Genomic DNA, 63,534 nt, shown 5'->3' with positions numbered 1-63,534 from the left:
CGGCTGCTGAGAAGCATCTCCACAGCACTGTGCGTCACAATTTGTCTGTAGTGATGTGCAGAGGTTGGCGTCCACCAAACATAGTATCTTGTCTGATGGCCGAAAAGGCCCCATTTTGGTCTCACTGGACCAAAGAACTTTCTTCCATTTGATCAGAGTTTCACAAATGCCTTTTGGTGAATGCTTATCCAGATATGAGTTTTCTTCAACCGTGGCTTTCTCTTTGCATGCTCCCATAAAGATTCAGCCGGTGAAGAACCCAGGCAACGGCTAACAAATTCAGAGTCTCTCCCATCTCAGCTGCTGAAGCTTGTCACTCCTTCAGAGTAGTCTTGGGGGTCTTGGTTGCCTCTCTCACTAGTCTCTTTCTTGCACAGCCACTCAGTTTGTGAGGACAATCTGATCGAGGAAGATTTATGTGCCATTTTCCTTCCATTTCTTGATGATGGATTGAACTAAACTCCGGGTATGTTCAGTGCCTTAGATTTTTTTCGTATCCATCTCCTGACTTATAGTTTTTAATAACCCTTTTTCTGAGTTTCTTAAAGTGTTCCTTTGATTTTGTGGTTTGATTTTGTGGTGTAATGGTAGCCAGGACTACTGATTAACCAGTGACTGGACCTTCAGCTCGACTCAGCGAGGAAGTGCCAATAGCGGCACATTTCTGCAAAAAAAAAGGTCTTCAATTCAAAACAAGAAGCGTACAGTAGTACTGAGTAGTGCAGATTTGACTCTTATCCTCTGATATTGTTTTAATTGAGAGCCCCCTGTGGTGGAATTTTACATACTTTACTTTTAAATTTTCATAAGATGCAGAGTGAACAAAGAGCGTGGGATGCTTTGCAATATGACACAATGCCTGGCGCTTGCATGCTGGACAGGAACAGGATGACAATCAAAAATGTGCTGCTTTGCCCAGCATCGTTTAAATGCTGTCAGGGAAGAATTCAGTGTAATCAAGCTGATTATGTAGTTGACACTTGTGTGTAGTTAGGACTTTTTGTGGGGCATTTGAATTTATTTCCTCTTTTGAGTGCAATATGTCTCATGAATGCCCCACTGAACATGTAGCTGCTCCATCCTACCAAAGGAAGAGTTTACTTCATGTCAGAGTTATCTTAACTCGAAGTTAAACAAAGTAGAGTGACAACATGTGTGACAGAGCGACACATAAACTTTGGCCCTGGTTGGACTTCAAACAAATCACTCACATGAGAGATTAGATGTTTTAGAGTTAGTCTGTGAACTAATCTGAACCAGAAAACACAATTTAAGAAGAAAGATTAAGATGACAAGTCATAAATGTGGCACACTGGGCTGACTGGTCAATCAGTACATGTAAACAACAGTTTATTTTTCTAGAGATACCGTACAACATTCTTTTAGATCTGACCTTCTTGTGCTGACTGACATTGATTTTGGCCAAACCACGAGTTTGTTTGTCACATGGTGGCCTTTACCTCTGTACTCCAAAGCCTGACTCACACTGCAAAGTCAATATTACTCAAACATTAGGTGAAAATCGGAAAGAAAACTCAGCCTTGATCCTGCTCACATGAACAGTTAATGACGAGTTAACAGCTAATGTTAGCATGCTAACTATGGCAGTGCTGATAAGCTAAACTTCACTACAATGTTTACTGCCTTTTTTATCCAGGTTTGGTTTGTAAGCTTGATTAGATTTCCCAGTGTTGCTGTTTGGCTGTAATTTGATTAGAAAGCCAAAGATGTTTTCATTTGTTAGGCCGGGACAAAGTGGTGAACCAGTGATTGGGTACTAAAATGGACATCACATCTTTGTTGTACTCAGCTGAAACCAGAACACACCTGCAATGGGAGCTGACATATTGTGCTGGTGATGTTATATGAAGCCAGTCAAACAGATGAATTGATTCCATATCCCTCTTGCTAACTACTGCACACATTAAACTTCCAGACTAAACATCAGAGATTCAGCAGGGGGGCATTGAAGCTGGAATTTTAAAAAATACCTGAAAACCATCATGGAAAGAGCAAAGAGCGATGGAAGATTAGACACTCCCGCCCTCTCCTTCCTGCTGTCCCTTATCAGTCACAACATAGCCCAGTCCATGCTACTCTTTAGATCTGATTATAAGCCATAATGCCATAACCATTCAATGTAGACTTAGCATGAGCTACCAGAGTCTGAAACAATGGTATATGGACACTTAGAAGACACAGTCGCCTCATGCTGATGCTGGTAGGGAGATGTGCAAAAACATCTTCTCTGTTAAAAGATTTTTATTTTTTTTTGCTCCTCTTTCAGATATGATAAAACAGTCACTATAGTTGCGTATGAGCCAACCACTTATTCCCATAACCGACTCGCAGCACAACCAAACCTGCCTGCCGCTACCACCCTCTTCTGCCTGGTTGGTCAGTCCTCAAACCAGGCACAAGTTTTCCAGATTGGAGCTTTTCAAGATGGATCTGTTGACATGGAGTCAGTCCATCTGCGCCGCAAGGTTATTGTTTTATAGCTGTAGTAATGACATCTGCTCAAGCCATACCTTGACTTGCCTCAAGGCACACCAGTGTGCCTTGCCCCACCATTTGAGAACCACTGGTGTATATTATCATGTAAAAGACACAAGGAAGTATATTATTGACCTTCTCTTTAGTAAGACATTGGTTTATGATCTCAGGCTCAACATACCAACAATCCTTGAGTGTCACAGCAATGCTTCTGATTGGTGGAGAGCAGATTTCCACTGTGGGCTGCTGAGAGTGAAGTTAAAGGTCACATATTTTACCCTTTTAAGACAAGTTTGTATTAGTCTCAAAGGGGCCCCAAAACATGCCTACGTAGTCTGTTGATGAAAAAACACTCCAGTATTAGATTTTGCATGTCTAAAAACCCCCCCTTTGTTTCAGCCTTGTAGTGCCACATTATGTAATAATGCTGTATTTTGTAAGCCACTAAGTGATTAGGGTCAGGGCAGGGTAGTAGGGTATACCCTGGAGCCCACCTTAAGTCCTAGGGTTAAGGTTAGCTGTTTAGTCTAGAGCCCTGAAGGGGGGTTAGGTTTAGGCTTAAGTCACTAAGCAGTTAGAGTTAGGGCAAGGTAGTTGGGTAGGGCATACCTTGGAGCCCACACTAAGTCCTATGGTTAGGGTTATTACATAATGTGGCATTATTACATAATGTGGTGCTACAAGCCTTGCTCAGAATGAGCTGTTTGATGTGTTTGTGGCTTTAAATGTTACTGAGCTGTCTGACTCCACCCCTAACAGGAAATAGATGTGGCTTAATGGATGTGGCGCAGCTGGAGGATCAGGAGAGGAGGGCAGAATTTTTTTCCTGGTGGGGAGGGCCAACTGAACCTGGGGGCGGGGCTAACTCCCCACATGACATCATGAGGGGAGAATCTGAGAATGGCTTGTTTCAGCACACATTTTCTGAAAGGTGGAGAAAGAGAGGGGGGAAGGAATGGATTTTTCTGGTACTTAAGGAGATTTTTGGGCAGGCCAAGGTCACGTATTTTTGTTAGAAAAACCTGAAAAAGGGATTTTAGTTATTCTTGTCAAGTGGTTCTCAGCTGGTGGTTCAGGACCCAAAAGTGGGTCGCAAAGCAGTTTTTTGTGGGTCGCAAAAAAATGGTGGTTAAGAACATGCATTCATACCTTTTATTTTACTCAGTTTTATTGTGATTAAGGGTTACATTTTTTATTAACCCCTTAAAGCCTGTTGTATCATATTTGATACATACTTTTATGATATCTCTATCTAATCAATATGATCAATAAATTAATGAAAACTTCTGAATACAATCTGAAGAATGATAAAAATGCCCTGAGGTGTATTACCAGTTACCAAAAACTCCTAATGTATCAAATGAGATACAAAAAATCTACACGTTAAATTTTATTGAAATTTTGAATTTTTGGATCTCAGTGGAAAGTTAAATAATCATTTCAGTCTCAAAAAATTAGACATTTCTGGCTATAATTTGTGTTTTCAGGCTTTAATGGGTTAATATTTAGACTTATTTATCTCCTTTTCTTGCAAGAATAAAGCTGCTTTTACCAAAGATAATGAAGTAATTTCACAAGATCTCTGGAAAATAGTTATCACGGGGAAAGGAGGTGTAAAACATGTCTTTTTCCTATCATAAATTCTGTTTCTCTTCAGTGCAACATTTTTATTTACTAAATGTGCATTGTTGATATTTTTTGGGTCACAATTTGTCATCAAAGATATTGGTGAGGCTGGACCAGTTGAGAACCACCGTTCTAGTCCAGTCTGGCTGAATTTTGGAGGATTATCAGGTAAAAGACTGTTTGAAAATGTCCTCATGTCTGTGGTTGCCCAATCATTTTAATTTGAAAATAGAGTGTAGCCAGCCCTATTGTACACATACAGTCTCTCACTCTGTTTCACCCCCTTTCTCTCTCTCTCTGTTTGTTTTGGGGGAAGAGCTTCATCAACCCCACAGGCTTTAAAAACAACAGCAGTTTACTGTCTGTTTATGTGGGTCACGGGACAGAGAGAGGACAGAGGTAAGAGCTGCTTTTACGCTCATGTTTGTTTTATTTTTATCTACATGTTTTCATGTGAAAAATACTCTGTGTTAACAAGTATAGTCTTACCCTGCTGTTACTTGAGTTTCTCAGAATGATCGTTTACTAAAACTATTATAAATCTGGAGGATAAATCATTTTAAGGTCTGTTTATATGTCTGATAGCCATTCAAGGGGTCTGAATTTATTAGGTTTACAATTATCTATTGAATTTAGTCCTTTTTATTCAAGGATATAGACAAGTGCATGACCCTTTTTAAAATACTCTAACAAACCAATTGATAAAAATATGTACAGCTTTAATGACTTGTATTAAAATTAGTTGAAATTTGCCTCAAATGTCCCATTTCTTCATTGTTTGTGCAGACAGTAGCCTTCACGTAGCTGTAAATATTTGTCCCAGCTTCTCTTTGTCTACCAGCCTGTCTGTCCCTTTGACCCCGACATTCTTCCCTCTGTTTTCTGCATAACAAACTCTTTTACAGATTATCTCCACATGTGATAACAAAGACAATGAGGGTTTACTCTTTTAATTATTAGGGGATCAGACTGACAGGAGATTTGTTATTGTGTGGGGAAATCTGCCAAAGACTGAATCTGCTTTGATGCCCTGCTCTGTTGTTTACCGTAATAATAATGAGGATAACTGGAATTTTGACCAGTGTAGACATTTAGTTAAAATATAAAGAGTTAGGCCTAAAAAAGGTTAAAATTCACTTTCTTTACTTGATCTTTTAGAGAGAGCATTTGTCTCTATTATCATCTATCATGATATGACATTTATTTTCTGTTTTCTCTTCCATCAGGTATTTTCTAGTCCAGCAAGGGAGGCACGATGCGCTCCCTCTTGTTGCTGTGGCTGTGTGCGGCCCTGCCAGCTCTGCTGTGGGCCTCTCATGTCACTCTGGAGGTGGAGGGGGACAACAATGCCTCCATGATTTGCAGACCTGCCCCTCACTGGGATATTAAGGGAAAGGCACCCATGAAAGCGCTGCTGGGAAATGTGGTCGTGGTGGCACTGCTGAAGGCCAGCTGACATTTCTGTCTCACTCAGGCCTCCAAGTAAGAAAGGAATTTGGTGAATGGGCTTGTATGGTTAGTTAAACTGTTTTAAAGAATGTATATATTTAAGAAGGGCCTGGCTGCAGACCACCAATCTCAGACGTTCCTACTTGCAGTCCACTGCTGTGAGACGTAACCTCTGTCAGAATGTAAGAGACATCATTTTCTGGTACAGCGTTGTAGAAGGGCCATTTTTTTTTTAAATTCACCTTTATTCATAAACAAAATCTGGAAATTACATTCCTAAAACTAGAAAATCACTCGGAGAGCGCAGACCTCCGCCATTAGCCCTATCTCCCAATAATACAGAATCCTTTAAAAAAATTCCTGGATCCAGACGGTGATCCGGATCACTCCCAAAATCTAATCAGTTCTTCCTTATGCCATTTCTGAATCATTTCCTGAAAATTTCATCAAAATCCATCGATAACTTTTAGAGTTAAATTGCTAACAAACTAACAAAAAACTAACAAACAAATTAACTAACTAACAAACCGTGCCAATCACATAACCTCCTTGGCGGAGGTAACTAAAATCTTACCCCTACTAGGTGTAAAGTCCTCCACAGAATATGCCCATCATAGTGATAGCTCTAAAAGACGTGATAACCCTGAAGGTGACGAAAAGTTGAGGACTTTACCGGAAATTTGGAGGTAGCACTGCGTTCTCCATGATCAGTAACACTGTTGTTTTCTGTGAGCGGAGATCATTTCCGCCGTCCACTGTTACATTATCTTGTGATTTTAGCGATTTCACCACTCGATGTCAGTGTTGTTATTTATACTGGCTCTAGGTTTAGGCTGTAGGCTTCACAATACTCACAAAATGCCTGGTCATATTTTTTGTCCACGCTGGATGCTGTTTGATGATTAACAGCACTTAGCAAATGTTATTTTTAGCCGTTATAATCTGTAGCAAACACAGGGTTAAAAAAATGCTTCCAATAGCTGGGTTTCCATTACAGTTTTTCGCAAAATAAAAGCTATATCTCTTAAATTTCAATCAGGTACAATTGCGCTTTGAATGCGTTTCCATTGAAGGGAGTTTTGGGCATAGGCCTTGCAATTCTCGTACAATCTCATCTCGCGTGAATCCTCTGCAGGGAAGCTTAACGCTCAAAACCTGTTGCATATTGGTACTGTTTTGGTTACATCTACGGCGGTTGCCTTGATAATTTTGAACAAAAGACGAAGGCAACAGATGATAGTTCAGAGGTCAAGTCCGTATGTATGGCAAAAGCCACGTATAAGAGTAGAAGTATCATGTTAAGAAAAGTCTTGTTTCTTCTTCTGTCCACACGTACCGCGCCATGTTGTCTCGGAGTGACTGGTCATGTGACACTGTACGTCACGTCCCGTGACTTGTAAATGCGGAAAAAGTGTTTCCATTACACTTTTGTGATATATTTCTATATCAAAACGCCTGAAAAACCGCCTCCTGAGAGCGTAAACACTTTTTAGCGATTTTTTTAGGGTTTTTTCAAAATTCAGGTGTTTCCATTACCAGTTTTTCATCATGCTTTTTATCGATTTTGCGAATTTCCAAGTGTAATGGAAACCCAGCTACTTATTGGTTAAAGTAAGAGGATACCTGAACATATCTGCGACAATATATTGGTTAGTTTGGACGTGAATCTCTTCTAGTTCTGATCAACCTTATGTTTCTGTGGTGCAACCAAACAATGACACAACTTAAGTTAGGACTTAACTAGTTTGAAGGTAAGGTTTAGTGTGGACTTTACACCATAACTTAAGGCAGAACTTACGCATAGCAGGTGCAACAGGCAGCAGATATGTGGTTTGTATTCTGTTGTGAATAAAATATGGGTTCATGAGATTAGAAAGTCATTGCACTTTGTTTTTATTTACGATTTCAAGGGGGAAAATCCTTTCCCCCTCATCTGCAGCACTGTCAGCCCGCTGATTTTAAATTGTGATATTTATATGCTAACTGCTAAAATGTCATACATTGATTCCTTACAGCCAATTGACAGAGATAGATACATTAAAAAACTAGAAAAGCACTCAGAGAGCACAGACCTCCGCCGTTAGCCCTATCTCCCAATAGTGAAGAATCCTTTCGTGGATCCAGACGGTGATCGGTATCACTCCCAAAATGTAATTTGCCAATTACTCCCTCCCCAGTGGGGTGGAGACACAGTGAGACAAAGCATTGGCTTCGCTACGTGTGAAAGTCATGGCAGAGGGTGAATATTCCTCTATTCCTCCCAGCATTTTGAGTTTTCTCGCTACAATTCGCTGTCTTTCTCTCTGTTACACTCCCACTCATCTCCTTGACCGGGCGTACATCTTTCGAACTCTATTAACTCCAAAATTTTGGATAAGTTACTCATGTCCGCCATCTCCTGGTGTAAAGTGGTAACAGCACAGACCTATCTCCCAATAGTACAGAATCCTTTAAAAAAAATTCCTTGATCCTTATGCCATTTCTGCCATTTCCTGAAAATTTCATCAAAATCCATCCATGGCTTTTTGAGTTATGTTGCTAACAACCTAACAAACCAACAAACGAACGAACGAACAAACAAACAAACAAACCCACCTGATCACATTACCTCCTTGGCAATGGTAATAATTGCAAATGTTACAAACATTTATTAAATAAAACAAAAATACATTAGATGTCTAATCTAAGATTAAATTATGTATAGAGCTGTTTTAGAAGTAGTTATGTGAATGGAGGCTCACTTTAGCTTTGCTAGCTTTATCTAAAGTTAACATAGCTTTGCTAGCTCCATAGTTTAAGCTACTATGTAAACAAATGCAGCTACGTTTGCTTGAGCTAAAGCTAATGAAGGTAAAGTGAACCAGCATTTGCATAACTCCTTAAACAGCTAGAGCTTTAGCAAACATAGCATAGTGCAGCTAACATAGTTCCATTTGCTTTTGCTTTGGCTGTGAAAGTTATATAGCTATGTTAGCTATGTAGTTCATGTAACGCTGTTAACATTATGTTCATAGCTTACATAGCTTCATTTGCTCTTGCTGTGTAACTTATGTAGTTATGTTAATGTTAAGATTCTTAGCTTTAGATTTAGCCACATAAGCTACATTGTGTACAAAGCTTAGTTTCATTTGCTTTTGCTTTAGCTTTGTAAGTCTTGTAGCTACGTTAGCTTTGTTAGCTTTACATTTCACCACTTAAGCTACATTGTGTACATAGCTTGCTTAGTTTCATTTGCTTTTGCTTTAACTGTGTAAGTCATGTAGCTATATTAGCTTTGTTAGTTTTAGATTTAGCCACATAAGCTACACAATGTACATAGCTTGCTTAGTTTCATTTGTTTTCACTTTAGCTGTGTAAGTCGTGTAGCTACATTAGCTTTGTTAGCTTCAGATTTAGCCGTATAAGCTACATTGTGTACATAGCTTACTTAGTTTCATTTGTTTTTGCTTTGCTGTGTAAGTTATGTAGCTATGCTAGCTTCAGTAGCTTTAGCCTTAGGTACATCAATATTTATAAGAGTGTTGGCAAACCTTTTCCTTCAAGCAGACTGGTTATTATTTTATTAAATGTTTTCTCATAACGTTTTTCATATCAGGTTTTGAGAAAGAAGGGCTAAGCAGTCAAAAAGTTATTTTTTAGAAGAGGTTTTTGTTTGAAAAAGTGGGATTTTGCTATCAAGATCCAATTTGCATGCTTTAATTGTCTTTAAAAGAATGAGTCTGACTAGCTAAAGCTTTGCTATTTGCTTACAAAACAAACTACCTTAAAATAAAATTAGAGACAAACTCTTCTGTCTTTAACACAATCAAACTGACTTGGCTTTTATGAGTTATCTCTGGCAGTTTGAATGAGCTTGTACGTTGCAGAAGTTTAACAACAAAATACATTTCAGATGTTGAAACTGAGACTTTTTACTATTTCATACAAATATAAGCTAATTTTAAATTTGATGCCAGCAACAAATTTTAAAAAAGTAGGGACAAGTCAACAACAAGCTGGAAAAGTAAATGGTACTAATGACAAACAGCTGGAGCTCATAAAAATTGCAAAGACTTTAAATACCCCACCATGTACAGTACATTATAACAGTTAAAGTTTCAGAGATTCTGGAGTACTTTGTGCACAAGGGACAAGGCTGATGGTCAATATGGGATGCTCTTGATCTCTGGATAAAACATTCATGATTTTGAACTGGAAATCACTGCACAGGCTCAGGAATACTTCCAGAAATCATTGTCTGTCAAGTCGCCTGTGCCATCCACAAATGTAAGTTAAATCTGTATAAGAGGAAGCCATATGTGAACATGATCCAGAAATATCACTGTCTTCTCTTGGCCAAAGCTCATTTAAAGTGGACAGAGGCAAAATGGAAAACTGTTCTGTGGTCAGATGTGTAAAAATGTGAAATTCTGTTTGGAAACCATGGACACTAAGTCCTGCAAACTAAAGGGAAGAGGAACCATCCAGCAACATCTGGAGGACCGAAAAGAATCCCGAAAGACTGATTCTTAAGTTTCTCATTTTATTTCCCAAAATGTCATCTGGTGTTAACGAGACTGTAGGTGGTGTACCTCTAAGAATTTAGGTATCAGATTCAAATAATCTCTGGATCAGCAACAAGATGTTATCAACTCATTTCTTAATCTGTCTGTTTGTAGGATCGGAGGCCTGCGTGAGAAGCTGAAGCGCAGCAACATCACTGAAGTTTCTTTTATGATAGTAAATGAGAGGGAGGCTCAGTCCAGAGCAATGTACTGGGAGCTGAAGAGAAGAGCGCCCACCGATGTTCCTGTGTACCAGCAGGCTCCACTTCAGAATGATGTGTGGGAGGCTCTGGACGGAGACAAAGATGACTTCTTGGTCTATGATCGGTGAGGCAAACATCATCTCAGAATAAGCAGGATTCATATTTTGCAACATCAAATCGGTCAGCTGTAAGGTTTTAGTCTTGTATTGATTAAGAGTGCAAAACTTCACCAGGCATGTGTTAATCATATGAAAAGAAATCCTGCAGGTTAAGATCACCTAACTGCATGTCTACCTCTAAATCTCAGTTCAGAATATTATTCTGTTGTTTTGTCCCTTCTGTGGTACCGTACAAACATGCAAGATGAACACATCCAAGATGGCATCCATGTAAGGGGTCCTTCTTATGTTTAAATAAAGGCTTATTCAAAGTTAATTAAAATAAAACTACATTCAGGTGATTAAATACTCATGTTAACATAGGCCTGCTTAAGAAAAAAAAATGTCACATTTGAATCAAGTTCATTCTGCTGAATGCTACTAGGTGAAATAGTACACTCTGCACTTTAACAAACCAGTAAAGATTCAATAAAGTGCTTTTTTGTCTCTCCCTGTCATTTTGTTTTCTTCAGCTGTGGACTGCTCACCTTCCATATCGTGCTGCCTTACAGTTTCCTTCACTACCCCTACGTCGAGGCTGCAATCAGAGCAACTTACTTTAAAGACATCTGCAACTGCACTGTGAGTAATCACAAAACACAGAAGCTGTTTCAAATCAGACGCATCTGCACTAAATACTTAACTGGGACACTACACTGGGAATAATGTCACAGTGCAATGTACTGCTGAACGTCTAAGACAGTGTTTCCCAACCATTTTTCCTTGAAATATAATGACTATAATGATTTCTGTTGGGTCTAACTGACCAATGACTGGTTTCTAAACATATAAGTTAGTGTGATAATAATGTCTTTCAGATTGTTATAACAGCAGCAGCACCAGTGTATGGTCTAAGGGTGGGAATCACAGGGTAACTTGCGATACTATACGCTACATGGTCCACAATACCGGTATTATAACGATACAGCGATTTTTTTTTTAGAATTGTGTTATGAAAGCCTTCATTCTTAATGACACTACACGGTGTAGGTCCTTACAAGTAAAACAAGGTATTGACTGTGATTATGGCTGCATGAGCAGAGACCAGCAGTAGCTTCAGCAGGCTTGTTTGTTAACGTTAGCCATTAGCTGAAATGGCTAGTTCTCAGATTTGTCACATTGTCTGAGTATTTCACTATGGTGTGGCATATCTTGCAATAGACTTGACTCCTGTCTAAGTTTGAACCGTCATTTTGGAAGCCAATATAAGTCCACATATCCGCTATGAATGCAGCAGAAGTCGCTCAGCTGGGTAAGTATGAGTGACTGGCTCGCTCAGACCGTAAGGCTTCCATGATCTCATTGTGTAGAGGGGAGAAGAGGGACGAGTCAACTGCCTGCTAGCAGCTAGCGGTGCCTGCCGCCAACTCTGTTGGGGAGTGAAATTGCACTACAAACTCCCTCACCAACAAAGTAAATTATTAATGAATAAAATATTGATACTGCAGTTTAAAACATTGATACAGTATCACACCAGGAAATATCCCAATATTTTGATTTTTGGTCCCACCCCTAGTATGATCAGTGTGTTTTCTCTTTATTTCTAGTTTTTCAGTCACACTTAATCCTCTCATGAGCCCACATGCCTGTGTTTTACTGCATTTCCCTGCATGTCCACCACCAATCAAGGCCAGAATTATTAGAAATCCAGGTCAAAAACATTTTTAAAGCAGACTGTAACACTTTAATTTCTGCTGGGACTTAGACTTTTGGATCCAGCTTCTTCTGGACACTAGAGGAAACAGGTTTTTAATATTCACTTGTAAATTGGCCTGTTTTTTCAACACTTTGCAGTTTTCTATTCAGTGTCTTAGAATCTGTGTTGTGTTTTTAGGTTTTTCTGCTGCCCCAGTGGCCAAACTAGTAGAGTAAAACGTTACTCTCCCATGTCTTTTTCTGTTTTTCAGGCCCTTGATACTTTGTCAAACATCGACCCTTCATCCATAACACCCGTGGATGATGAAGAAGAGGATCCACCTCCTCCAGATCGTAAACTTCAGCATGAACATCAGCATCAACACCACCATCCTTTTGACCACAACCCTCATCCCCATCACCCTCAATACGACCGGAATCAATCCCAGCCTGTGCGCCATACACGTCATAACAACACTCAACCCCATCAGCATCGCCATCCACATATCCACCAACATCATAATCATAATCATCACCAAGATTAGCCACAGTCATCATGGTGGTACAGACGTGGATAAATCAGACATCAGTCTGATTCCCTATTTCACATGGCAGCCATTTCCCTCAAATATGAAGCTCATGATAGGAGGCTGAAACACTCGTATCTTCTAATACTGCTTTTTTTAGTTTTTAAATTGTGTGAATGAAGAAAAATTGACCAGTTAAAATTGTTGTAACGCTTTGTGACTGATCAGCAACTAAAAAAGTCAATGAGTGGTGAAAAACCTGGGTGAATAGAACTGCATTTGTAGGTCAAAACAACATGTTTGATTATTCTGCTCATAGAAGCAGTCATTAACTCCATATCTTCTATTAGTATAAACTAGGAGGTAGATAAATATTAACATTAGTTTGATACAATATGAGAGGAAATGATTTAATTCCTAGTTACTATCAAAGATACAATATGTAATTTCTGCACTGAAATAACTTACAGCATGTCTGTCTGTCTTGATTTACAAACCACTCCTGCTCCAATAGCCCTTGATTCCTCTCAGAGGACTTCTTAGGTGTGCTGGTTCGAAACAGGTTCCAAAAAACCCCCCCACAAATATGTAGATTTTCAATACAATCAAAAATTTTTTGCCCTCCCCATCTCTGTCCACCACTGCGTCACTTCCCCCTGTATAACAAATACGCTCATGCTAAGGTCTATAATTTTTTTATTGAGGTTATCTCATTGTGACAATATGGCATAATTGATATGTCTGTTAATTGCATTACTTCCTAAAAGGTAAAGATACAAGTGCATTTAGAACTCAAACTTCCATTTATTACAATATCTGATGCTATTTTATGAAGGTAAACTTCCATTGCCAGCGTTTCAGTGGACTAGTCTTTCAGTTTAAAAGGTGAATTCTGAATTTTCAGTATTTTAACAGGACATGTCGTTTTATGGAGGGCGCCAAAGGTTGCGAGTTCAATCGCCCAAACATCCCTCTGTAACATGGAAAGCCCTCACACTAGGCATTTCCAGCCAGCTTAGACCAGCACTGCTCAGCGGCCTCCTTCCCAGTACTACTCCTTGTTTTGAATTGAGGACTCTGTTCAATAAAGACATCACCTCACAAGGCTTATTTACTAACCAGAAAACAGATGTTTTGTTTTCATTCAGAAGTTTCTCATAATCAGGAAGAAATGCACTGAAAAAGGCACTTCCGGTTAGCGCTGGAGGCGGTCCCAGAAGGCCTGCTGGAGTGCATGACTGTTTCTGACTCAGTCTCCTCCTTTTAACATTTTATTTTGATTTTTTTATGTAGTAAGTGACAACATTAAAATTGTAATGGATTACAGTACCCCCCCCCCCCAGAATATACACAAATAAAGCTAAAATGACAGATTTTTAAAAAATATATGTATATTAAAAAAACCTACTAATACACTGAAAGCTACTTAATAACAGTTAGTTACTTTCCACTCTGATGATAAGTGATAGAGTTTTTATATTTTCAGTTCTGGTCTTTTTCGAGGCAGTGATTTCAAAAATTAGTGAGATTTCCTACTTTTACACAACTTTGGATGTAGTTTTATGACATTACAGTAAGCTTTGCAGCAATGTGAATACAGTAGAATTCTTTAGTTGAACTTGCTTTTTAGTGTTTTGCTAGAATGTTTTTACTTGTGTATTTTACCATTGGTGTTTTATTTTGACTTTGTTAGCAGTTCACTGAGTAGTTGGGAATCTGTTCCAGCAGTGCTCAGACTGGTTTTCTGTTAGCTTGCTCACACCTTACTCCTCTGTGTTCATAATGCCACCTGTCCCAGCCCGTCCTCTCCCATTAATGAAGTCTACAGTGTCAAACCTGCTGCAGGAGGCTGTAGGTGGATGTGTGAGGAGAGAGCGGACGGATCGATGGTCATTCTGACACAGACGGAGTTTAAGGATGTTGAGCATGCTGATGAGTAAACCTCTGTGAGATTTCTGTCTGGATATTTTCCTTCCTGTTCAGTTTCTGCTTCTGTCAGTTCTTTCTGTTAGGATTTGGACTTTGCTGCTAAATGACTGTGTACATAAAAGCGCTTCCAGAACTTAACATGCCCTCTTTTATCCAAAACTTGTGCATGTATTTGGAAGTGATTCAATAAAGATATTACGACTAAATTACTTTGGCTCTGTTGAATTACATCAGAAAAATCAGACTTTGGCACTGTCATGTTAATATAAAGCTTAACTGGACTATTATTAGTGTTTTACTCTATTTAAAATATTTAAAACAACACTTTTTGCTGTTCAAGAGCACTAACTTTGTTCTCTTGGCTCACAGGTGTCAAACTCAAGACCTGGGGTCCAAATCCAGCTTGTGGTACAGTTGTATCCAGCGAGCTCAAACAATCTTTCCATTAAAACTGGCCCACTAGTATGAGGTCTGCAGATTTCCTCCAGTAAACGTGTAAACTTAACCATGACAATTTAAAATATCCTTGTTAAATTATAAAAATCTGAAAAAGGAAAGAGTAAATAAGTCAGGAAGGGGAGAAAAGAAATTAATGTTGTCATTTCATATTTTCAATTTTGCACCTTAAAATTCTGACTAAAACTTGTAGTTTTTACTTTTTTCATGTTTTGACCTTCAAGATTCACAATTCAAAATTCTGAGATATAATTTTACCTTTTAAACTTGTGATTTTGACTTTCTATCTCATATATTTGCCTTTAAAAAACATTATTTTGCCTTTGAATTTCATGTTTTGACTTTTTGAACTAATAATTTTGACTTTAAACTTATCATTTTTACTTTTTTCATCTCAGAAAGGTTTATTATCAGTGTTATTTTTTTCATATTTTACTATTGATGAGAATGAGGTTGACAGTTTATGTTTAAATGTTGACTTTTTAAGGCTCTTAGGTAAGGCCTAAATTCAGAATCTGCGATTGACTTTCACAAACGGCCTAAATAGTCCGGCCCTTAGGACTTCTCATTGGTGCTCGATTTTATCAAAGTAGAAGAAATTTAAAACAGAAGGGAAATCATGTGCACTGGAATAGAGAAACTATGCACTCTGAGCATGTTTAGTGTAACAAAACATGGAGGAAATCTTAAAAACAAACCAAATCAGTTTTTAAAAAAGCTCTTTTGACCCCCAACAAAGGTTACAAAAATAATAATCTACACTCAGCTCCCCATCATGACAAAGTGAAACAGAATTTCAGTTTTTGTTTTTTTTTTTCAAATTTATAAAAAGAAGAAAAAAAAAAAGCCTGAAAAACCCCATTGACATAAGTATTCAGACCATATGCAACAACCCTTGAAATTTATTTGGGGTTCCTTCTTTTTTCTCTGGATCTTTGCTGAGACGCTTCTACACCTTGATTAAAAGTCCACCTGTGGTAAATTAAATTGAATTGTGAGGTCACTGTGCTCTTGGGACTTTTTGTAGCCCTCTCAAAATCCTTGCCTCTCAACAATCCTATCTCTGCAGGCAGTGACCTTTGACCTCAATGCTTGGTTTTTGCTCTGATATGCATTGTCAGCTGTGAGGCCTTCTATAGAGAGGTGTGTTTCTTTCCAAATCATAACCAATCAGTTTAATTCATCACAGGTGGACTCCACTCAAGATGTGGAAACATCTCAGCAAAGATCCAGAAATGGGAGGAACCTGAGCTAAAGTTCAAGCAGATAATCTGAATACTTGTCAATGTGATATTTCAGTTTTCTATTTTCATAAATTTGTAGCGTCAGGCTACAACAAAAAACAAACCGAAAAAAGGTCAGAGGGTCTGAATACTTCCTGAATGCACTGTAGCTACTGATGCATGATGTTTTTAGTGGACAGTTGAATTGTGGGAATTTTGTCCCGATGTAAAAATCAATGTTTGGAAAGTTTAACAATGACATGACTCATTAGAAGTTACTTGATGTCACAATTTATTTTTTACCTGCAAGAATGCAAGGCTTCTGTGGATATTCTAGAGCAAGGGTGTCAAACTCAAGGCTCAGGGGCCAAATCTGGCCTGTGGTACAATTATACCCGGCCACAAGATCATATAACATTTGAACTATTACTGGCCCAACGGTACTCCTGTATAAACATGTAAACTAAACCTTGATGGTTAAAAATATCCTTAAGTCATCAAATTTAGACTCAAGAGTAAAAACAAAAAGATTAAATGAATGTGTTTTCATAGCCATTTTTCAATTTTGCATCTTTCAATTACAACTTAAACTTAGGATTTAGAATTTTTATTTTTCATATTTTGGCCTTTTCAATTGATAACTTTGGCTTTTTATCTCATACTGTGAACTTTAAAGACATGATGTTGATTTCTTTCCCTTATATTTTGGCCTTTTAAACTCACAATATTTTATTTCATCTCATATTTTACATTTTGGATTTACAATTATTAGTTTTACCTCATATTTTGACCTTTTAAACTCATGATTCTCAATTTTAACACATATTTAGCCTTTAAAGTCATCATTTTAAATTTTACCTCACATTTTGCCCTTAAAAAACTCATGACCTTGTATTTCATCTCATATTTGACCTTAAAAACTCAAAACTTTTTGTTTCTTATTCTCATATTTCACCTTTTAAATTCACAGTTGTGAATTTTGTCTCATATTTTGTTCTTTTAGATGAATGATTTTAACTTTTAGTCTCATATTTCTGCCTGATATATTATTTTTTTCTATTCTATTTTTCTTATAACGTTGTGTTTTGACCTTTTGAACTAATAAGTTTGCCTTTTATCTTCAGATTTTGAGCCTTTAAACTTATCATTTTGACTTTTTTAAATCCAAAAATCCTTCATCGTCAGAGCTAAGTTGTTTTTCACTTCCCATTATTCATCACTGGTAAGAATGAGGTTGACAGTTTTTGGTTAAATGTTGACTCTGGTCAGCCCTCAGGTTAGATCTCTATCCAGATTCTGGCCCCCACTGGGACTGAGTTTGACACCTGTGTTATAGAAGAACCTGGCATACCTGACTGGTCATTAGCCATCTTGATTTAAAGATGAAATAAATGCATAGCGGCTGCCACTAGGAGTCAGTGTATAGAGTTATGCACTTGTTTCTGCTGTAGTGGCTGATGTGCAACTATGTCATCAAAGCCATACTGTGCTGTATATGCAAGGAAATGGCTTCTGAATAGCTGCCCACTGCAGTGACCCTCACCAAAAATTCCTGAAAGTTTTCCTTTGGTTTACCAAGCTGATTAGGAAAACGGTGTGAGCAGTAATGTGGTTGACTCGTTTTTGTTGTGTGTGTTTTTAAATGTTTAGTCCTTTGTCTTTATTTCAAGAGGACAGCAAAGGTGATAGCGTAGGAAATCAGAGACAGAAGTAGAAGGGGGATGACAGGTGAGAAAGGAGCCAAAGGTCAGATTTGAATCTGCGCTGACACTTGGACAACTGGCAACACAGGATCCACCTAACCACAAGGCAATAAGCACCCATGTTTATGTGAAAGTTGAAGTTGTAAGATTGGGATAGAAATCACAACATTATTTTAACAGCTTAGATTATGAAAAACAGGCAGTTTATCCAGAGAGGGTAGAACAGTACATGTCCAAGCCTTTGTTATCTAATACTGCAAAAGCGGTAAGGTTAAGGGGGATTTTATCACCAGTCAGTGAACCCTCTTTTGCAGTCTTTATGCTGCTAAATGCTAGCAGATGACTGGTAGTATTACAAAAAAGTCAAAAAGATATCTTTTTAAAACATCAGACTTATTAGGAATGGCAAATTGTGTAAATTCAATTCTTAAAAACAAATAAAACATGGATTAGAACAAAGATAAGACCTTTTATTGTAGGGTATTCAGAAAACAAGAACAGCAAGATGAAAATAAAATTGCCAGATGATCAATCACATGTATCCTGAGTAACAGTGTTACTCTGAGAGCAGGGATTTAGCTGGCCGGTACTTGACCTGCACACCAGAATAAAGGAACATGTCGCCATATGTCATCCCTGAGTCACTCACACACATCCAGTACACACAGGTGGATTACCTCAGTGCTGCTTAACACATGGCTGAGATGCAGCACGCTTCAACCCGAGACAGCTGAGTAGAAGAAATATAAACACCAGAATGAAGGTAAGGTCACGATTATCCCTCACTTAGTGACATTTTTGAGTTTACATACATTTCATGATGCTGTAATAGTTTCCCATGATTCCCTGATCTCTCCGTGAAGAAACCAGATTGAAGGAACGCTGCTGTCATCCTTGTTTATTTTGTGCAGATTGCAGAAGTGGTCATAATTTCCATAGGTGGTATTTTTATGTCCTGCAAATATTCTTGATAATCTAATTTGATTGTTGCTTTGAAAAATCTTTCTTAGACTTGTAGTTACGATGCAGTGCTTCTTAAACCTTGTAGATAAACCTCAGCAGGTTGTAGTAGTCTTACGCTCAGGGATTGTCCTGTAAATCCCAGTGAAGACGCTGCTACAGAAGCTAAAGTGCTTAAGCCTGCTTCTCCCGCTGATACAGTAAATAAACCATGCTTTCACTCACATTAACACAAGAAAGACTATTATAGTCATTTTGATTGATTTCATGATCATATTACAAATCAAAGTCACAAAGCTGGTAGTCCCTGACTTTAATAGAGTGTCTATACTTTCACTTGAATTGAATTGAATTTATTTTACATAGCAAAGACAGTGTGATCCCCTTTACTTTGAAAGACAGCATTCATTGTCTCTCACAACAAATTCAGATGTTTGTTTTAGAATTTAACCAGGCTGTCTGACAAAGTGAAGTCAGCTTAAAGATCTCAGAAAGCAACAAATCACAAGAATAGATGAGAAACAAAGTCATTGACATCTTCTTGGAAATGGTTATCAAGCCATTTCTAAGGCTTTGGGACTCAGCAATCCTCATTGAGAGCCATTATCCACAAATGGAGAAAACTTGGGACAGTGTCAAACCCTCCCAGGAGTGGCTGGCCTACCAAAATGACTCCAAGAGAGCATTGATGGCTCATCCGGGAGGTCATAAAAGAACCCAGAACAACATCTAAAGACCTGCAGGCCTCATTGACTCAATGAAGGTCAGAGTTCATGATTCAACAGTAAGAAAGAGACCAGGCATAAATGCCATCCATGGGAAAGTTCCAAGACCAAAACCACTGCTGACCAAGAAGAAGACAAAGTCTTGTCTCACATCTGACAAAAACATCTTGTTGATCCCCGTTACATCTGGAGTAAAACTGACAGCATTTCATCAAAAGTGTGATGCTGCTTTGCTGCTTCAGGACCTGGACGACTTGCTGTGATTGACGGAGCCATTAATTCTGCTCTCTACCAGAAAATCCTGAATTGGAATGTTTGTCCATCAGTTCATGACCTCGAGCTCACTTCATTTTGAGTCATCTCTAAGTTACGTTTAAGTAAATTCTTTTTAGGACCGTTCTATCACGGGAACAAATCCCTGCAAAGACATAACAAAGCATATCTTTCCTACATCTAATGTAAAATTTAAAAAAAGACTGATTTCAAAGATATTTTGACATTTATCAAAAATAACTTCAAAACTAATCAAGGTCAAATTTAAGCTCAGATCTGTTTAAAACACGCTGTAAATGATGGTTAAGTATGTGACCCATTAAACACTAGAGGGCAGCACTGTCCCAGGTTATATGAAACCCTCCCTGATTAAAATAGGCTGACAGTCATCAGGAAGGTGATTAGTTATTATCCATTATCAAGAGATACATTTGGATTAGTGAACATAATCCTTGAATTCTAATCCAGATTATCTCTGGATGGCTTAATCAAATTTTCAGTGTTTTTCTTTGTGTGAGAGCTTTTAAAGAGAGGGAGTCATTCATGAACAAAGATTACAGTCACATACATCAGGTCTGTGGTTTTGGTTACACTACACTTAAACTTGATGCACATTTTACATCACGTTCATGTAGATTAGAAGACAGAGGCCATGCTTAGATTCATGAAAATTCACCATAATGTAATAAATCAATGGCAGCTAAAATACATACCCCATTCCATAAAAGTTGGTACATTGTGTAAAACCTGAAAAAAATAGAATACGTTGGTTTGCTAATCTTTTTCAAATTATATGCAATATATTTGCTACATTGCCTATTGTGAAGCCATGCTGTTGTAACCTGTGCAGGATGTTTGCTTAGCATTGTCTTGCTGAAATAAGCAGGGACGTCCCTGATAAAAGACATGTAAGAATATGTTGCTCCAAGACCCGTATGAACCTCTCAGAACTGAAGGTGTCTTCATGTGCAAGTGACCCATGCTGTGGGCACTGATACACCCCGGACCATCACAGATGTTAGCTTTTGATCTGGTGATAATTATCTGTCCTGTCATTCTACTCTAGGCCAAAAAACAATTTGAAATGTGGACTTGTCAGACCACAGCACACTTTCCATTATGAATCAGTCCACGGTAGTCAGTGGTGCATCTGGATGACACTGATGTATGGCTTTGGCTTTGCAGACTTGCAGATGGAGGTGTATACTATGTTAACTAAAGTGTTCACAAGCTGTTGTAATCTACAGCAAGACGCCACATTTGAATGCAGTGCTACCTGAGAGGTCAAAGGTCACAGGCATTTTTTTCTGTATTTTTGAACCTTCCCTTTACAAGCAGATATTTCTCCAGATTCTCTGAATCCTTTGACGATTATGGACTGTAGATGGTGAAATCCCACAAATCCTTGCAATTACATCTTGAGAAATGTTGTCCCATGCCCATGCAGTCTTTCAAAACTGGATCAGTCATGGTACTAACACCTGTTACCAACCAAACTTCTTACCTGATGAATGTTCCAGTTTTTTTTTTTTGGGGGGGGGGGTTGGCATTCCACAACTTCTCCTGTGTCTTCTTTACCCTTGTCCCAACTTTTTTGGTATGGCGTTGCAGGGGTCAAATTCAGAATGTGTGTATATTTAAAAAGAAATAGAGTTTCAAATAACTGAAATCTGTTTTTGTTTACACAGTACAAAATGCCCCAAGTGTTTTGGAGCTGGGGTTTATATGTATGTCCCTACATTTTTTTAAAGGACAAAACTTAATTGAATTTTTCTTAATTAAATAATAAGGGATAATAAAACATGTTTTATTGAACTTTTAACAGTTTATATTTTTTCTGAATGTGAAAATATTAAGTGCATTTTTCTGATGTTTTTATTTAAACTAAAGAAAAAAAATCTCAGACTAATTTCCATGTTTTAAGCCATAAAGATGGTTAACTTTTCTGCCACTGTATGAAACATCCTCCTAAATATTTTGAATGTGGTATTTAGGTTGAATTTTGAGATAATAAAATATTCTCCTCATGTGTCTTCATCTCAGGGTCTCCAGCTCAGCATGTGGCAGAAATTACAACTTTTCTACCAAGGAATTCTGGGAAATGGAGGCAAGTTACCACTTTCCCTAATGTTTGTTACATGCATATTTCAGTTTTATAGAAGAAAAAATATCAAACCTAGCAGTTATCTTTTTTCTTTATCCTCTGTGCAGATAAGCGGACAGATGGCTGGCCCCTGGTCTATTCTCCTGTTCCTGTCGGCTGTATCTTCCTGTGTTACCTGTTCATTATCTGGCTGGGACCAAAGCTGATGGCCAAAAGACAGCCGGTCAACCTCAAACCCGTCCTGATTGTTTACAACTTTGCCATGGTCTGCCTGTCTGCATACATGTTCTATGAGGTACTATTGAATGTTAATGTTCACATGTGAAGGCAGATTGCTGCAAGTTGTAGAAACAGCTAGTCTGAGGTGATGTATGGCTGGAGAAGGATGATGTGCTCTTTGCATAAGGTTTTCTCTATTCTGTTATTTCAGCTCCACTTTTAAAATGTGGATTCATAGGGGCTGTCAAATAATTAGCATTTTTTATTGGCTGATTGCTGAGGTCAGTCCTACACATGTGACTTACTGACTGACTGAGTGACAATACCTTCAGAGCCATACAGAGTTTGGTATGGGCGGGGTTTACATGTACTGAAAGCCTTATGACTGCTGTGATTACATCCAAGCTAACAGCTAACGCGGCAGCAGCTATTGGATTCACCAGAAGACCCAACTGTAATGATCGCAAACCCATGCCAAAACAGAGCGGCAGAAAAGTGAAAACATCTTTTCTGTCACAGAAATGTGACAGGTGGTATGTGCATCATTGGATCATTTATATTCATAGATATTTATATTTGATGTCAAAAAACTGTCCGGCATACGGGACCAGGACCCAAAATGAGTTAGACAACCCTGATCTAGAGTAGTGGTTCTCAACTGATCCGGCCTTAAGACCCACCAGTCTGTCGTACAACAGATCACAACCCAAGTTTAAAAAAAAATTCTACAATGCATGTTTGGTTAACTGAATACATTGCAGTTTGGAGCATGATTGGACCAAAACACCTGATTTTATACCCTCTGTTCCCATCATTATGTGTTAATTTTTGCCAATTTTCCAGGAAATTTGTGAAATTACTTCATTATCATGGGAAAAGTATCCATTTATTGCAAGAATAGGAGATTAATTAGTTGAAATATTGATCAAACATTTAGATTTACCCAACAGGGTAAATGAAAGGTATCAGTGCATGTCCAATAAGGTCTTCAGGAGTTTAGCCACCACTCGTTTTTTCAGATACCTGGTGGTGACCCACTGAAAATGGCTCCGTGACCCACTTTTGTGTCCCAGTTGAGAACCACAGCTCCAGAGCACTTTTGGAACATTTGAGTGCAGATATGAGAGGATAAAAAAATGTAATTTTGCACCCATTGGCACTCATACACTGGATTAAGAAAGACCCAATGAAACAGATTTCTTTTTCTTTTATTTTATTGCATTTTCTTGAAAATGAAAAGCACAAATGCACGACTTACACTTACACCTCCTGTGCTTTTTGAAAGACAAAAGAAATAATTTCTCTGTCCTCCAGTTCACAGCGTCCTCCTGGTTGGCCAAATACAGTCTGCTGTGTCAGCCTGTCGACTACAGCAACAGCCCACTGGCCATGCGGGTAAATCTTTATTAATACTCTTGTAGACACAGCTCAGTTCTGAAATTTGATTTTGGCCTCGACCTTTAAGGTCAACATACTGTCAACAAAACAAAAGCCAAACAGTCAGTATGTTGACATGACAGTGAAACAGAGCATGCTCTTCTTAAATCACTGTTTAACAAATAATCTGAAGTAGAAATCATACACAGGGAAGGAAAAAATGCTACCAGACTAATCACACATTTTTCACCCTGTTGGACAGATGGCAAGAGTGTGCTGGTGGTTCTACTTCTCTAAAGTCATTGAGCTCAGTGACACTGTGAGTATGACAGGAGGGAGAAAAAGTTTTACTGGTTAAAATCCTCAGATAAAGTGACAGCTCTTCTTTTCAAACGTGCTGTCTGTGCCTGTGAGTGTGACACTGCAGTCACAGTATCTCTCTGTCTCTGTGGCTCAGATATTTTTCATTCTGAGGAAGAAGAACAACCAGCTGACCTTCCTCCACGTCTACCATCATGCCACCATGATCTTCAACTGGTGGGCCGGGGTGAAATATGTGGCCGGTGGCCAGTGTGAGTGAATGCCAACACGCCAATCTGGTCTCAGACTACGGCCATAAATATAAGAGCTGTCCAAATTTAGTTTTGAAGAGAATGCAGTGTAAAAATCTCCTCTGTTTTGTGTCCACAGCTTTCCTGATTGGTCTGATTAACTCTCTGGTTCATGTAGTGATGTATCTGTACTACGGCCTGGCAGCGTTGGGTCCAGGAATGTTGAAATACCTCTGGTGGAAACGTTACCTCACATCCCTGCAGCTGGTCAGTATTTCTATGAGTAAAAACCATTCAATTATTGTTCATCTGCTTTCCTTTACTCTCAAATCAACTTAAGCTCTCAAATTTAAACTGAATGTATCTTTCACCTGGAGCAGCTTGCTCTTCACTGATACAGCAATGGATACAAACATAAGAGCTAAAATACAACCCACATTCCAAAAAAGCTGGGGCGCTATGTAAAATGTAAATAAAAACAGAATGTAATGATTGTCAAATCTCATAACATGTCAGATGTTGAAACAGAGATATTTCACCATTTCATGAAAAGTATTAGCTCATTTGAATTTGATGGCAGCAACACATCTCAAAAAAGCTTTGTTTACCAGTCTGTAAATGTCTAGAAAATGAGGAGACCAGTAGCTGGAGCTCTGGGAGAGGACTGTTGATCCATGCTTGTCAGATGTAGGTTCTAAAAATGGGACTATAATTTGCTCTTAAACATCTGTATACTTTTCAGCACTGATAGTGCCTTTCCAGATGTGCAAGCTACCAAACTAATGCAACCCCCCACCATCAGAGATGCAGGCTTTTGAACTGTGTGCTGATAACAAGCTGGATGGTCCATCTCCCTTTTAGTTTGCAGGACTCAGCGTACGTGGTTTCCATAAAGATTTTCAAATTCTGATTCGTCTGACCACAGAACAGTTTTCCATTTTGCCTCACTCCATTCTAAAGGAGCTTTGGCCCGGAGAATCAGGTTCACATATGGCTTTGGCACTAGCTGCCCCTCCCCAGGGGTGTCTGGACCACCAGGTTGGAACTACTGATATAATGTCCTGTTGATGTTGGGATATTAAAAGTCTTCACAATTTTACGTTCAGGAACATTTTTTCTGAAATTTGTTCCACCATTTGTTCCACAGTTTGTCCAACATTGGCAAACCTCTGCACATCTTTAATTCTAAGAGACTCTGTTTCTCTAAAATGCTCCTTTTATACCCAGTCATGTAACTGACTTGTTGCCAGTTAACCTAGTTAGCTGCAAAATTATCCTCCAGCTGTTTGTCATCAGTACCATTTACTTCTCCAGCCTTTCTCACCCTGTTACTTTTTTGACATTTGTTGCTGTCATTCTGTTCAAAATAAAAATATTTTCATGAAATGGTCAAAAGTGTCAGTTTCAACATCTGACATGTCATTTTTGGTCAACTGTGAATAAAATGTGAGTTTATGAGATTTGCAAACGATTCCTTTATGTTTTTATTTACATTTTAAACATTGCCCCAACTTTTTTGGAATTGGGGTTGTATGACACAAGATCTAAACTCTTTGTTTTATGAAAAAACGGTCTTTATAAATCCACCATTTTGTTTCAGTAATGTGCCATCACACTGACTTCTCAGTAGGCAGACTGAAGCGCTTGAACAGCGTGAACCTTGTAAAATAAAACACCCCGTCATCACTACTGCCTGCTGTGTTATCTGCAGGGAAATGCTGATGACAAACCTAACACCCCTGCAAGAAAAACCATGAATAAATTAATTTACATTAACCACAGCTGGAGCAGACAGACTCTGCTGTGTACTACAAACTTATAAAGATATGTATAAATATATAAAACTGGGATTTCATACTGCAAAAATGTGGCACAAATATCAAGTTATTTTAGAAACCTGTTGGTATAATTAGCTGCTACCATAACTTAGAAGCTTACTACAGCCAAATACTATCCTCCTCTGAAAACAGCAACAAATCGTCCAAACAAATATCTAACCAATGCCCTGTTAAGTGGGCTCCACATTAAAACTCCACATTGCAAATAAAAACTGAGTCTTGTCTATTAGATGTCCCATATTAGTCTTCAATAACTGATGATCTCAACTGTAACCTCCACTAAAAATTTACTTAGGACTTAGAGTAGCACAACAATTTCTAATGTTACAGGAAAGTCTTGCTTTCAAAATTCTATCGCATGGTAGTTTAACAATATTAGCTGTAAAGTATTTCCAAAAAGTAATTAAAATAAAGTGACTTTACCGATTCAATACTGCTGTAGTCTGTTCTTCAGTTTCCCCACACAGCCCAACCAAGGCCACCCATAAAGGGGGATAAAGGGTGAAAGTTTCCTGGGCCCCAGTCACATGTGGTGGCCAAAAATGGTTAGCAAAAACATGGTCCATCCTTAATTCAAGCTATGATGGCCAAATGTTATTTTCTTAGCAAAAACACTCATACAACAATTATATGCACACAAGTTTTAAACAGATTCAGACTTTCTAAATACATAACCATTGTCCCCTAATAACATGAGCTTTTTTCTTTCTGTCCCTGGTAACATTGGCTGGCTGGAACTTTTTATTAGGTAATTGTTTTATTGTTTATGTAAAGCCATAAACCTAGACCAAAGTTGGGATATTAAAAAAGACTCAGAAATGTGGTACATACAGGGGTGTAGCTAGGGAATTTGGACCCCAGAAAGAAAATTACACATGGCCCCCCCTTAGCCAGAGAGCTGAGCAAGAAATGTTGCATTGTTTTAAGAACATTTATGCAATTATTAGACTTAATTTTGAACTATAATTTTCCTATGTTACCTAGAAATATTCTTTTAAATGGTTAATTAAATTTACTTGTTATTTCCTTCACCTTAGTTCTGTTTATTAGCCTCATCTTGCTCTCTGTCCCTGCTTTCTTCTCCATCCTCCTCATCTTACTCTCTGTCCTTGCTTTCTTTTCCATCATCCTCATCTTACTCTCTGTCCCTGCTTTCTTTTCCATCATCCTCATCTTACTCTCTGTCCCTGCTTTCTTTTCCATCCTCCTCATCTTACTCTCTGTCCCTGCTTTCTTTTCCATCATCCTCATCTTACTCTCTGTCCCTGCTTTCTTCTCCCCCATCATCCTCCACATTTTGCTCTCCGTCCCTGCTTTCTTGTCTTCCACTATCCTAACTTTCTTTAACTTTGCAAAGCAGATGGATACGTCCGTTTCCTTGTTTCTCACTGGCAAATCCATCTTGCAAAGCTCCCGTCTGAACCATTTGGGCCCGGTTAGAAAGTGACAGGACCAATCAGTGATGAGGGGCAGTAGTTTTGGGCACGGCGGAGTCATGACATAGGCAAGCAGCAACAAGAGGCCGTGCCGTTATGATGGAAGACATTAGCGTGGATGCCGCTAAAGTGGGCTTTATCAGAACTTGACGACATTTCTTTGTTAAAAGTAGAACAAAGAACAGCAGTGAGTTGTTTTCTTTTCAGAAACGACAAAAGTCGTGTACTGACATGTCTATAGTTGCTATGGTTCACATTTAACAGTTCTAGTTTATTCCTCGGTAGCTGCACATGCGCACCTCAGTAGCAGCGATAACGTCACGTGTTTTGTTGCTCTGATGTGACAGACAGAACATTCATCCAATTACCCTCCGAGTGTTTTTTCAGACATGCTGCCCTTTCCCAAACTCTGTCTATCGAAGGTTTCCCAGATGGATATGTGAAACACATCCATCTGACGTATCAGGTTAGACTGTTTTTTTTTTTGACATTTTCGAAGGGAAGTAGAGGGGCTCCCCAGTACTTTATTTTACTCCTTTTGATTAAAAATCAACATGTTGACCAATCCTTTTAGTCCCTTTTGATTCAATAATGACATTAAATACTATGAAAAAATTAAATTCCAGGCCTGCTAAGGGCCCCTGCCTACTGTGAGGGGCCCTGTTATTTCTGTGGGTGGGTCACTTCTTACTTTTCTGCAACAGGGAGTAAACCTGCTTAATTCTGCTGTACAGCTGGTCATTTATAAATTGGACCTATAGGGGGAGCAGCCTCTAGTGGACAGTTAATGAACTGTATTGAATGAGGGCTCTAGAAGTTGCTGCTTGTTGAAATAGAGCATAAAGACAGACTAGCTCCAGACCAGACTTATATGTAAAAATGACCATAAATATGTTATATAAGCTTCAGTTTGAAACTTTTCACGTCAGCAGAAGGCCACCTGCTTGGTCCGTCATTGTTCTCGCTGACTGTTGCAGTAACTAGTCGGCTTACCAGCGCTGATGCTCCTAAACTAACCACAGGACCATCTGTTTTCTACATTAAGTGCTGATGAAGAGACAATACATCCTGTATGTTTGTCTTTCTGTGAATATGGCAGCAACATAAATAGGTCAGTGTGGTGAACGCCTGCCATTATGTAAGAATAATTGTGCCGACCTCTGTGTTGACCCCCAAGCTTCTTCTAACAGTTGGCCTCACAGCGAGGTGAACTGGAGCTGAAAAACTGGAGGTAATTGGAGGGATTGGAGATTGTTTTCTTTGTGTGTATATAAGGGCACGTCTTTGTGTTTTTAAGAGGTAATTATTGAGTTATAATAACGGAGTGGTGGGGGTGTTTGTTTGGAGTGGGGTATACTGATCTGCAGCGTTTGTCTTCCTCATTCACACATAAAGTCATTGCTTATGTCCTCTATATAATAGCTGTTCCACCTAATATATGGATATTGGTTCACAGTGGCCTATATGCACTCATATTCATGTGCACATTTACATATTTGCATGCAGAGACACTTGTATTCAGTGATGATATGTCTTTTAGCTAATCACCACTGACAGGTATACTTCTGTAGCTGTGGCAGTAGCTGCTAATGCAACCTTTAAACAATACTTCAGTGAACTCTGGGGTTACCATCCATCCTGGTTTGACTGTTTTCAAGCTCCATGTCCCGAGTCTCAACAAATATCTATAAAATACTAATAAGAGCTGCTTTTGAAAATCACCACCCTGGTTTTAACCATTAAAATACCAAAATAGCACACAGTGCTTGCAACTAGGAATTTTTCTGAGCCAAATATGGAGCACTGTGTGGTGCTCAGTGCCACAGCTGTGTAGATATGATGCACAAATGTGGGCTATAAGGGAGAAATGTGAAATTAACCTGTATATTTTTTACTAAAACGGTGATTTTTTTTTTTTTCCAAGAAGGTACAGGACTGGAAGTAATTAAACCACACTCCAAACTCTGTTCTTGAATCAAACCCAGACTGTACTCAGACAGTTTTTTTCTTTTTGACGATTTAATACTTTAACTCTTAGGTCCACGATCCACAATCACGCTGGCGTGATTTCATCGCATGCTACTTTTGTCACATGGCAGTATGGAAAAAAAGCCACATTTTGCATTGCAATCAATTTGTGTGGAAAGCATTATTTTTAAGGTTTATTTCAGTTTTTGTTTGATGTCAATAGGCCAAGTAGAACAGAAAATATGATCATTTCAATTTGATATAAAAACTAATGCTACACATAGGGGACAGTGGACCATGCTGTACAGGAACTGCACTGGTATTTTTTGATAATTTGAGCATATTGTTATTTCTTTTTTAAAATGACAATATATTGTTTGAAATAACAGTTTCAAAAATTTCAAAATGTTTCCAGGAAGGTTCCCAAAACTTCCTGAAATGTTCCTTGAAACCTCCTGGAAAGACTGCTGAATTTTTCTGTGAAAAGTATTACGACTGTTCAAAAATTTGAAAAAGTTCTTTGTTGTGGAAATTTCTTTAGATTTACTTGAAAAATGTCCACAAGAACCTCTCAAAAATGTGGGAAAAAATTTTAGGCCTTTTTAAGGCGCTTACTTTGTTTTCCTAAAACACTGAAAAAGTCTATCAAGCAGTTTTTTGGATTCTTTTCAGCTGTCAAAACTTGAACCACAGAAAAAAAGTAAAAGTACCTCACAGACTGTTATGATTTTGTATCCTGTCACACATTCACGACACACTGGAAACAGCTCCGTGACTCACTCTTGGGTCCCACCTTTTGGATGGACCTGAACAGAGACTGGCCTTCTCCTCCAGCTGTTACATCTGCAGAAGGGGGGCCAACTCCACACTAAATTCCATGCATTTGAATAAAATGTCGTCACAGTTCCTGTTGGTGTAATGGTCAGGAAGCTGAAGGAACTACTTTCTCATCTCTGCGGTGCAGACATGCCGATGCTTAATGATGATTTCCTTTGCCTTTTCAATTTCTTCTCACTAAAAGGTCTGTTATTTCCCCTGTCCTCCAGCTCCAGTTTTTCATCGTAACCATCCACACCACCTACAACCTGTTCGCCGACTGCGACTTCCCTGACTCCATGAACGCGGTGGTGTTGGCCTACTCGCTCAGCCTCATCGCTCTCTTCAGTAACTTCTACTACCACAGCTACCTCGCCAAAAAGACGGCCAAGAAAACAAAGTGAGAGAGGAAGAGGGAGACAAATCAGGTGCATGTAAACATAGAAAAAAGCACAGAGCTGACATGAAAGGATCTAAAACAGGAATGAAAGGACAAAGAAGAGAGGGATATAAAAAGCACTGTTTGTTATGTTAATTTCTTCATGTTCATTATGTTCTGTAATTGCAGCTTGATTTTATACATGTAAAATCCATTAATATATAAAACCCTATGACAAGAGACAAAAAAGGAAGCATATTTACTTGTGTTTTGATAAAATTAAACATTTTCCACCACTTTTAAATCATCTGAATGTTTTTTTTTTTGTTCCTTCCTAAATTCATTCATCCCTTCTGGTCATTCATCCAGCACAAAGCCCCCCAGAAACACTCAACACACATTAACCCATGTTTCATCAGCCCCTTCCCCCAGCTGCTAATAGATGAGACCCTCTAATCACCACTGAGTCTCTTTATTCCTCCCTCTCTCCTATTGGCTGGTGGTTACAGCCAATCATCCGTAGGCTGCCATTAGCTCTGCATCCTACACGCTCCATCTATCCCTCCTGTTCTGTACATCAGGCGCCCCCTCCCCGGTTTCTACCATTTAATCCATCTTACCGAGTGGGGAGCCCAGCACACAAACCCCCTCAGCTCCATCTGTCATGATGTTTAACTACCTGGCAGACGCTCCCCCTTGTGGACAGAAATGAGAGAACTAATAAGAGGGGAATAAATGACTCATATCTGCTCTCTTTGCATTTTATTTCCCCTGTCAGCATCACTTATTCCCATTCTGTTCACTTATCTGTTTCTCTGCTTTTATCTCAGGCAGCTTTGGACTGTCCTCTGCTCCTCACTCAACAGGAGGGAGGCAAAATAAGAGAGGAGCACATGAAAAAGCACTTTGAAGTGAATAAATCAAAGTTTCACAGTTAACAACAGAGGCAAGACATTTCAATAACCGTCAGCACAACGTGGCAGCACTAGAAAGATCAGCCACCTTCAAGTGTGTCTAAAGCAACAAGTTACAAAGAGAGCAGAAGTTTTACTGACTTTTGAAGAAGTTATCACCAGGAAAAACTGAAGAAGTCTAGAGGCTGTTTGAAGATGGCGTCACAGTGGACGACTCCAGATGGGGGTCAGGAAGTGACTTCTGCATAAAGAAGCGCTATCAAATGTTTTTTTGATGTGCATGACTGTGCAAGCCGTTCAAATTACAAAGAAAAAAAAAAAGAAAACAATCTTAAGCTTCTTTTGTGTTTCATAAGTAGAGGTAAGTTTTCACTTGTGCTGCTTTTTCTGTCAGTTTCCATCACTGGCATCAATCTCAGACAGGTTTGGTCCTTACTTTGCTAGGTGAGCCCCGATTAAAGGAAAACTACTTAAGGAGGATGTTCCACATTCTTCAACAGGTCACAGGTTTCATGCAACATGGGAAACAGAAAGATCTTTCTGCAGATGAAAAGCATGAAATAGTGCTGCATCTTGCAAAATGTATGAAAACATTGGATATTTGAGGAAAAATTCAGAGTGATTATCATACTGTGAAAAGATTTGTGTATGATTCGGGATGCAGATGGATTCGTTCAGATAAAGGCGTACTAAATAAAGTTTCTGTAAGGCAAATTTATCGTATCAGAGAGCAGCTGTGAAAAATCCACTGATGACTAGCAAACAGGTATTTGAAGCTGCTGGTGCCGAGGAGTCCCAAGAACCTCTGGATTCAGGATCCTCCAGAAGCTTGCTGTAAAGCTGTATTTCAGCCACCCTTAACCAATGCCCACAAGAAATGACCGCAGGCAACTCAGACATACATGAAGACTCATTTTCAAACAGTTTTCTTCACTGATGAATGCTGTGCTATACTGGATGGTCCAGATGGATGAAGTTCTGGATGGTTGGTGGATCGCCACCATGTCCCACTAAGGCTGAAACATCAGCAGGGAGGTGATGGAGTCATGTTTTGGGCTGGAATCAAGCCCAACCCTTAAGTTGCCAGAAGGTCTCAGAATGACCTCAGCAAGATGTGTGGAGTTTCTAACCACCCATTTCCTGCCATTGTACAAAAAAAAAAAAAATGTGCCAAATGGAGTGAAATCATTTTCATGCAAGACAACACACCATCCTGCGCTGCAAAAAATCCCACTGAGGCCTTGGCTGCTATGGTCATAAAGGATAAAAAAAAAAATCATGTTGTAGCCACCATCATCCTCTGACCTCAACCCTGTTGAGAACCTGTGGAGCATCCTTAAAGGAAGCTCTATGAGGGTGAGGATTTAGCTCAAAACAGCAGCTCTGGGAGGCTATTCTGGAGTCCACAAAGGAAATACAGGCAGAAACTATCATGAACTTATAAGCTCAATGGATGAGAGAGTTGTTAAGGTGATATCAAAGAAGGGCTCCTATGTCAATATGGAACTTGATCTGCAAAGATGTCTTTGTTTAAAATAGCTTTCATTTGAGGAAAATCACCAATTACTAATGAAAATCACTAATGCAAATAACTACAACCAATTTCTGTTTTCAGACCTTTAGAAACTACTGAGTGTTTTGAAACTCTTTGCATAATAATTTGGAACATTATGAACCTGTTGGAGGACCCTTGACCTGCGACTGAGACCAGGTTTTCTGACACCAGGCAGCACATTTGGCTCCAGAATGCCTTGATAGTCTTGAGATTTCATTGTGCCTTGTACAGATTCAAGACTCCCTGTGCCAGATGCAGCAAAGCAGCCCCAGAACACAACCGAGCCTCCTCCATTTTTCACGGTAGCTACAGTGTTCTTTCTTTGTATGCTTCATTTTTGCATCTGTGAACAAAGAGCTGATGTGACTTGCCAAAAAGCTCCGGCTTTGTCTCATCTGTCCAATGAACATTCTTCCAGAAGCTCTGTGGCTTGTCAATATGCATTTTGGCAAATTCCAGTCTGGCTTTTTTTATGACTTACTTTCAGCAGTGGACTCTTCCTTGATCATTTTCCATTAAGTCCAGTTTGGTTCAAGTAGTGACAGGTGGTGTGTTCTGACACTGATGTACCTCGACCTTGGAGTTCACCTCTAATCTCTTTGGAAGTTTTTCTGGGCTCTTTGGTTACCATTCATTATCCATCTCTTCAATCTGTCATCAATTTTCCTCTTGTGGCCACGTCCAGGGAGGTCGGCTACAGTCCTGTGGACCTTAAACTTCTGAATAATATGGTCAGCTGTAGTCACAAGAACATGACGCTGCTTTGACATGGTCTTATAGCCTTTACCTTTAACATGCTTGTCTATAATTATCTTTCTAATCTCCTGGGACAACTGTCTCCTTAGCTTTCTGTGGTCCATGTTCAGTGTGGTCCGCACCACGATACCAGAATGACTAAAAGTTTGAAGACACCTGTGATGCTAATTACAGGACACACCCTAGTCTAACATGTCCCTATGATCAAATGCCAGGACAATGTTGCATTAACTGACCACATGATGCTTGAAAGTCTTTTTCTTCCAAACTGAGAGTTTTGGGCATAAACTAGAAAATATTGGGCACAGCTGTTTGTCAGGAGGCCTACGACCCACCTGACCTCCACCTCTTTGGCTGATCAAGACAGAAGAAAAATCCAAAATGACACAAAACAGTTTAACAAGTAACAGTAGAATACAGGGTTCAGGGCTATGTTGACCTTTGGCGTATGCCAGATTCAATGCAGAAGTATAAATCAGGATTAAGAAGCATTTTAGAGCAAAATTAGAGGCAAGTTTCAGAGTTTCATTAAGACAGCTGGTTCCTTTGTAACTGAGTATGATAAAGGAGAATGAGGCCATATCAAAGCTGCTGCACCCCTGCTGAGCAGGTTCAACATCAGAGCAGCAGTATGAAGTAAAACCTCATTATTCTCCAATCAGCAGATAGAAACATCGCTGAAGCTTTATTGAAATATACAAGAGACTCCGCCCGCTCATTCCGTGAAGAACTTTCCCTCTTGAGGAAACACAAGCATACACATCCTAAAACAGCAAGACCAGAGGAATGGAGACCACAGGGGGTCTTTGGCTGTGTTCTGACAGACCCCAGCTCAGCATGATAAACACAGCCCCCTCAGTCCTTTGAATGAGGCCACTGTGGTTTTGACTGCAAATGGAGAGGGATACAGAAACAACACACAGGACTGATCAGGAAGTTTAACTCCTTAAGCTGTTCCTCTGCTGCAATATTTAGCAGAGCCAAGTGTTCAACAATCAAGTAAAGCTTGTATAAGTTCGTGTTCCTGATGGATTACTATCACAAAAGTGAGCGATTATCTTAAAAGTCTAATTTTTACAACTTCAACTCTATTCCAACCAAACCTTTCTGGCCCTATGTGAAAAAATGATTGCCCCCTAAACCTAATAACTGGGTGTTCCACCCTCGGCAGCAACAACTGCAAGCAAGCATTTGTGATCATTGATAGTGAGTCTTTTACATCACTGTGGAAGACTTTTGGCACACTTTTCTTTGCAGAACTCGCTGGAGGGTTTTCCAGCATGAGCGGCCTGTCAAAGGTCCTGCCACAGCATCTCGATCAGATTTAAGTCTGACTTTGACTAGGCCACTCCATTTAGTCCATTCAGAGGCGGACTTCCTGGTGTGTTTCAGATCCTCATCCTGCTGCATAACCCAAGTGCACTCAAGCTCGAGGTCTTTCACTGATGGCCGGACATTTCCGGACATCAGGATTTTCTGGTAGAGAGCAGAATTCATGGTTCCATCAGTTACGGAAAGTCAAGGTTTTACGCCAGATGTAGCAGGATGTATGTAGCTTTTGTCTCATTAGTCCACAGTATATTGTCCCAAAAGTCTCAGTGATCATCAGGTGTTTCGAGAGGAGCTTTTGTGTTCTTTTTGGTCAGCAGTGGTTTTGGCCTTGGAACTCCACCATGGATGACATTTTTGCCCAGTCTCTTTCTGATTGAATCATGAACACTGACCTTAAAACAGGTGGAGACCGTGTATTTTTTTATCTGATTCAGACACACATTTTAAGTCAAATGACTCACTTGGAAGTCGCAACTCCTTTTAGTCTGATTGTGTGTTGTTGAAAAGGCCGCCCATAAGAGGGCAACCTTCGATCTTCAGACACCGGCCTACTTTCCATGCCCAAAACCAAACTCCGAACCTATGGAGACGGAGCCTTCGGTGCTGCAGCTCCCACCCTCTGGAACACTCTTCCTGCAGACATTCGTAGCGCTCCATCTCTGGATATTTTCAAAAAACGTCTCAAGCACCACCTGTCCACCACAGCCTACAGTCTTCACTAAAGCACCCCTTACACTCATCCTACCCCTCACATAGTTTGTCCATGTCTATGTGTTCCTGTAAAGCGTCCTTGGGTTTCTTGAAAGGTGCGATATAAATTCAAGATATTATTATTATTATTATTATTAAAGCTTTAAGGGGCCCAGCCATACTGGGGGCCCATGGAGGTCAGGAAAATCATGGTCCATTGGAAAATAAATCTTTGATAAATATATTTTATTTTTAACCTAAAAGATAATCATTCTTATCAAAGCAGCAACAAATTAATTCTATTTTTATGCTGTATTAGACTCTAAATTGGTCGTAGGTGTGAGTGTGGATATATTGTAGTACAAAATAGCACTTTCAAAATAAACCATATTCAAGAAATGAAATTACCTTTAATTTGTAATGTGAACAATTTGGATAGGCACACTGCACTAAACCATTTGGAAACTAATGTCAGACTTCATAGCTAAACCATAATCTACACAAACAGAAAAGCAACAGAGAAGTAATTGCTGAAACATTAAGGAAATATTAATTGCAGAATAAATTGGCAAACTGGCAAATAATGAGTTAAAAGCTGCGAAAATTGGCTAATAATGGCTAAAAGTGGCAAAAAGGGCAGTTAAAATGGTGAAAGAGGTTCAAAAATGGTAAATATGGGTTATAATGGAAAAAAAATGGTTGAAAGTGGCAAAAATGAGTTAGGTGACATAAACTAGTGAATGGTAGAAACCAAGGGATAAAGCAGGAAATATGGGTTAAGAAAGTAAAAAAGTGGCAAAAATAGCAGTAAAAAGGTGAAAACCTGTGAAATATGTGGCAAGAAATGGGGTAAAATTGGCAAAAATTGGTTAAAGGTGGCAAAAAAAGACAAGTTAGGGTTAGGGTTAACACTGGTGTAAATGGGTTCAGAGTGGCAAATAGTTGGCTAAAAAAATGGTCAAAATGGGTGGTAAATATTGTGAAAAGTGGTTGTCACTGGTTAAAAAAAGTGGCAAATAAAGTGGCAAATATAGGTGAAAAGAGAAAAAAAGGGATAAAGATGCAAATATGGATTAAGAATGGAAAAAAGAGGAATAAATGCTTGGTAAAAAAAATTGGGAATAGCTGTCAAAAGTGGCAACCATGGGGTTAATGTGGAAACGTGTCACAAAAGATCAGAAACAGTGGGAGGTTAAAAAGTACTACAATAAATAATTTGAAAAAACACTTTCAGCTCTTCTTTCAGCTGCAAAATAAAGCAACCGTTAGCTAGGATGTTAGCACCAATGCTCCTGATCCAACACACATCCGCTGATATCATCAGTAAATAACAGCAGGGGACGACCCATTCACAGGGGTTTTCCAATTCGCTGGGCAGGCCTGGATGTCTGTGGTACTGTGTAGGGTGCAGGGTGGGGGGGGTGACAACTCTTGACAGGTCAGATGGATTCCTGACCTGTTTGATATGTTGGTCTTACAGCTGCACACACTCCCACAGTGAGAGCAGAGCCACAAGCAGAATCCTCAACTATGGGGCATTTATTTCTTTGTAAACTGTAGACATTTCAAATCATCATGACAACAACAGGAATGAGTTTCTAATGTCCCCCCAGTAATAAAGGAAATAAACAAGCAGGAAATATGCCCACCCACGGACCTCCAACTGACACGGATGACAGTGATGTTTGTGTATAGAGAGGGAGAGAGGATATGACTAGCTATGACCTCAACCTCAGTATGTCAGACTTTTTGCAGTAAACACCACAGATTCATGTCACCATCCACCCTGACGTTACCTTGTGAGCTCTCAGGTTAAGCATTGGCATTAAATAGTGTAATGGTCGTGCATTGTAAGTGATTCAGCGGCACAGTGTGAGATGATGTTCCACCATGACTGAAATCGCAGGGTGTCTGCAGTGTCAGGTGAGGCCTGCAGGTCTTATGTTCTGGGTTCTTTTGTGACCTCATGGATGAATCTTCTGGGAAGGTTCACCGCTGTTCCAAGTTTTCTCCATTTGTGGATAATGGCTCTCACCATGGTTCACTGAAGTCATAAAACCTTAGAAATGGCTTTGTACCCTTTCCAGACTGATGCATGTCAGTGACTTTGTTTTCACTGGTTCTTAAATTTCCTCAGATGGCAGCATGATGTGGTGCTTCTTGAGATCTTTTCGCCTACTTCACTTTGTCTGACAGGTTCTCTTTAAGGGAGTTCTTGATTCAGCAGGTCTGGGGGTAATTAGGCCTGGGTGTGGCTAGTAAAATTGACCTCAGACATAAAAAAAAATGTGGTTAATCACAGCAATGTTGTTCAGGTCTGAAAAAACTGCTAAGTAGCTGCTTCCATGATAATCTTTTCACCAGCCGCCATTCAGTCATGACTTTTTAAACCCCCAAAATTCAGATTTTTGATCCCATAACTTCTTAAAAAGCTGAAATATTGAAGGCTTTATTCCTCAAAAATGAACAGATCCTTTTCACTTTTTTAAAGTGGCTTTAATGCGACTTCTTAGTCTTTCTCTGATGGGCCGTATGAAGGCAGGAAATAAATAAAGTGTATCAGAGAAGATTTAAGCTCTGCAGGTTTTAAGTATTTGAAAAAATAAACCTTTCATGTGTTTCTCCAGAGAAGATGAGGGGATTTTAACACAGTTGTTCGCCCTAAAGGAAACACACACTGTGCTTTGTTAGGGAAAAAGTGGAATCAAAAGCTCACAGTGTAACAAAAAAGCTCCACAGGGTCTGAGTTTATCTCGGCTGATTCTTCATAGTGACTTTTTATCGGCTGATGAGGAGCTCGTCTGAAGGCTGTGTGATGTCTGACACTTGGCTGACATCAGACGGCAGAATTTCTCAGACTGTGTGTGTATGTGTAACCGTATGGCCTGCACTAAATAACCCAGAACACACTTGTATTATAAGCCATATTTTACTGCTGGCAAGTGCTTAATCTGCTCTCCATCTCAACACACACACACTAACACACACAAAGCTGATTGCCAGCAGCCCATTTAAAGAGTGATGTCCCCCGGCCTCGCTGCAGGCAGCGCTCCAGGTTGATTACCGCTGAGTGCCGTGCAGCTCAGGCATGACTGACTTTCTGGCTCACAGTCGCTTTGATCAACTTATGATTTTGCATCCTGATGATGGGTTTCATCTTGAGTGTTAAGAGAGTTACGGTGCCTCTGAGATGATGCTGAGCTACAGACAGGTATCACCTTAGCATTAACGCTCTTCGCTTCCATACCACACGACTGAATAATGCCTGATCGACATGCATGTTAATTAAAACACTTTGGATTTCACAGCTAATGCATCCATGAATACACTTTGAGGACTGTAGAAAGTGTGGTAAATGTACTTAAGACTAGAAAGAACAGAAATTTAAACCTCTAAGAGAGACCGTGAGAGGTCATTTTGACTGATACATAGATTGCAAACCCTTTTATCTCTAATGATAGGAACCCAATACGAACAGATTTACATTTATTATGTCAGGATGTATTCATAAAAATGTAACAGCATAAAAATGATTTATTATTGCATACATACAAAACTGAATTTGCCATGGATAATTCATTAGAACAAGAAATTTACAGTCTTACCTGGTTTGATGATGAAACATTCATTTTACATCCATGTTTATGGTTAAATATTGTGCCCATTCATTCTATAGAGGAGTGTTACTCAACCCTGCTAAACCAAAGAGCCAGATTGTTGAAAAATACCTTTGCAAGTGCCACAATCTGAGTAGTGAAAAGTTATAAAAAATGTGTCAGAAAATGGGTAAAAAAGGGCAAAGTAGGGTGAAAAGTGATAAAAATGGTGAAGAAAGAAGTCAAATAAGGGGGAGAAACTGGCAAAAGTGGGTGAGAAGTGATAGAAAAATGTGTTATAGATGGCAAAAAGTGTCAGAGATTGGCAAAAAATGTGGTGAAAAATGAGTGAAAAATGACTAAGATGGGCATAAAGCAAAAAGGTGGAAGGAAATGGGCAAAGAAGGGGAATAAGTGGCATTAAATGGTAAAAAGCAGCTCAAACAGGTGAAAAGAACTGGTGAAAAAGGGTAAAACCAGGATAAAAGTGTTAATAAGAAGTGGCAAAAATGAGCAAAAAGCACCAAAAATGGATTCAGAGTGGGAAAAAGACCAAATTTGCAATGGAAATATACAGACAAAGGTTGACAATGAAGTTTGATAGTTAAAGCATACTGTAAGTGTGGGAAAACAGTTGATTAATGTGACTTGCTATGGATGATTTCTGAGGTCAAAGTTCCCGTTTTTTAAGGTTTTCTGTGGGAGTTATTATCAAGACATAAAAGAGGCCGTGTGGCTCAAGAGCCAGGCGTTGAGTATCACTGCTACAGAGCATCTCTTCTTTTTCAAGTTCTTTCTTTGTGCTCTGGGGCAGAGCCATGTTGCAATAGAAAAGGGCCTTCCCTAATCTGTTGCCACAAAGTTGGAAGATAGCATTGTCAAAAATGTCTTGGTATGCTGAAGCGTTAAGATTGGCCTTCACTGGAGATCAGGGGCCCCAGCCCAAACCCTGAAAAACAGCCACACACCATTATCCCTCCTCTATCAACCTTTACATTTGGCACAGTGCAGTCAGGCAGGTAATGCTCTCCCGACATCCACCAATCTCAGACTCACTCATCTGACTGCGGCTGCCATTGCTATCAGCTTCCAGTAGAATAAAACCCCGCCCACTTCCTTGTTCTCCTCAAAATGATACTGATTGGTCAGGTCTGTCTTCAGACAGTCATTTCAGACTGGAGCTTTGTTGGATGGATCTGCCTGATGACAGACATAGAATCTGGCCAATCCATCTGCTGTGTGCACCAGCAGCAAATGTATTCCAATAAAAATGTGAAACAGTCACAATGACTGCCATGATCTTTCTGCTGTTAAATCTGTTTCCTGAGTCTTATTCATGAATGACTCTGAGTTTGTCTCTGTGGTAACCGTGTCAGACAGTGTTTGGGCTGTGGTCTGCTGGAGGCAGACTGTAATTAATAATCAGGTTAGAGGGAGAGGATATTGAAGTACTCTCCAAGCTGCAGCCTCGAACTTCCTCGCTAGAGAGAGGGACAGAGATACACACAAACAGACAACCATGCACAAACACACACATGCATAATTGTTGATAGCGAGAGAGGTTTGGCAATAAGAGGCTGTTAAGTGTGCTTGAAGGTGAGCCACCGGGTTGTTTTGTACAATGAGGGTTAACAAGAGGCTGCAGCAATCTCGGCGTGATGGGAGCACACTTAACAACAGGCAGCCTCGTGTTAATCAGCCAACCAACTAGCTTCTAGCATCCTGTCAAGTGTGCATGTCTGCGTATGCATGCCTTTCCCTCCTTTGTCTTTATTTTCCTATAAATCCGATTAGTTAAGAAAAACTATCTCCGGTCATTTAGTCATCTCTTGTGTTTGTGCGTTAGTGCATGTCCATGTGTTTTTTTGTCTTCAACCACTGAAGCTCCATCTGTTGGTGGCATTGTCCCGGTTTATGGACAATAGGATGAACTCCATGCCACCTGTATCTGTGTTATCAAACTTATACGGGGGATGTGCCATTTAGCTTGACAGGCAGACACTTTGATTTATGGCCTTCATTGTTTGAGAGGAGATTTGTTTTAGATGGATTCAGTCCCACTGGGGGTTTCTTGATTTCATTCATATTAGAATGAACCTGGTTGTGTTCATTTGCTCCAGTTGCTTGTGTAGCTGCCACCTTTTAGAAAAACAAGAGATGGAACTCAGATCAGTCAGTCCAAATGAACAGGGAACAACACAAAGTCTGAAATCACAAAAAATAGTTGATAACAAAAAAGCCAATTAAGGCACCAGGGGGCCATTTTTGTATTGATAAAGACAAATGAGCCTAGAAAAAAATAACACACAATGACTGTGTCCATAACTGAATACTTAGACACTATATTCTTGGACTCATATCACCTTTTTTGTTTGTTTGTTTGTTTTTCAACAGAATTGGTGAAACTAGTCATTTCCAGGGGTTCTTTTTAGGATTATCTCCTCCAAGGGCTTTAATCTGACCCTCTTTATCTTTGGTGTAAAGCACAGGTGTCAAACTTAAGGCCTAGGGGCAAAATCCAGCCCCCAAGCAAATGTGAACTTATCCTTGATGATTTAAGATATCCTTGTTGAGTCATAAAATCTGAAAAAGTAGAAAAAAGGAAAAAAAAATCTGAAAAGTAAGGAGTAAAAATATTTCGATAAGAAGTCAGGAATGAGGAAGAAGAAATAAATTTGTGTTTTAATTTCACATTTTCAATTTAGCATCTCACAATTAGGACTCAAACTTAGGATTTTGACTTTTTATTTCATACTTTGAGCATTTCAACTCATAATTTTGACTTCTCAAATAATATTTTGAGCTTTAAGATTCATAGTTCTAATTTTTAAGTGATATTTTGACCTTTTTAACCAGTTATTTTGTAGTTTACCTCATTTTTTCAACTCTAAACTTTGACTTCATAATCCCATAGTTTGACCTTTTAGACTCAAATTTTGAATCAAATTTTGACTTTTGATTTCATGATTACAATTTTGATTTCATATTTTGACCTTTTAAACTCATGATTTTGACTTCTTTCTAAAATATTTGCCTTTAAAAAAAATATTTTTCTATTTCAATTTCATGTTTTGACCTTTTTGAACTAATAAATGTACTTTTCTCAGATTTGAGCCTTTAAACTTGTCTTTTAAACTTTTTAACTGTCAAAATCATTTATCATCAGTGCTAAGTGTTTTTTTTTTTGTTTGTTTGTTTTTTGTTTCTTTTTTTTTCATATTTTTGTACCGGTGAACCAAGAGTGACAGTTTATGGTTAAAAAGGTGACCCTGTTAGGCCCTCAGGTTAATCCTTAATTCAGAGTCTGGCCCTGCTGTGATTGAGTTTGACACCCCTGGTGTAAAGTAAGAAGAGGCCTCAAGAATGAAAAGTTATCAAAATCATATATGACCTCAGTTCTGACTGCATTCAAAACAAGTTGAAGTGTTTTAGGTTAAGTCTGCAGACAAGACTGAACAACATTAAAAGTATTGTATTATTTAAATATTGTATTGCATTACTTTTTTGAGTGTTAACAGTGATCATAACCAGAAACATACTCTTTTATTGATGCTAAAAATAAGGCATGGTTGTCAGCCCTCTTAACCACTCCAAAAGCCATAAAGATGATGTACGGACTAGAGTTGGAAGCAGTTTCTTCTAAATTTAACATTCATGCACTGGAAACTGTTGATAAATGAACTTCATTTATTAATATTTTAACGTATCATGCACCAAAAGAGCCGCCCAGCCCTCACAGACCTAGAAGACACTAAAATACAAAACAAGAGCAATAGCATATTACAATTAAACAAATTAATAAAAATAAAAGCTTCACTGTGAAGTAATAAAACATCCGGAGTTTAAAACTTCTCAGATGTTTTGTGCATTTTTCCTTGTCTTTTCCTGGTAAAAACTGCAGATTGAACAACAGACTTCAGAATGAAAATGACTATCTTTGGCAGCACAAACCCTGTATTTTCAGACAATTTAAACTCAATCATGGTGCCAAAACTGTGATCCCTTTCTTCTAATCATTTCTATTCACATTCCCTTCTTAAAGCACATGATTATCTTTTATTCTATTCTCGACATTTAAAGCTTTTTTTGTTGTTTTCAGGAGGGTAAAGTCACATAATTGACACATAGAAGGAGAATCAACCCTACAGCCTCTACACTTGGATTAGATCGATCCTTTAAAACAACATTCAAGAGATAAAAGAAGATGGCTGTGTCAGACGATACAGATCAGACTTTAAGATTACTTTATTTGCATTTTCACCAAAGCTTGATTTTCACTTCAGATAAGTTTTTTTCTTTATAAAGAACAGTTTGTCTGGAGAATGTGGTGGGTAGATACAGTGCATACAGCATGTCTTCATCTCAATCCAATACATTTTCACTTTGGTAGCCTCTGTCATACCTTAAACCGCTCTTATATGAGTGCACATGAGCTTTGAGGACGTTCGAACTAAACTTGTCTCCACTAAACGAGCCGATCTAGAACATCAACATTTATGGACTGACTGAAACTAGAGGAGGACGTAAGACAAAGGAGAAATAGCCATTAACAGAAGCAAATATTTGGGGAGAGTTGATGTTTTTTTTAGGATGAGTTTCTTGTTTATGGGTTCAGTGACATCTATTAGAGGTGTTTACTTTGAACAAACACTGAAAGCAGAAAAATACAGCCAGAAACATTTAAAGTGTCCTTCAATGACTAGAAAGTCATCAGCATATTTTATCTTCACTGTGGCCGCAATGGATTTTTGTTTGCCCATCAATAAGTAACAACCCCCAACTTTACAACATTGATGAGAGTTTTCAGAACACTTTACAGCAAAGTAAACTAAAATTGGTATAGTTCCTTGCATAGCTTGACATTTACACCCACCAAATGTTCAATCACCATACCCCCCGGCCTTCATGTCTCATAGATTCCTCTGGATCCTTGGAGGACGACTGGCAGCTGTGGACCCAAACGACTCCAATACTACAATTTTTCAGCCTTTTATCTATTATAGGAGAAAATTTTCAACTTGAATTGTTATAATTACTTGTATTTTCATTCTTTTTGTCCTCATTACAGTTATTGTTGCTACTGCTTTTACACAATATAGGAAAAAATACTCTGCCAACCAACCATTAAACCAACAATGGCTGTAATCAAATTACTAGTATATTTAAAAACATGTACTTTAATAGGGAGTTGCCCCCTATTTAGCAGCTATAGCAGCCTTCACTCTTCTCTGAAGGCTTTCCACAAGATTTTGGAGCTTTTTTGGGGGGGAATTTTAGCCCATTCATTCTGTAGAGCATTTATGAGGTCAGGCACTGATGTTGGACACAAAGGCCTGGCTTCAGTTCATCCCAAAGATGCTCAACTGGGTTGAGGTCAGGGCTCATCAAACCATGTCTTTATAGTCCTTGCTTTGTACACTAGGGCACAGTCATGTTAGAATAGAAAAGGGCCTTCCCTAAACTGTTGCCACACTGTTGGAAGCATAGCATTGTCCAAAATGTCTTGGTACCCTGAAGCATTATTTTTGTCCTGGAGAAGAGAGCCTAGGCCAAACCCTGAAAAACAGCCCCATACCATTATCCCTCCTCCACTAAACTTCACAGCGGGCACAATGCAGTAAGGCAGCATGTTTTCACTGCTCCACAGTCCAGTCTCAGTGTGCCGTACACCACTCCATCCAACACTTAACCAAGCCAGCATGTCCTTGTGGGTCCCACATGGGTTATATGTGGGCTATACTATGGGTCCCATGTGGGCTTGTCCGTGGGTTCCATGGTGGCCCCACCTGTGATTGCCCTTGTGAACTGCAAGTGTGGATCAGCCCATATGAGTCCCATAGGCCCCATCTCTACGGATCCAAGATAGACCCTACTAGTAGTAGTAAACATGGGCAATCACAAGGATCTCTGGACATGCTGGCTGGGTTGGCATTAGACTAAGTGATATGATGTTTGCATGTGACTGCTTTTTCATAGAAACCACTCCATGAAGCTCCTGCTGCACAGTTTTTTGTGCTTTCATTAATGCCAGTGGAAGTTCAGAACTCTCTAGCTATAGAATCAGAAGAACATTAGCGACTTTTACAACCATGCTCCTTTGCAGTTGCTGACCCCTCTCTATGATTTTACATGCCTCGTGGCCGAATTACTGTTGTTCCTAAACGCTTCCACTTTCTAACAATATCACTTACAGTTGACTGTGGAATTTCCAGACAGAATGAAATTTCATGAACCATGTTTTTGCAAAGGTGACATCCATCTCAGCACCATGTTTTAAGTCACTGAGCTCTTCAGAACGACCCACTTAGTACCACAAATGTTTGCGAATAGAGACTGTGTGGCTAGGTGCTTGATTTTATACACCTGTGGCAACAGGTCTGATTGAAACACCTGAATTCAATAATTAACAGGTGTGGCTGAATACTTTTGTCCATATAGTGTGCATCTGTCAAACTTCCTGGGCCCAAAGTGCAGATACAGTGGCATCTGTGATTGCCTGTTCATAATAAAACATTATCTTTTTTTTTGTTGTTGTTGTTCTGAAAGCTACTCACGTTTTCACACAAGGCTTTTCTTTAGAAATTACTTCCGGGGCAGTTAGTTAGTAAATGAAGCCACTTGCAAGTTAATGTACTTAATAATTTATAGTAATTATAGCCTTATAATAGTACTGCTAATAATACTAATCATAATTTATATCATCATGTTTTATTAATCCATATGAAGTGGCCTCAAATTCCCATATAAATAACCTCTAAACTGGTACAGCAAACAGCCATAAAACTGTGGATTTTCTTACATATCTATTATATTGAAATTCAGCCTATTAATTAAGAGTGAAATTTCCAGCCCTCTCTATAAGCCCACACAACACTGGCTGATGATCAGCCTGCAGCCCACATCTCTCTTCTCCAGCTGCTGGAATGAGGTGGATACTCCATATCTGCTGTGCAATATTGGCATTTAATGATGCAAAGTCCAAAATAATCTGCAGAAGCCTCAGTTTTTCTCTGATTTCAAATTTGTTTGTGTTGCAAAAAACCAACATCATAGGCACCTGTGCCAATAAGATGCGGTAGAAACAAGGACGCAGGTTCTCACATGTACAGGTAAGGAATAACCAGGTTTTGCATGTAAACATCCTCATGGATACGATCAAAATAGGATCTAGCTAAAAGCCAGGATACTCAAGTCCATGCAGACAGACTCAGTGATAATCAAGTCATTGGTTGCTCAGTACTCAGCTGTTTTAACTTGTCTATTACCTAAAAACGTTGCCGTTTTTTGTGTACCTATCATATAAAGTGTAACCTAGTCCTACAAAGAAGTAAACATTGAAATCACTTATCCATCGTGCACAATTAGGCACGTTTTATCTTGCAGTCTGACTTCAAAATATCTTAAAATTTGTTATCTAGGTCATCTGATAATTAAGCTAACTAAAAATATACCACATTCAGTTCACAGTCTGGCTCACAAGCCTCTTTGTCCTCTGCTCAGCCCGGCGAATGCCTTCACCTCTTTACATTATTTAAAGCACAGACTCCACTTCCCCATCTCCGCTCTTTCTCTCTTTTGACTTTCATCCGCTCAGCTGATCTCCTAACTTACCTCCTTGTTCTGCCTCACCTCCTCTCTTTGGTTGCCCCACCTGTTTTTCCTCCTTCCTCCCCCAGCTGCACTTCCTCCTTCCTCGTCTCCTTCCCTCCTTCCTTACCTTTCTTCTCCCTCCTCCCCATCCCGCCGCCCCCGCCCCCGCCCCCTCCTCTCACCCTCTGATGATTGCCGAGCACATTTCATTTGACATGAAGACAAAGGCCTGAGTACACATGTGGTTTCTCTGCAAGTCCTGTGTAATATGAAATATTAATGCCGGCATAATTTGGCTCCCTGGATGAGGGGCGGAGGTGGCTGCCGGTGGGGGCTTTATAATCACCAGTGACTGCCGTTTCCTTCCCCAAAGGATGGCAAGGCTGTCAGGATGGATTGAGAAACAGTAAAGATAACAACAACAGAATGCTTACTGTTGGCGGCTCGCGTGGCCTATTTCTGTCTGGGTGTTTAATGGTTAGATTGGCTCATTGCCCGACTTACTGAGGCAGCTCCTCCTGTCAAACCTTTCAGAGTCAAAGGTGCTATGTGCAGCATTTTTCAGCCATCAACAGTCATGCTCAAATTAGTAGTGATAGACTGGTATAATTAGCATAAACAATTGGAAGGCTCTCTTGCACACCAGTGGTTTTTCTGCTCTCATATTCATAATAGACGGCTGCAAAGATATTTCTGCTCCTTCCTCCTTCACATTCATTTACTGCATCTGCTTTCTTTTACATTCCTGAGGATGAAAGTCTTTGTGAAAGTGATGTTTCCATGTTTGACTCACTAATTTCTCCAGAGGACGCTGTTCTCTCTAGCTGTGGTGCCAATTTGAAACGATTTCTGAGAGAGATCGGAGAAATTTGAACTATCTGACCATTTAGTTCACAACAAAATACACTGCTGAGTATGTCTGTGAAAACACACTTTATATTGAGGAGCTTTTAGCTTCTTTACTGCATTTTTTCACCATTGGACATGTGCTGTCTCAGGGTTTATCCATTAAGAGGGCACCAGAGAAGAACCTTAAACACAATTTGCTGACTTCAAGGAAATCTTGGAGGACATTCAATCACTTATTAACCACAGGAAGGACACCCAAGAAGAAGCTTTTTCAAACTGCTCCCTCAATAGGGCATCGAAGAGGGCACTCTGTCTGGGGCCCAGATGGCCTCGTGGTTTAAGGTGTTCCTCATGTAAGCAGGCTCTTGAAATAAAGGCCTTAAAAGCCCAAAAATATCTTACAAAAAAGAAGACCCTTTGTCAAATTTTGTCAAGTTAGGTGGCAACAAGAGGTCAGGTCAGGTATGGGAGCATATGCCAGTTTGTTGATCTTGGCCCTGTACTGCTCTTGCCTCATGATGGCCTAACTCCAGGCCTAAACCAGGCCCATGCCTTAACTCTCCAGGTATCCTTTCAGCTACCACCTCCATGAAGAACAAGGTTGCCCCTTGCACTGGGTCCTGGGCACCCAGTTTGAGGAGAGCTGGATCAGAGCTGGAAAGTATGCCAGGTGCCCGTAAAAGTGCAGCTGCCATTTCCATATCATGCAGCTGACCCTTCCTATCCTTGCTCTCCTGAGCTTTTCAACATTATAGACACACAGACTTTCCAACGATACCAAAGATGTCAAAGAAAAGTTGTCACAGAGGAGTCCAGTCAGCACCTCTGGCCATCAGTTAACATCCAGGCCTCACAATCGTAATACCAGAAAGACCAAGGAACCAAAGAGCCTGACTTTTGGCTGTATGCTCAGATACTGGGAAGGCCAAACTACACTGGGGCATCCCTCCATGTGTGAGTTTAATTCTGTGGTTTAGCTCAGCCTCACAGTCAACCGATCAATAGATTGCTGCCAATGTAGTTAAACTTCTCTTCAACTTCCACACTCTCACCATCCACGGACACAGATGCAATGGCAGCATCCAAGGCATCATCAAACACCTGTATCTTTATTTTGGCCCAGCAGTAAATTCCCAATGCTTCAGCCTCCTCACTCAGCAAGTTCAGGGCCACCACAAGGACATCTACAGTCCACGCAAGGATCACAGCATGATCAGCAAAATGATAATCCACTGTTGGCTGCACCTGTTACACGCCCCATTATCCAGACCATACAGGTACTGAAGAGCGTAGGGGCTACAATGCGCCCCTGCCTCTTAGGTCACTAAGAGACGGTCTGTCAAAGTTTCTCCACTCACAGGGTACTCAAGAGCAGTTCTGTCAAATGTTGTCTACTTGGAAGGGCACCTTAGAGGGTACTTTATCAAATTTGGTCCATCTGAAAATTGAAGTTTTTAATCATTTTCCACTAAATAGAAATCTACGAGAGATCTTTTTCAAACATTGTCCGAAAAGAGGCCACTCAACAGGGCACATTGTCAAATGTTGTCCATTTAAATGAAACTTTTTAACAACTGTCTATCTGGAGGGCACCAGTAAGTGAACTTTGTCAAATTATGCATACTTCAGAGATCACTAAAACGTTACTTCTCCATTATTGTCTACGTAGAAGGCACTTAAGAGGGCAGTCTATCAAATTTTGTCCAATTAGAGGGCCCCCAAGAGGGCACTACTAAGGTAGTCTGTCAAATTATGTCTACAAAGAGCTAACTAAGAGGGCAGTCTGTACAATTTTGTCTACTTAGAGGGCACTACAAAGGTAGTCTGTAGGACTGTCTACTTAGAGGGACCCAAGAGGGCAGTCCATACAATTTTGTCTACATGAAGGGCACTATGAAGGCACCCTGTAAAACTTTGCCTACTTAGAGGGTACTATAAAGGTAGTCTGTAAAATTTTACCTACTTTAAGGGCTCCAAGAGAACATTTTGTCAAATGTTGCATACTAAGAAGACACCAAGAAGACACCTGTTTGTTCACTACAGGGTACACTAACGAGCACTTTGACAAATTTGGCACTAAAAATTGAAGTTTTTGACTACTGTTCACTCAGAGGAAATTAATGAGGGGCTGTGTCAAATATTGTCCAAAAAGAGGGCACAAAAAAGTGCACATTGTCACATTTTGTTCACATAGAGGGCACTAAAATAGATAGATTAAACCATCGTCCATTTAGAGGGCACCAGTAAGAGCACTTTGTCCAATTTTGTCTACTTTAGAGACCACTTAAAATTGGACTTTACCTTTATGGTCTACTTAAGGGGGCAGTCCGTCAAATACTGTCCAATTAGAGGGCCCTGAAGAAGGAAATTGGACAAATTTGTCTACTTAGAAGGCAACATAGTGGGCACTTAGCAAATGTGTCCAATTGCGGGGCACCTAAGGTGCACTTTGTCCAATTATCTCCACTTTAATGGCACAAGAGGGCACTTTGTCTACCTAGAGGGCACCCTTGTTCAATTAGGCCTACTAGGGTACCTAGAAATCATGAATGAAATTTTGTCTACTTAGAGGACAGGGTGGAATGCCAAATGTTGTCTAATTAGAGGGCATTTTGTCAAATTTGGTTCACGTGGAAGGACGCCCTAGAGGGACTTCACCAAATATGGTCCACAAAGGAGGCACTTATCCACTAAAGAGGCATCAACGAGAGCACTTTCACTGAGTCCACCACTGGTTGTCGATTTGTCAGGGAACTGTCCAATCAAACCAGGAGAGGCAGTGCTGTCTCCGTATAATCACCTCACACTTTATACAGTCAACAGCTCAAAACTTAAGCATCAAAGCATTTTTCACCCACACACACCAAAAACACACTTTTTTCTCATGGGAACAAGCTTTTCGCACCCTCCTCTTCTTTTGGTTACTCTCTCTGACAAACATACACTCCTGCTGGGTGACACCCCCCACCCCTCCCCTTTAAACAGACAAGGTCACATTTTGTCTTTCACATGTTTAATTCTCTCTATATGATTTTTTTCTTTCACTTTCTCCTTCTCTTTCACACTCAGATACACACATATCCCTCACACAAACACACACATAGGCTCTGGTTGCATCACTGGTGAATTACCATGCCGTTCCGCGTTATTAAACATGACACTCGGCCCAGATAATGGAGCCTTTCTTCATCTCAATTTGGAAGGCTAATCTTATTGCTTTGATTAGCAGCAGCTTCATTTGCATATCAAGGCCTCCCCTCCTTTAATTCCTCCATCGCAAATCCCCTCTTTATAGCTGTAGATAAAAGGAATCTATCTATATGTATCTTTCTTTAGAATCTTTTCTTCCTTTCCCGCTCTTCCCCTCTCTTGTACTTCGTTAACTCCTTGTTTCATATTCGGGTTTTTCCCCCTCTTGTTTCCCATCATCATCTGCAGCTTAACCATCTTTATTTCTCCCCTTTCTACAGTACATTCAAAGATGCACAATCATAAAACAAGACAAGAGGCGAGGGATGTGATTGGACGTCAGGTAATGGCCGATAATCCCGGTTACTGATTGTCCAGGAGGATCCACACTCGAGGGACTGAGGCGAGAGGAAAAAAGTGAACGTTTCAGCAAAAGTTCAAATTATAGCAGGCTATTAAAGGTAGCCTCAAGGTTACAACAGCGACAATAAAAGCGCTACAGCTGGACTTTGTTCACTGTGTGAATGGTTCCATTCAGTTTGACCTTGAAACAATTAAATAAAACAAGTGAGGGAGTGTGTTCAGTCCACAAAACTCTGCTTAAGATTGTCCAAGAAAAACACACATTGCCTCATATTTATTTATCTGTTTTTGCACATGTGCATTAAGCTGAGAAACAGCCCACCACCTCCACTGGACCCAAACATTTCATTGCTCCTTTAAAATGAGCTTGTTATAAACGTGCACCAGTGCAGGTATGATGAGTTAACCTGTGGAGTAGTAGCAATGAAAACTTCCAAATAACCTAACTGTAAAAGGGCAGTTATCAAAGCATTAAAGACACTTGAACTCTAGGAGGAAAAAATCTACTACATACACTTTAAACACCTTAATTCCAAAAAAAATGGGACAGCCCCAACACAAGATATTCACTGTTCAAACTACATGACTTTATAATTCTTGCTAAATATGCACACATTCTGAATTTGATGCTTGCAGAATGTTACAAAAAAATTGGGACAAGAGCATGCTTATCATTGTTACATCACCTTTTCTCCCAGCAACACTCTGCAACATCTGGGAACTGAGTGCAGTCGTTGTTGAAGCACTGAAAGTGGAAATTTAACCCATTATGACTTGATGATCAACAATGCAGGGGTCTCCGCTATTGATGCACCACATGTTTTGACCGGTAGACAGGTCTGGACTGCATTCAGTGCAGTTTAGTACCCACACTCTTAACCCATGTAAGCCCACAGGCAGCGATAGCTGCCAAAGTTCATGATTCTCATTTACCTTCTATAACTACCTTTTTATTTATTTTTACCCACGCCAATGAAATCAGCAGGGGGTTATGTAAAGGGTTCCGTATCTTTGTTTGTGTGTTTGTTTCTTTGTTTGTATGTGTACAAGGTAACGGAGAACGGAAAGTCGGATCTTCACCAAACTTTCAGGGAATATTGGGATAGTGACAGGGAAGAATCGATTAGATTTTGGTGATGATCTGCACACCCGTTCGTTTTTTTCTTGGACTTCGAATTTTGAACACCATAGTAATCAATGGGAGCATGAGTTCCTCGGTGGCGCTGCTTAGGCGTGGGTCTGCTGCCTCAGATGGCCATTCTAGTTTATTTAATATTTAACCAGGAAAACCTCACTGAGATCAATAATCTTATTTATAAGAGTGTCCTGGACAAGACAGGCAGCAACACATTCAACAGAGTTACAGACATGAAATACAACAGTTAAAAATACAGATCAAATAAATCCTGAGTCACAGAGCTAAAAGTCATGGGTCTAAACATTTACAGCTTATGCATCATCCTCCAATGCCTTCAATCTACATTTTAAAAGACTTAAAGGGACCAGCTCCCCAAGACAGAGTCTCCTGCAGCAGATTCCAGTCTGCAGGAGCAGCATACCTGAAACTCCTTTTACCCATTTAAAGATGGACTTTGGGAACAGAGAGCAAAAATAAGTTTTGTGTCTGAGTCACAGAGCAAAGACTATAGAGTGGTGCAGGAATGAGTCCTAAAACGCGGAAGTGAGTTAGCATTTTAGCACTTCCAGTCATCATCAGAAGCACGGCAACTGAGCCTGCCGTTCAGTTGTATCCAAGGGTGATGACGTTAAATTTAGTCGACCGTGCTGTAGTTCAATATAGCATGAAGTTAGCTTTTTACTTTTGACAGTTAGATTAACGAACCATAAATATATATATATATATATATATATATATATATATTTATGCTTATATTATCAGTTGATGAAGATTATCTTTATGATCAAAACGTGTAAGTTTTATAAACTTTTATTGAACACAGAGCTTATTTTCAGCAATAATCCAAAAACCCATTAAAATATCCCATAGGCTCGACACCTAGGGAACCCATGCTACGCGAACTTCAAGGTTTGCCCACAAAATTACGTCATGACTGCACCACTCTATAACCTCCAGAACTTTGCAAAGTTTTAAATGTTGTGGATGCTTTTTGTATCAATGTTGTGTAAGTAGACACTTTCTTCTTCTTGATGAAAAGTCTCCATGTACTTCCTGTCACATGATGTTGTTGAATTCCTGACCTTTTTTATCAAGAGCAGAGCAGTGAAAATGAAATTTCATATAATAATGAGGTTTTTGTGGTTGATTATTCTATACCAACTTAATCATGAAAGTCTCTAGAATAACCCAAATAACACAAATATTACCTCAGATGTGTGGTATGTTGTGTTTGGAGTCACTTGTCCAAGCAACAGCTATTGTTGAAAAAAGGGAGACGTCACCAGGGCAATCTTCAAGCACACTTGCTCAAGTCAAGGATTTGGGTAAAAAGCCTTTATTATTTCAGGGCATATCTAATAAAAATGATTTTTTTGCTGCAATAGCTATTGTTGCCATTGGGTAAATATGTCATCAGTAACAATGGGGAAACTCAGGCAGCAAAACTGCTCATATCACGCTCATTTTCAGTGCAATATTTATGTACAATGGCTCAAATTTATCCAGGGAATTTAGCCATTTATGAGGAATGAAATAAGGCATTTTTTCACTTAGGCTCGTCTTTCTCCTTGGCAACACCACTGTGCAGATCAGCAATATTAGTAAGCTTATAGCTGCCAGCAGACACATCAAGAATGTGGACATGTAGGAGTTAAGATATGGTAATACTAACCTTAGACGACTAACGGTCTGATATACAGCCTTTGATTTAATTATTATGTCGTGGACTGCCATGTGAAAGAGACATAACTATTAGCAACTATTAGCCCTGAAGATGCTAAGGTTACCACTGACTGCACTGCACTGTTCGTTAAAACCAGAAGGTTTGATTGATGAAAAATACAGAGAGGACATTGTTGTTTAAGAAAAAAGTCTAGAACTAAAATAAAGCTCGGAATTAAAAAAAAAAAAAAAAACATTCAAACTGGGCAAATTGTGTTACTTTCTCAAAATGGCATCCATCTGTGACCACAAAGACAACCACAAAGCTTGGTGTTTGTTGTAACTTTATACATAGATTCTTCTTTGTGTTATCCACACTTTCATTTAATTTGTGGAGTTAATAAACTGAAATGTTTTACATGTCCAATGACACTCAATAATAACCGGTTATCATGTATGCCTCCAGTTAATTTCCTGTATGATCTTACCTGTAGGAACTGCGTGGCAGCGCGAGTGTAAGCGCTGTTGCCCCACAGCAAGAAGGTCCCTGGTTCACTTCCTGGTCAGGGCCTTTCTGTGCGGAGTTTGCATGCTCTCCCTGTGCATGCGTGTGTTTTCTCCGGGTTCTCTAGCTTCCTCCCACCACCAAAGACATGCTAATTGGTTAATTGGTGACTCTAAATTGGCCGTAGGTGTGAGCATGCCTGGTTGTCTGTCTCAGCCCTGTGATTGACCGGCGACCAGTCCAGGGTGTACCCCGCCTCTCACCCAATGACAGCTGGGATAGGCTCGAGACCCCCGCGCCCCCCAGCAGGATAAAGGGTATAGAAAATGGATGGATGGATCTTACCTGTCTGCTCAGGTGTATCTTGGCAGATGTTTTGGACATCCTGTTTACAGATGCTTTTTTTTGTTCTCTTATTCTTATTTTACCTTTATAGTGGTAGAGACAAGGTGTCTGCCCACTGGCAACAATAACTGCCACTCATTTAAGTAAGATTTTCAAGACATAAGAGCAGATAACGGAGAAAATAACTGCAGAACATGTTCACATGGGACCCAATTAACATATTTTTGTGCATAAAAATATTGGGAAAAATATGGGCATAAATGGGTTAAGCCCAGAACACAATCGCACCGTATGATGCTTGTCCATATGATAGTCCCCACTATATTCTATGAATAAACCTACACTGGTGGCGGCCACTGCTCTATTCCCAGTGTGGCCAGAAGGAAAAGTATTTTTTTTGAGAGAACAGTTGTTTTGTCCATCTCTGCTGCCAAGCAGACACTGTTTTAGAGTACACACACCGAAATTTAGCGCCATCTTTTGCTCTACGAGTTGAGTAAGAGTATAGGAGGCTTCAGCAGGCTCTGGTATCAGGCGCCTGACCACTGACACACTGCTGTTGGTGTGTGCTACTGGTGGCAGTTGAGGTGTGTTATATGTGCAGCCCAAGTGTGTTTTTGGCTTTGCTGGAAGGCCATGCTTTTGTAACTCATGCAGAATGTGGCTTGGCATTGTCTTACTGAAATAAACATGGATGTGCATGAATATGATGTTGTCTGGAGGGAAGCATTTGTTGTTCCAAAACTGGTGAGTACTTCTTCAGAGATGTGTAAGTCACCCATGCCAGGGCACCAACACACCATCACAGATGTTTGCTTCTGAACATTGCTTTGATAACAATCTGGTCCTTTTTCTCTTTAGCTTGGAGGACTGGACAGCCAGCATTTCCAAAAAAACTCTTTGAAATGTGGATTCACTAGACCACAGCATACTTTTCCATTGAAGGTCATCTCAGGTGAACTCAGGCCCAGAGAAGTAGGCTGCACTTTTGCATGGTAGAGGCTTAACTTACATTTGTGGATGCAGTGATGTACTGTATGAAACTGAGACTGGTCTTCTGAGGTGTTCATAAGCCCATGCTGATACCAATTACAGAATAATGCCAGTTTTTAATGCAGTGCCTTCTCAGGGGTCAGAGGTCACAGGTATTCAATGTTGGTTTCGGGTTCTCTGCATGGAAGCCAGATCAAACACTTATGAAGAGACATCCCGTAGGTATATAAAGCACACTAACATTTATTCACAGGTAAGTATCAAATTTAAGTTTTTTGTTTTAAAAGTTAGGTCAAACTTCCATGCATAGCAATGTAAAATGACTGCAGAATAAAGAAATGTGCATGAAGGATCATGCAGCCATATCATGTAGCATCATCTTAAATGTATACTTGCATGAGAATTAAAGGTCAGCCAATGACACGTCACGTTGTTGAACAGTCAGCTGACGTAACGCATATCGAGGTGCTGCAGTGAGGGGAAACCATGGTGTTAAATGTGATGAGAAGTGGCTTTTTTAAACTGCATTTGTGCACTTCAGCACACTGACCTCTTGTGCGAGTGTGTCAGAGCGCGCCTGCGTGTGATAGAGAGCGACAGTAAAAAGAGATAGTGGGTGTCTTTTATAGGATGTTGGCCAATATGATGTTTTATGTTTCTATAAAGAGCTTCAAGGCCGAGCTGACTTTTCATGATTTAGAAACTGACAGCGCTCGGTGAAAATGGCTGCATTGTGTGAGATCGAAGTTAAGTGCAGCATCAAAAGCTTTTACCTATTCACACTGTGTCAGAACTGAAAGCCTGAGGTGCTGCAGACATGTAGTCACCTTAATGGACAATTTTCAGTCAGCAGTGTGTACATACAGCATTATTTTGTAATTCTGTTAACAGCGCTGCCTTGGACTGTGATTTTCTTTAAGGATTATCCAAGAAGTGCTTGTTTTGACTCAATTTTGTTGTTTTTATTCAATTTGTAGCTACAAATGTTCTGCCAGGATGCTCACAGATGTCCGTAGAGAATAATTTCACCTTTTCTCCAACTATTTTCTAGTGTTGATTCATTTAAATCTTTGTACTGCTATTTTTTTATCGTTTCCCAAGATCAACTTCACCAGTTGAGGAGTGTTTACTGAAAACTACATAAGAAGACTACAAATTGTACATTTTATGTAGCTTTTTCAAAAACATTTGGCATTATTTATGGATGCAAACCCTTCATTTTAAAAAACACTAGCCTTTCTGCGACATGCACTCACATTTTAGAGTTTACTTGCAAGAATGCATTTTTATTCTAACTAAAAGTTAAGCCACAAGCTATTTACTACCTCAGATGTCCTACCCTTCTATTTATTTTATGAACCAATCATGGTCAATATCATTTCACTTTAATGGCAAAAAATACACAAAAAAAAACTCTTTAAGGTCAGAGTGAAAACATATTTCTATGAAGTAATGTCAATAAAATAAAAATATGTAATGTAAAATAAGTGACTGCATAAATATTCATCCCTTTTAAAGTGATCTAATCTAACAGAGGTCCAGCCAATTGGTGCAAATACTCTTTCAGTTAGTGAAATGGGGGTCATGTGAGTGCAGTGAATGTGTCTCAAGTGATAGTAGTATAAAGATTGGCCACTGTTATTGTAATCAATATTCCCGGCTACCATTACACCATAAAGTCAAAAGAACACTCCAAGCAACTCAGAGAAGAGGTTATTGAAAAGTATAACTCAGGGGATGGAGACAAAAACCTTTCCAATGCACTGAACACTGGGAACAAGTTCAGTCAAATCCATCATTAGGGAATGGAGGGAACATGGCACATGTGTAAATCTGCCTAGATCAGGCCATCCTCACAAACTGAGTGAGCTTGCAAGAAGAAGACTAGTGAGAGAGACCACCAAGACACCTATGACTACTCTGAAGGAGTTACAAGCTGCTGCTACAACTGTTGCCCAGTTTCTTCATCAGTCAAAGCTTTATGGGAGAGGGGCAAAGAAAAATCCACTGTTGAAGAAAACTTAGTTTGAAGCTGTGTTCCTTTTGTTGTTGTAACTCGGATACCTACACATTCTTCCGACCCAGAAGTGGCAAATGGAACGTCTTCTGAGGTCAAATTTACAACTTGTGAGCTCGTTCTTTCACAAAGCACCCTGACCTTCACAACATCACACGGCAGCGAAGAGCATCAAGTAAAGTAAAAGCTGTGATTTTGACCTGTTTTCAGAACCTTTTGCTGTTTCTCAGTGCATTTTTAGTGATTATAGACAACACCAAACCATGGTTGCCTGTAGTGTGTAGCTACAGTCTTGTAATGCATGAAATACTGTGCAGTGTGTTGTTTTAACGGCTTATCAGCTAGAAACTGCAGTGTTGCTAAAAACAATGACTGGCGAATGCCAGAATGGCTTTACCAGTGGTATCCATCTTTTATCTGACTTGTCGTGGTTGTGAAAAAAGGAATGCAAGCAACTGGGTTTTCAGTCAGATGCAGTGTTAATTTTGGCAGCTATTTTTAGTTTTAGTCTCAGTCTTAGTCTTTAGATGAAATGTCTTTTAGATTTAGTCATATTAAGTCATTTCTACCCTTTTTAGTTTTAGTCTAGCTTTAGTCCATAAAAGTCCTAACATTTTAGTCTTTAATTTTAGTCCAAGCATTTATTTTCTTGCCTTAATCTGGTACCAAATCATGGTAGTATGTTCTCTGCACCCTACCAAACCTGGGGTCCCTGCTTTCTACAGCTGAGAGGCAGAAGAGCTACAGGTGCACTGTTTTTTGACAGATTTACCCCCAGTGGAGAAATATCACGGATTTTGAATGTTCTACGAAAACGACATTTCACTTTAGTCTAGTTTTAGTCATCTTGATGAAAACTAAACTTACTTTTTGTCAGTTTTAGTCATGTCAGATCTATTTTTGTTAGTCTTAGTCTAGTTTCTGTCATGGAAAAAAAGGCTGTCGATGAACATTTTTACTCATAGTTTTAGTCAACAAAATTAACACTGGACAGATGTGACATCATCCCAGTTATGACTTACGACTACAAAAGGAATGCAGGGTAACTCTCTGCTAAAGCTCACCAGAAGTCCATCAGATAGGATTTTATGTTTGGAGGAAGCCAAACACTGCACATCACTACAAACACACCATACCCACTGTGAAGCACAGTGGTGGCAGCATCATGCTGTGGGGATGCTTCTCAGCAGGCATCCCTGGAAGGCTTTCAGAGGAAGAGGACAAAATTAATGAAGAAAAATATAGAAAAATCCTGGAGGACAATTTTATTCTGTGAGCAATAAACTACAGCTTTGGGGAAGATTTATTTTCCAGAAAAAAGAATGAGCGGAAGCATACAGTGAAAGCTACATGGAAATAGTTTAAAGACAACAAGGTGAATGTTCTGTAGTCCAGCCCATACCTCAGTCCAAGAGAGAGTTTGTGGCTGGACTTGAAAAGGGCTGTTCATGCCTGATCTCTGTGCAACCTGACAGAGCTTGAGCAGTTTTGCAAGGAAGATTGGAGTAAAACTGCAGTGTCCAGATGTGCAAGCCTGATTCAGACCTATCCACACAGACTCAGTGCTGTGATTGCAGCCAAAGGTAAATCTACTAAATACTGACTTGAAGAGGGTGAATATTTATGCTGTCACTTATTTTACATTATATATTTTAATCTAATGATATTTTTTGTAGAAATGTGTTTTCACTTTCACATTAAAGAGTTTTTTTTGTAACTTTCTGATACCAATACTGGTATAAACAGAGATATTTACCAGTGATTCATATCAATAACATTGAATTCTATTAGACTGTATATACATTTGTAGTTTTGCAGATTATAAAATAAGAACACATTTAAAAAAGAAATCCTTCTGATTTTCCTGCATCACAAGGTCTTGCAAAGAACTTTTTATTTAGATAAGAAGAATAATTGTTATTTTAAACAAGCATTTAAAGTTTCATAAGTTATAAAAGGCTGAAATGATTCATATCAGTTTCATCATCCTTTGGGGATTTTTTTCACTGCCATCCTCTGAATGAAGACCTTGACTGAGTTTATGATTATCTATTTTACAGATCACACCAGTCACAGAGAAAGATAACAGTCTCCTTCAAATAGTCAGATTGTGTTTTCAATCAAAGCCTTTTTATTTGATTTTAGAGTTTAAGCCATAAAAGTGGAGTAAGCATCCATAAAGCTGTTGAAGGAGAGTTCATTGACCTGGAGGTGAGAAAGCGCCCTGATGAGCCGTCAGCGTTTTACTCACTGCTCAGCAGCTCCATAAATGCTCGTTTATGCAGGTTATTGCCCTCTCCCAGGTAGCCCATTGCAGTCATCATCTGCTGCTGTAATTGCTCTCTTGTGTCATCACATGCAGATGAGGGAGGTGGCCAGAGGTCTACCATAAGTATATAAACAGGGAGCAGAGCCGCTCTCAGTACCTTGCTCTTCCCTCAGCTTGCCTCAGCATCTCCACTTGCACACCTCCACCCACCAACTCCAACCAACATGGCCTTCGCTGGAAAATGGGAAACCGAGACCCAGGAGGGTTACGACGAGTTCTGCAAGCTGCTCGGTGAGAAAGACTCACAAGTCCGTTTGTGGACTAATATTGTGCTTTTTTAAACCTCACACTTCTTTACTTTCTGTGTTTCAGGTATCCCCGATGATATCATCGAGAAGGGCCGTGACTACAAGCTGATCACAGAGGTCACCCAGGACGGAGACAACTTCTCCTGGACCCAGGTCTACCCCACCAACGCCAGAGTCACCAACAAGTTCACAATTGACAAGGAGTGTGACATGGAGACCATCGGAGGAAAGAAGTTCAAGGTAGGGAGCAAAGAATTCAGGCCTTTTAAGCTTTATTTTGTCTTAAATTTCCAGAAAAAAATCTGATAAATGAACCCATTAGAAGTAGAAATACTTATAAACTTACCCTGACTTCTTGACTGATAATGTCTCATGTATTCCCAGGCCACCGTGCACATGGAGGGAGGCAAGCTGAGCGTGGCCTTCCCCAACTACCACCACACCTCTGAGATCTGCGGAGGAAAACTCGTCGAGGTAACTCAGGCTTTAAGTTTGATGACAGCAGGGGCTATTTAAATCATAAAAAGTTATTTTTCTGCAGAACAAGAGGGAAAACACTGTCTTGAGCACATACAACGTACTTGAAATAAGGTTTTCTGTGCTACATTTCACTTTTTAAGTCCAGTCAGGGTGAGATCAATCTCGAAATATCTCCTAATGTCTCTAAAACTGCATGTTTCCAACACAATTCAAGAGTAAAATGAAGGCATGTAAGAAAAAAAGACTATTTTTGCTAAATTAGGCAAAATATCTTGTATTTAAAGGGATGTGCACATGTAAATTTGTAGGAATGCACTGAAGCCTCATTTTCAAGACCAAGTGCAAGTAGCTTTATCTGTTTATGCACAGATGTCCTTTAGATCTTCATCCCTCCTTTCGACAATTTATCAGTGCGGTTTTCATTCTCTTGTCATCCTAATTTATGTTAAAATATTTTGGAGACATGGCTTCAACTTTGACTACATACTTTAAAAAGTAAGAGACTAATAATGCTTTAAAATAATACCAAGTAAAGTAATGTAAAATAATGTTTTATGAGGCTTGGTATCGACGTCAGTACTCAATACTGGTATCAGTATCTGTGCATCCCTGTGCACTGAAATTTGACTTCATTGTGCATTGATGCGGACTGAAAAAAGCTGACACCGTGTTTGAGTTTTGAGAAAACAGGAGGGTAGGATAAGGGTTTTCAAACCTATTATGTCAGAAAAATGTTCAGAAGATATTTATTTCATGGTTTTTATTGGTCAGCTTTTCTATAAGTTTTCAGTTTCAGCCTAAAATGTGGTTATGCCAGATTTAAGTATTACTATCTGCTCTTTATGTTGAAATAAAGAACTGAAAAATATCTTTTAGGCCATTTAAGTTTATAATTAAACATTTAATTAAGGTAAAATCTTACTGGAGATAATCAAACGTATGTTCTTTGTCTTTGTGCAGACCTCCAAAGCCGGCTCTGTTGTTCTGAAGAGAACCAGCAAGAAGATCTAAAAGCTAATTGATCTTTGACCTCTCAACCAGTTACAATGGAGACCTCAGAACTACAGCCAATGTGTTTAATAAACTAAATATGAAACCAACACAACCGTGTCTTTCTGTTTGTGATTTTTCTGTATTTTTGTGTGTTGAAGATGCAGCTTTATTGCCTTCCTGCCACTTTGGCTGGTTGGTTCAAAAATCTACCAGCCACTTTATTTCAACAAGCAGCACAATAAGATGAGGTATGTTATGAAAATCAAGTGTAATAGTATAGTATTAGGATTTAGTATGGCAGTATAGTATTCAAGATCTTGTTTCTCAGTCAGTGAGTAAATTCAGTGGGAGTTAGAGCACCAATGATCCAAACTGTCATTCATTTTAAATGAATGTGTTTCAATGCTAGGGTTAGGGTTCGGATTCAGGAGCCTGATTGTCCAAACCTGTGAGCATGGTCCCTGCTACCATTGACTGATCTGGATAGGGCAACTTCAAGCTGGTGATCCACAAAACCGAGTAGCGTCATTATTTAGAGTGAGCCCTTGCACCTTCTCCAAACTGAAGACCAAGTTCCATATAATGCAATATAATATAATTTTAGAGACAGGACGTGAAGTGGGAGTGACCATCATTGCTGATTAAAGGATGGGATGCCGTCCCACAGCAGTGTGTGACCAGGCTAGTGACCGGCATGAGGAGGAGGTGCCAGGCTGTTGTGGCTGTGTATGGTTCTTCCACATGCTACTGAGGCTACTGTTTGTTAAATGAATTAATGAAACATGTCTTGTTTCTTCAGACTTCAATAACCCAAAACAACACCAAACGAGTCGATGGTAGAATAAGCTGTTTCGCATTGGCAGAAAAGATCTGGCAAATTTTTAATGGGTGCAACCCACATACTCAGCTCTGCTGCTCATCCCACAAATGCATGATGCTTACAAATGTGACACCATCTAAAAGGGACATAAACAGGCTTTCCAGCTGTATAAGATTTATAGCTAAAAGGCATTTTTACAGCAAGAGATGATCAACAAAACACAAATTTACTTTCTTTTTATGTCAGAGTTATCCTTCAAACGTTAGTCTTCTGCAGGAGCATATACTATTGTTTTACACTCTAGTTCTGCATGGCAAGTCTGACTTGGATACTGGTCAAATATGCTATGGAGAAGTTAATGGAGATTTTACAACCACAACAGCATTGTTTAACCCTTAATGACCTACCATAGAACAAGTTCGCCAGAGCATATCTTTACATTTTTACATGCTGTAGTGCCATTTTGGGGGGTATTTGAATTGTCTATACATTGATACAACCCTTAAAAGGCAAATTTTAATTGTATGTATGTGATAAGTCCAACACATTTAATCGTTCAAAAGTGCAAAAAAAAA

At 39.5% G+C, this 63,534-nt stretch overlaps 3 protein-coding genes across 3 annotated transcripts; all 3 read left to right on the top strand.

The window, feature by feature from the left end:
- Positions 1 to 4,444: 4,444 nt before the first annotated feature.
- On the top strand, positions 4,445 to 14,768 carry selenop2 (selenoprotein P2). Its single transcript, XM_041802577.1, has 5 exons — positions 4,445 to 4,521; positions 5,349 to 5,604; positions 10,230 to 10,442; positions 10,950 to 11,058; positions 12,384 to 14,768. The coding sequence occupies exons 2-5, from the start codon at positions 5,378 to 5,380 to the stop codon at positions 12,654 to 12,656; spliced, it is 822 nt and encodes a 273-aa protein (XP_041658511.1). The 5' UTR covers positions 4,445 to 4,521; positions 5,349 to 5,377; the 3' UTR covers positions 12,657 to 14,768.
- A 7,071-nt stretch (positions 14,769 to 21,839) lies between these two features.
- elovl8a (ELOVL fatty acid elongase 8a) lies at positions 21,840 to 31,533 on the top strand. The gene is given in 9 exon segments (XM_041803613.1): positions 21,840 to 21,860; positions 21,951 to 22,014; positions 22,119 to 22,306; positions 23,545 to 23,625; positions 23,870 to 23,926; positions 24,065 to 24,179; positions 24,298 to 24,425; positions 30,447 to 30,644; positions 31,426 to 31,533. Coding segments are annotated over 9 exon segments (960 nt in total).
- A 28,990-nt stretch (positions 31,534 to 60,523) lies between these two features.
- Positions 60,524 to 62,241, top strand: LOC121520630 (gastrotropin-like). The gene is made up of 4 exons (XM_041804179.1): positions 60,524 to 60,649; positions 60,731 to 60,906; positions 61,051 to 61,140; positions 62,107 to 62,241. Exons 1-4 carry the CDS (start codon positions 60,583 to 60,585, stop codon positions 62,155 to 62,157), a joined length of 384 nt encoding a protein of 127 aa, XP_041660113.1. The 5' UTR covers positions 60,524 to 60,582; the 3' UTR covers positions 62,158 to 62,241.
- Positions 62,242 to 63,534: the final 1,293 nt, after the last annotated feature.

This window comes from Cheilinus undulatus, linkage group 13 (assembly GCF_018320785.1).
Source record: "Cheilinus undulatus linkage group 13, ASM1832078v1, whole genome shotgun sequence".
In the NCBI taxonomy this organism is placed as follows: domain Eukaryota; kingdom Metazoa; phylum Chordata; class Actinopteri; order Labriformes; family Labridae; genus Cheilinus; species Cheilinus undulatus.
The sequence above is the reverse complement of the archived record's forward strand: the minus strand, read 5'-3'. Positions and strand labels throughout refer to the sequence as shown.

Bases quoted from the DNA above. Each gene is read 5' to 3' on its own strand.
- LOC121520630 (XM_041804179.1), top strand. From the start codon at position 60,583: ATGGCCTTCGCTGGAAAATGGGAAACCGAGACCCAGGAGGGTTACGAC. The intron at 60,907-61,050 runs GTAGGGAGCAAA...ATGTATTCCCAG, and splicing joins TCGGAGGAAAGAAGTTCAAG to GCCACCGTGCACATGGAGGG. The intron at 61,141-62,106 runs GTAACTCAGGCT...GTCTTTGTGCAG, and splicing joins GCGGAGGAAAACTCGTCGAG to ACCTCCAAAGCCGGCTCTGT.